Source organism: Copadichromis virginalis, linkage group LG6 (genome assembly GCF_057382275.1).
Source record: "Copadichromis virginalis isolate Kocher_CV1m ecotype Utaka linkage group LG6, C_Virginalis_male_GT1.1, whole genome shotgun sequence".
In the NCBI taxonomy this organism is placed as follows: Eukaryota; Metazoa; Chordata; class Actinopteri; order Cichliformes; family Cichlidae; genus Copadichromis; species Copadichromis virginalis.
In genome coordinates, this window is record NC_140623.1 from 3,316,476 (window position 1) to 3,387,043 (window position 70,568).

Genomic DNA, 70,568 nt, shown 5'->3' on the forward strand with positions numbered 1-70,568 from the left:
CCGCAGCACTTGGTAAGTTTATTGTATAGCATTTTGGACGGGTTGATAGCAGTGTTAGCAAAATTAGCAAAGCTAAATTACTTAGCTAGTCCTCAATTATTTCATTTGGTAGGCAGCAGACAGAGATCGAACATCATACAACTCTATTTATTTATTTGGTAGGTAGGTAACAGTCGTTCTTGATGTAAATGTTTCCTTAGGAATCCAGCAATGCACCTGGACCAAGTAGACCTGCTGTCTCCACTGGGATACCATACCGCTCGGTAGGCCTTCTTACACATATCATTTAATTTATTTATCATGAAATTTCCCCTTGTGGGACTAATAAAGGTATGTTATCTTATCTTTGCTGACCGATTTTGATATACAATCAGGTTCATAAATATTTGGATACAGACACATTTTCTAATGTTGCTTCTGTACATTACCAGAATGAATTAAAAATGAAACTACTCCAATGCAGTTGAAGTGCAGACTTTAAGTTTTAATTCAGTGGGTTGGACTAAATGAATGCATAAAAATGTGAGGGGGAAAAATTAATTTGTAAACACAATCCTATCATTTCAGAGGCTCTAAGGTAATTAGACAAATTAAATAACTGAAAATAAAATGATCATTTCTATTACTTTATTCAAAACCCTTTGTTGGCAATGACAGCCTGAAGTCTTGAAGTCATGGACACCACCAGATGCTGGCATTCCTCCTTCAGTTTTCTGTGTAATGGGTAGACAATAGTAAGATGGTCTGAGTCTACAGTTTTTTGTTTTGTTTTGTTTTTTAATGAACAGATAACAGAAACCTTATGGATGTATTGTAATGCATAGGTGTCTATCTGTATCTGTGTTTGAATTCATTTCAGGTTCCTCTTCCATCAGTTCCTCAAGCTCATGCTACGCGCTCACATTTTGTGAGAAAAAACAAGACCTGCAAACACTATACAAAAGATGTTGTGTGCTTGCCCTTGTCTTCAGCATCAACGTTTCTCATACCGAGAGGAGATTCACAAGCAAAACTAGCACAAGATGGCCTTATTGGGAAGATCTCCTTTACATCTGACTGGTCTGAAGCATAACTTAGAGAAGAAATCGCAGCAATCTTCAGAAGAACGTTTGCACTGTCAACTAGCCAGACATTCCCTTTTGAGTATTTGAGTACAATTAGAGGATGTAAACGACTAATGAAACCAAATGTTTTTAGCAGTTTTCTTTGGGGTGGCCAAGAAGTTGGCTCGATTTGTTCCACCACCTGCCTCTATATAATGGCAGGGATACAAACACCTGCACAGGTAAACATTTTATATTGCAGTGCAGAAATATTTATTGTCTAAAAAGTGAGTCTGTTCCCTTAACGTAATTTTCTTAATTAATTAATATTGCACTTTTAGCAGGTGTAAACAGTTTTTAGTGCAGCCATGTGTCTCTGTGTTACCAGTGATTTGGTGCAACTGTATTTGATTTTATGTAGAACATGCTTTCTTTTCCCTCAGGAGGAACCAGAAGAGCTGTCTGACAGTGACTTTGAAAGTCCAGTCTGCCGGAGAAGACGAGGTATGTGACGTGAATGAAAACCTAGTGAGGTTCTAAGCTCAATGACCAGTTAGATTTTGTTACTGCAGTGCGTAATAATTCCTGGGGGGTTTGTTTGATGAGAGCATCATTAATTTGTCCGATTGGGGCGATCGTGGCTCAAGAGTTGGGAGTTTGCCTTGTAATCGGAAGGTTGCCGGTTCGAGCCCCGGCTCGGACAGTCTCGGTCGTTGTGTCCTTGGGCAAGACACTTCACCTACTGCCTACTGGTGTTGGCCAGAAGGGCCGATGGCGCGATATGGCAGTTTCGCTTCTGTCAGTCCTCCCCAGGGCAGCTGTGGCTACAACTGTAGCTTGCCTCCACCAGTGTGTGAATGTGTGTGTGAATGGGTGGATGACTGGGTGTGTAAAGCGCTTTGGGGTCCTTAGGGGGGACTAGTAAAAGCGCTAGAGAATTGCGAGAAAGCAAATTGTTGGTTAAGGTTTTTAAGGAAGCAGCACTTCGTGATTTATACAGGCACTTGCATCCACATACCGTCCATTACACTAGATTCGATTCGTTAACTAAAACAAGGATTGATAGATTCTACATATCACATAATGTTCAAGGTCTGAAATATGACACTCTTTTAACAGACTTTTCTGATCATATGGTGGTTATGGCAACAGTATCTTGTTGTCCCCATGAATTTTTGAACTATTGGAAATTGAATACATCCTTGTTAGCAGACGAGTTGCTTGTGTCCGAAGTTAAATCTGAAATTAAGAAAATATGACATCTTAAGATTTTTACTACTTCTTTCTCGTAACTTTGGGAGCTTCTTAAACGACGTATGTGTCAATTTTTTTAATTTAAAGCGAGAGAATTAAACCATGCAAAGAATGTAAAATATAATGAAGATGTGAGTAGATATATATATTTAAGAAATAAGGAGGAGAAGGAAGAGGAGGAGGAAAATCAACTGATGTCTCTTAAAGAGGACATTGATCGGGTCAATAGAGAAGTTTTATTTAATATGTTGCGACGTACTGACTTTCACGGGAACAGTGATTATATGATTTTTAATAATCAAAAGAAAAGTCGAAATGATTTTATTGCCTCAATTAAAGATAAACATGGAAAGTCAGTTTTTAAAGAAGAGGGGAAAAGACAAGTAATTAGAGATTATTGTTCGGAGATGTTTTCATCCATTGCTACAAACAGCAATGTTATTAACAATTTTTTGAGTGAGGTTGAACCATTAGATTCTGTCATTTATGAAACTTTGATTGGAAAAATTAAAAGAGAGGAAGTAGAGTCAGTAATTAACCAACTTAGTACCGATAAAACACCTGGTCTGGATGGACTCCCCTCTGAATTTTACAAAACTGTGAGTAAAGAACTGTCTGAATTATTAACTCAGTATTTTAATGAAGGAATAGAAAGAGAAACAATGGGTAAATCGTTTTATGAGGGAGTTATGTGTTTATTATATAAGAAAGGTGATAGAGAAGATATTAACAATTATAGGCAACTGACAATAATGAATGTAGATTATAAGATTTTTGCTAAAATAATTATGTCTAGACTAGAAGATGTATTAGATATTATCATTGAAAAAGAACAAACATGCGCAATTAAGGGATGATTGATGTGGGATAACTTAAGTTTCCCACTCCTATTTATGGAAAGTAATGAAAGCTTATAATTTCCCGGACCAATTTATTTCTATTATTCAATTGATGTATAAAAAGTCCTTAGTGCGAGTTAAGGTAAATGGAAAGCTCTCATCCCCTTTTAGCGCTGAGTGCGGGGTTAAACAAGGATGTCCTTTGAGTGCTGCGTTATATAAGATAAGATAAGATAAGATAAGATAAGATAACCTTTATTAGTCCCACACGTGGGAAATTTGTTTTGTCACAGCAGGAGTGGACAGTGCAAAAGTTATGAGGCAAAAATTAGAATATATGTCCTTGCCATTAACCCCTTACTGAAAAGGATCAATGATGACAAACTGATTAAGGGATACGTCCTTGACAAATCCCATAAAATCGCAGCTTTGGCGTATGCAGATGACGTGACTGTGATAATCAGAAACCAAAATGAACTGTCTTCAGTTATGGAGATATTACACCACTACGAACAGGCATCAGGTGCCAAGCTGAACCAAGACAAAACTGAAGGGGTGTGGCTTGGACATCCGACCAGACAACCTAAAATGACGATCTCTCTTTGTAGGGAGATTAAAATTTTGGGTATATGGATTGATAATACTGACTCTAGTTTACTAAAGTGGAATAAGAAAGAAAATGAAATTAAAATGGAAATTATAAAATGGGAAAATAAAGATACAAATTATAAAACAGGTATTAATATTGTAAAAACACACATAATTTCAAAACTTCTTTTCCTTGACACAATTTTTCCTCCTCCGAGAACAACTGTAATGAAAATAAGTAAGATGTGCATTAAATTTATCTGGGGATCCAATCGAGAAGTGACTAAGAGAAAATTTATGTACAAGAGTAGGAAGCACGGGGGTTTGGGAGTCCCAGACTTAGAGATTGTTTTGCGAATTCCTTTTATTAAAATTATTCAAAGCGCAATTTCTCGGGGTGCCCCGTGGGTTCGAGGGAAGGAGCAATTGTGGCAAAAGAAAAGAGGCAGGGCCAGAGCGGGCGTTCCATACCACAGACTTATGTTTGGTGACTTATCAAGTCAATGGGAACAATATAGTTTAAATATTCTCCAAGATAATACGAAAAATATCTATAAAAAAATTAATGGAATCAAAAATGAAGGTTTAATTCAATACAAGTATGCAAATGAAGATGAAAACCTTTCAATAGTTAAAAATATACAAGACAAATTATTATCTGAAAGCATGAGAGACGTGGTATGGCTCATCTCGCTCGGGCGGCTCCCTGTGAGAGCGGTGGTACAATGGAGTTGTTTTGTTACCACCATGAAATGTCCTATGACAGACTGTGATGAAGATGAGACCCTAGAACATCTTCTATTGGATTGTTATAGGACAACTGAGATAAGACAGAAGATGACAGAGATTGGCTATGACGTTGATGTTAATATCAAAGCAGTTAAATATGGTTTGTTTAAAGAAAAAATGGGTGAAGACAAAAGGAGACTCTTTTGGTTAGTAATGTGTGTAATAAACACACATATTTGGAAAACCCGTGCCAAAGGAGTACTTGAACAAAAGATGATAAGTAGTGATGTGCTGAGTAAACATATCATTACAGATCTGCGGAGAAGACGAACAATGGACCTGAAACTTGGGAAAGTTTTCCCCTGGAACGAATTGAAACTGTAAATTTTGTGAGCGTTGTGTGGACTCAGATGCTAGATTTTCCTCCTTGTTTCTCCTTTTTTGTATGTGTTCATGGTTTTGTATATGTAATTGTATGTGTATGTACATTTTATATGTAAATTTGTTTACTTTAAATAAAGATTTTAAAAAAAATAAATAAAAGCGCTATACAAAAACAGGCCATTCACCATTTTAACGTTTACGGATTATCACAGGTGATTAAAGCCAAGGAGGAATTTGTGCCCAACTTTCACTTGAACTAATATAAGGATATATAAAGGCTCTGTTAACATTATGAAGCAAGTCATGCTGACCTTCTTTCCTTTGTTCAGTGCATCATGCGTTGCCTACAACACCAGGTGAAAGTGAGGCCAAGCATCAGGAAACAGAGAGCTGCATTCAAGAGAGTGAAAATGAGGGACAGCAGATGTTTCCATATAATGTGGCAGAATTTGTGTAAGCTGTTGTCTAGGGGTTAAAGAAATCCTTCATTTTAGATGTTGTTTAGGACAGCGGTCCCCAACCTTTTTTGCGCCACGGACTGGTTTATGCCCGACAAAATTTTCATGCACCAGCCTTTAAGGTGTCGCGGATAAATAAAACAAAATAAAACTAGTACCTGTACCGATAAAAAGAAGATTTATTCATAACACACATGAAAAGACCAAGGAAAACAGAGTTAACGATAACAAAATAACACTGAAAACCGATAAAAACCCTGAAAACTATACATTTCACACCTGAGCCTCAACTCTCGCGGCCTGGTACCAAACGACTCACGGACCGGTACCGGTCCGAGGCCCAGGGGTTGGGGACCGCTGGTTTAGGATATTGTTTTGATGCAGGTTTCCAATTTGCATGTTTGGGGGTTTTTTTGCTGAATGACTGCAACTTAAGGATTTACATTTAATTTTTTTTTTTTAATGATGTAGTGTTAGAAATTCTTCAAGGCTGACAGGTTTTATGATTTCTAATATCTCTTATCTACTTAGCCCTATTTTTCTGGAGGAAGATGAAGCTCTTGAAGAGGCAATTCAGCGTAGCCTCCTAGAAGAGTCTGATAAACAAAGTGAAGTTCATATTTCAAGGTAAGATTTGAAAGTAACCTTTGATAATTGAATATCTTATTTGCATCTTTACTTGCATCATTTTTTTTGCAGTTACACAATTACAAAGGTAATTGCTCATTTCTGACTAATTTAATATGGACTATCACAACATAATTATCTGTTGTAACTCTGTGCACTTGAGTGAAATGTACAGCAAATTTCCATTTTTCCCCGAGATCTGTTTGTCATTGTCCCATTTTTATATAGGTCTTTTAAGAAACTCAGCAAAGAAGAAATTGAAGGTCTTCTTAGAGCTCATAGTGAGAAAGTCATTACACCAGGAACAAGACAACTCCATATCAGTCGAGCCAATGTGTGGTCAACTGCTTTGCGTCAGTTCAAGAGACCCAAGTTTGCAGAAAGCTGTGAGATGCTTTATGTCACATTTGCAAGCGATGAACATGATACAGAGGAAGATGCTGCTGACCTTGGGGGGCCAAGGCGGGAGTTTTTCCGTTTACTGGTGAAGGCCATCTTTCAGGAGAGTGGTGCTTTTGAAGGTAATATGATTTCATAGATAAACTAACTTACTTACTCAAGGCATAAAGGCTTGTTGACGACACTCGTTTTTATAATGTTACAAACGCAACAACCACCTGATCTGAACATTGTTTGACAGAACATTAACAAGTTAATAAATGACTACAGATAATAAATCTGTTATGTTCTGTGTGTCTGAAACAGTAAAAAAAAAAAAGTAATACATTTTTATCTGTCAATCTCAAGATATCAGTTGGGGTCTGTACAGAATATACTTTTTTTGTGTGTTATTTTTCAGCTACACCAAATGGATGCACACTGAAATTTAACATCCTACACTTGCCACCGGGAGCAGCAAGATTCCAGCCATAGGTTTTCAACCAGCTCCTAAAATAACATTCATTCACGATGAAAGCAAACATCTCCCGATTGCACACACGTGCAAATGAGCTTCAGCTTTTTGTGAATGAAACAACAATGGCTGATGATGATGCTTTTCATTACTGCTTCTTAGTAGCACTCATGAATGGAGCTTTATTCAGCACCATCTAAACATGTTCCAAAAAAGTGAAATTAAAATGGTGGGTTTGTTAACTCTAATCCTGTTCATTAATTGTAGTTTCAAGTAACTTTGCTTCATACAAGAAAGTTGAAATCAATTCTGACTGCATTTAATGTTGAAATGTAATAATTTTCAAAGCTTCAATAGATTTATAAAAATGCTAACTCTGTATTTTCAACGACAAATCAATAAAGTCACTGGTGTAATACAATTAATAATTTTATTAAGCTTTTTCTTTTTTAAACAAGGACATTTCAAAACAGTTTATGCACAGAGTATACTAAACATGCTTTGTAGAACAGGCTAGGATTACTTAGACATCTAACAGCAACATTTATTAAGACTATTGCAACTTTACAATGATTAAAACAATACTGTAGATAATCTTGTGAATTGGTTTAAAGACTGACTGTTCCGTGTTGATAAATTTCACTGTTATACTGTATTACACTGTTACAGTGTGAATTTGATCTTTACTGCAATCTGAATAACTGGTTTTACCCATAAACTAAAAGTGGTTGTAGCCTTCTGAATAGCCTATGAGTCACTGTCAGTCATTAACTCTGAGTCCTTATGTGGCGGGAGGCATCACTGCTAGAGGGGAGGGGCTTCTGCAGTAGTACAAAAACTGCATTTGCTGTACAGCATTTAAGAATACTAAGTGTCATCACTCTTTAGAACATCGCTGGTATCCTGTGGTTGAGGTCACACATTTACAAGTTTGTTAAAAATATACTGCTGTGTTCGCTGAAACAATGTTTTACCATTATTGTTGTCTTCTTCAAAAGGGTGAATGCTTGTATATAGCTCTTGTAAATCACTGTCATTTAATGGGACAAACCTACTTTCAGAGTTTGACAAGGAGGGTATGGAGACCTCTGCTGTAGAAAGTTCTGGGTTGTGACGATGAGACACATGAGTTCCGCAGGCAAAAAGCTGGATGGGAGTTCTATTACCTTCAGTGGAAATAGAGTGATTGTTATATCCAGCTTTGAATTCCTTCAAAGTGCGGTTGATTCGTGGTAGAAACACATAATGAAGGGAAAATAGGTCTGTTGCATTTTCTAAGTCTAGGATACCAAGTGATTCCAATTCATAAAATATAGGTGCCTAAATGTGGCTACAGTTGTTGTTTAAGTCTCAGTTGAAACGCTCAACCCTCTGGTTGTGCACAGAACTTCCCATTAAGACAGAGCTTTCACCCCTGCTTGCTCGCATGTCCTCCCAAATCTGAGCATTCTCTCCTCCATGATCAGTCCTGATATGCAGGGGTCTGCCAAATTGTCCAACAGCTGCAGTAAAGAGGGCTTTCACAGTCTCAGCTCGATTATTGCTGGAGCACTGAAGAAACATCAACATCCTGCTGTATCCATCTATTGCACCATGAACAACAAACTTCCAACGAATCAGTTTGTGATTTCCATCTATGTGCCATATGAAATTTGGATGAGGCACAGAATATACTCGCCGAGCAACTGCAGTTCTCGGCAAGTATGGATAGAACACCAGCCGAGTCCACCCTCCGCAGTGACTCTCTTACGCGCCATCTTTGAACCACTATGTTTTTGGAACGCAGATGACCCATCAGCATCACTCCTCCAACATTTGGATGTTCAGTTTTTATCTGGGACACTATCTGATCTAACTCATGGTCACTGAATTTTGACTCTGAGATATTGTAGTCTTGCAGTAACTTATACAGAGTGGGCCTGGAGATGGAAAGGATAGATGCAGCTTCAGTAAAAGATGTTTTCAGGGAAAGAACATTTTCCAATTCCTCTTTGGAAATCTGAAGCCTTCCTTGGTAACCATCCTAGAACACGGCACAGAAAATCTCAATGAGCGCAATTGTACTGTGACAGATTAGCTAGAGAGTAATATTTTATCAATAGTTTTAAAATATGAAAGTGAGCAATCAAAAGACACTTCACAGCAAAAACAGTAATAAAATATGACGTAAAACTTGTGAATGTTGTTGGTGGTGATGTGACACTGCTAGTGATGGACCCCTAAGAAGATGAAATGTATGTAGAATCAGAATCATTACTTTGACAGGATTTAATTTAAGGTCACATATTACACCAAAGAAAAAACAAAAATCAGTCAGCTAAATGATATGTGTAAGAAGGCCTACCGAGCAGTATGGTATCCCAGTGGAGACGGCAGGTCTACTTGGTCCAGGTGCATTGCTGGATTCCTAAGGAAACATTTACATCAAGAACGACTGTTACCTACCTACCAAATAAATAAATAGAGTTGTATGATGTTCGATCTCTGTCTGCTGCCTACCAAATGAAATAATTGAGGACTAGCTAAGTAATTTAGCTTTGCTAATTTTGCTAACACTGCTATCAACCCGTCCAAAATGCTATACAATAAACTTACCAAGTGCTGCGGCGTTTGTGAGGTCGAGGGTGCACTACTGCTGAATCGTTGGATGGCCGACAAAACAGCTCTTCCAATGTTTTCAGCTAAATCGCTGGACATGCTCGTAGGGAATAGTCGAAGCAGCTCATGGCAGTCAAAAGTGACCGTGAGAGGAGCGCAAACACAGAACCTGACCACGACCGGCACACTTTAGCGCGGGAGGTTTTCTTGAAGCTTTTATTTTGGTATTTCCGTTGACCCGTACAATAAATTTGCATATTAGCTAAATATTTAGTTTCCCGTAACATTTAGATTTAACATTTAACATTTAGATTTATATATAACATTTAGATTTAACATTTAACATTTAGATTTAACATTTAACATTTAGATTTAACATTTAACATTTAGATTTATATATAATATTTAGATTTAACATTTAACATTTAGATTTATATATAACATTTAGATTTAACATTTAACATTTAGATTTATATATAACATTTAGATTTATCATTTAACATTTAGATTTATATATAACATTTAGATTTAACATTTAAAATCCTGTTTTAAATATGAAAAGTTACAAATATTTTACCAAATGTTGTAAAAAATGACTCGAAAAAACATGTTTTTGTAAGATTTAGAGCTAAATATAGAAAAATGTTGCTGTTAATTTCGGCATGTTTCAGTTTACAAACGGCGCACCATACAAATGAGTATTTTGTCCACATCATCCTCTTCATGCATGTTGTCTTACTCCAAGCTGTATAGGCTCGAAAGCCTACTACCAGTTAAGCATATTAGGTGATGTGCATCTCTGTAATGAGAAGGGGTGTGGTCTAATGACATCAACACCCTATATCAGGTGTGCATAATTATTAGGCAACGTCCTTTCCTTTGGCAAAATGGGTCAAAAGAAGGACTTGACAGGCGCAGAAAAGTCAAAAATCATGCATTTCATGCAAAATAGTCAACAGGGTCGCAAGAAGCGTGTGGAAAAACCAAGGTGCAAAATAACTGCCCATGAACTGAGAAAAGTCAAGCGTGCAGCTGCCAAGATGCCACTTGCCACCAGTTTGGCCATATTTCAGAGCTGCAACATCACTGGAGTGCCCAAGAGCACAAGGTGTGCAATACTCAGAGACATGGCCAAGGTAAGAAAGGCTGAAAGACGACCACCACTGAACAAGACACACAAGCTGAAACGTCAAGACTGGGCCAAGAAATATCTCAAGACTGGTTTTTCTAAGGTTTTATGGACTGATGAAATGAGAGTGAGTCTTGATGGGCCAGATCGATGGGCCCGTGGCTGGATTGGTAAAGGGCAGAGAGCTCCAGTCCGACTCAGACGCCAGCAAGGTGGAGGTGGAGTACTGGTTTGGGCTGGTATCATCAAAGATGAGCTTGTGGGGCCTTTTCGGGTTGAGGATGGAGTCAAGCTCAACTCCCAGTCCTACTGCCAGTTTCTGGAAGACACCTTCTTCAAGCAGTGGTACAGGAAGAAGTCTGCATCCTTCAAGAAAAACATGATTTCCATGCATGACAATGCTCCATCACACGCGTCCAAGTACTCCACAGTGTGGCTGGCAAGAAAGGGTATAAAAGAAGAAAAACTAATGACATGGCCACCTTGTTCACCTGATCTGAACCCCATTGAGAACCTGTGGTCCATCATCAAATGTGAGATTTACAAGGAGGGAAAAGAGTACACCTCTCTGAACAGTGTCTGGGAGGCTGTGGTTGCTGCTGCACGCAATGTTGATGGTGAAAAGATCAAAATAGAGCTGGGCCATATTATACCGTTCACGGTAATACCGGTATAATGTTAGGCAACGATAGGAAAATGAAATATCGCGATAGAATGGGAGTAAAACGCGCATGCGCAGTGCCTTTGTTTTCATACGCACATGGCCGATTGTTGAGTGAAACAGATGAACCAGAATTGGTTTGTAAAAACGGTGCAACTTCAGTGATGTGGAACTGGTTTGGTGTTTGTCCGTCAGATACACGACAAAGCACATTTTTTTGCAGAACATGCAAGCGGCCGTCGTTATTGTCGTATTTGTCGTGCTAAGATGCTCTTAAATCTGGGAGTAATCTGGGTCCTAAACCCCCTCTTCAGGTCAAACGAACACTGCAGCATCACTGAGAGTTAAAAACTGTCTAAATTCTTTCATCTTTAATAAAACAATCAGCATTGCTGCTTTACCAGGTGTAACTATGAAGTTTAACTTCCAGGCATTCATGAAAACAAAATGTATTACATTTAACGGAGTTAGAAGTTAGCAGGAAGCTAGCGGAAGTTAGCTCGCTAGTTTCGCTAGTTACCTAAACATGATATTGCATGTTCTGACTGAGAGATTTCTGAAAAAAATCAAACGTACAGCTCTGCTATCACTTCCAACATAAATGAAGACAGGAAACTAAACAGCAGTGACGTTTGTAGGGTTACTGAAGTTGGGCTAGCTGGTATATAATGATGTGCTACGTGATCGCTAGCGACACAGCTATGTTAGCATAACATAAAGAGTGAAGCTGGAGGACGAACACTAACACTTTTCCATTTATAAAAGTTAACGTGAAGGTTCCTCATGGTTAGAGACAAATGCAATCGCATGGCAGGATGCTGTAAACGGACCAAACTTCAGTCAGGAGAACAACTGAGATAATCCATCCACAATACGAGGTTAGTCATTAATATACTGCAACAACATGGGAATAGAGCAGCTGCCAGAGAATTCAACATTAATGAATCAATGGTACAGAAGTGGAGGAAGCAAGAAGAATGAGTTTAATAAAGTTTGATTTATCTGACTGCTTTGTTTCGCTTAATGTGCCTTATAATCCCGTGCACCTTATGGTCTGAAAAATACGTACTGCACACTGCAGTTTAATGTTGCAAAGCACCTCTTTTTAACTTCAGTGGATATTATACATGGTTATGCTCAGGATATGTCAGCCCATTTCTACTGGAAATGCCTTTTGGTTAAACTTTCAGCAAGGAATTTGCATTTGCACTGTTACATTTTTATAAAGCTTTAATGTACATAAAAACCAGCTTCTTGTTTAAGTGAAAATAAATGGAAGGTTGTCTTTTTGCGCTAGTAATGTTGTGGAGTTGTATTTTGTCTCGCATCAATTATATCGTCAGTTATATCGTTATCGCAAATTTTCAAATATATATTGTGATAAATATTTTTGGCCATATCGCCCTGCTCTAGATCAAAACACTGACAGAATCCATGGATGGCAGGCTTTTGAGTGTCCTTGCAAAGAAAGGTGGCTATATTGGTTGCTGATTTGTTTTTGTTTTGTTTTTGAATGTCAGAAATGTATATTTGTGAATGTGGAGATGTTATATTGGTGTCACTGGTAAAAATAAATAATTGAAATTGAAATTGTTTGTTTTTTGTTAAGTTGCCAAATAATTATGCACAGTAATAGTCACCTGCACACACAGATATCCCCCTAAAAGAGCTAAAACTAAAAGCAAACTAAAAACTACTTCCAAAAACATTCAGCTTTGATTTTAATGAGTTTTTTGGGTTTATTGAGAACATGGTTGTTGTTCAATAATAAAATTATCCCTCAAAAATACAACTTGCCTAATAATTCTGCACTCCCTGTAGTATACGTGGGGTAACGAGACACGATTAACACCTCACGACTACTGCTCACGCGCAACCACGTAAACGTCGGTGAAAAAGACGGAGCAGCGTGTGATCTGGACACAAGCGATGGAGGCACAACTTGTAGAACTTTGGAAAGCTCATCTGAGCCTTTTCGATGTGGCATCACAAAATTATCACGACCACAACAACTGTGAAAATAGTTGGATTTACATTGCTGCTTAATCACAGCTGCCTGATCAATGTTTTTCATTAGCAATTTAGCAAAGTTGATGGTGGTGGTGTGTCTGTATGAGTGAAAGACAGAGAGAGAGAGCGAGCGAGCGACATAATTTCTGTTATAACCTTCATTTTATGGACGCACAGTGTGAGCACTCAGGTCGCATCAGAGCATCGGGCGGTATAGTATGAGACCCTGCATCGTGACCTATGAACTTCTAACCCCTGTGAGTCAATCGTGCAGTTTGAGCAGGAGCTGAATAACGTGACTGAAAAAAAAATCGCACAGTGTCTGCCCAGCTTTAGGTGTACTGTCATCCGAGACTTGCACCGCAGCGTTTGTTTCCCTGTTGGCCATGCTTCTTGTTGTGGTCATCTGTTGTCTTCCGGTATTTTCTCTGCAAGCGACCTTTCCTCAACCAATGAGATGAGCGGTAATCTGAATTGTCATACTCGAATTGTCATAAGTGTGCTGTCAGCTCATTGGTCACAAAGCAGGAGAGGGGCTGGGAATTATGTTTTCAAACAAAGCGTTAATTCCATTAACATTTATAGATTACTTTTGATTCTCACTGTATTACGGGACAAAGTGCGTCCCTTATTAGCTCAATACGGGACGTGTACTTTTGTTTCTAAATACGGGATGATTCGGTTTTTTAAGGGATGGTTGGCAACCCTAGCGGTATGGTATCCCAGTGGAGCCGGCAGGTCTACTTGGTCCGGGTGCATTACTGGATTCCTAAGGAAACATTTACATCAAGAACGACTGTTACCTACCTACCAAATAAATAAATAGAGGCAATCAAAAGACACTTCACAGCATAAACAGTAATAAAATATGACGTAAAACTAGTGATGGACCCCTAAGAAGATGAAATGTATGTAGAATCAGAATCATTACTTTGACAGGATTTAATTTAAGGTGACATATTACACCAAAGAAAAAACAAAAACCAGTCAGCTAAATGATATGTGTAAGAAGGCCTACTGAGCGGTATGGTATCCCAGTGGAGACGGCAGGTCTACTTGGTGCATTGCTGGATTCCTAAGGAAACATTTACATCAAGAACGACTGTTACCTACCAAATAAATAAATAAAGTTGTATGATGTTCGATCTCTGTCTGCTGCCTACCACATGAAATAATTGAGGACTAGCTAAGTAATTTAGCTTTGCTAATTTTGCTAACACTGCTATCAACCCGTCCAAAATGCTATACAATAAACTTACCAAGTGCTGCGGCGTTTGTGAGGTGGAGACTGCAGCTACTGAGGGTGCACTACCGCTGAATCGTTGGAAGGCCGACAAAACGGCTCTTCCAATGTTTTCAGCTAAATCGCTGGACATGCTGGTAGGGAATAGGTGAAGCAGCTCATGGCAGTCAAAAGTGACCGTGAGAGGAGCGCAGACACACAACCTGACCACGGCCGGCACGCTTTAGCGTGGGAGGTTTTCTTGAAGCTTTTATTTTGGTATTTCTGTTGACCCGTACAATAAATTTGCATATTAGCTAAATATTTAGTTTCCCATAACATTTAGACTTAACATTTAGATTTAACATTTAAAATTGTGTTTTAAATATAAAAAGTTACAAATATTTTACTAAATGTTGCAAAAAAAATGACTCGAAAAAACATGTTTTTGTAAGATTTAACGGCGCCCCATAAATTAAAGGATCTCTCCTTGACAAAACCCATAAGATTAAAGCCTTGGCGTATGCAGATGATGTGACGGTGTTAATTAGAAATCAAAATGAACTCTCTATAGTGATGGAGACATTACACCAATACAAACTGGCATCAGGGGCCAAGCTGAATCAAGATAAAACTGAAGGGGTGTGGCTTGGACATCAGACCACCAAAAGACCTGAAATGGCGATCTCCCTATGCAGGGAGATTAAAATCTTGGGTATATGGATTGATAGTACTGACTCTTGCCTATTAAACTGGACTCAAAAATCAAAACAGATAAAATCAGAACAGTAGATAGAATCAGTAGTTAATGTAAGTTTTGAAATCTAAGCTTAAAAGTGTGGATTTGGTGCTTTATTCAAATGCAGCTGAGAATAGGTGAGTCTTCAACCTGGATTTAAATAAACTGAGTGTTTCAGCTGATCTGAGGCTTTCTGGGAGTTTGTTCCAGATATAAGGAGCATAAAAGCTGAATGCAGCTTCTCCGTGTCTGGTTCTGACTCTGGGAACTGATAAAAGACCAGATCCAGATGACCTGAGGGATCTGGAAGGTTCATACTGGGTCAGGAGGTCACTGATGTATTTTGGTCCTAAACCATTCAGAGCTTTATAGACCAGCATCAGAATTTTAAAGTCTATCCTCTGACGGACAGGCAGCCAGTGTAAAGACCTCAGAGCTGGACTGATGTGGTCCACTTTTTTGGTCTTAGTGAGGACTCGAGCAGCAGAGTTCTGAGTGAGCTGTAGTTGTCTGACTGGTTTTTTAGGTAGACCTGTAAAGATGCTGTTACAGTAGTCAAGCCTACTAAAGATGAATGCATGGACTAGTTTTTCCAGGTCCTGTTGAGACATCAGATCTTTTATCCTTGAAATATTCTTGAGGTGATAGTAAGCTGACTTTGTTATTGTCTTAATGTGTTTTTCTAAGTTTAGGTCTGCATCCATCACTACACCCAAATTTCTCGTTTGGTTGGTGGTTTTTAGATGTATAGATTGAAGTTCTCTGGTGACCTGTAATCGTTTTTCTTTGGCGCCAAAGACTATTACCTCAGTTTTGTTTTTGTTTAGCTGGAGAAAATTGTGGCACAACCAGTCATTAATTTCCTCAATGCATTTACCAAGAGCCTGTACAGGGCCTTGGTCTCCTGGTGACATTGTGATATATATTTGTGTGTCATCTGCATAGCTATGATAGTTTATTTTGTTGTTCTTTATAATCTGTGCCAGTGGGAGCATGTAAATGTTAAACAGAAGGGGTCCCAAGATGGAACCTTGGGGAACTCCACATGTGATACTTGTCTGCTCAGATGTGAAGTTACCTATTGATACAAAGTATTTCCTGTTTTCTAAGTATGTTTTGAATCAGTTTAGTACAGTTCCTGAAAGACCTGCCCAGTTCTCCAGTCGTTTGAGTAATATGTTGTCGTCAACTGTATCAAATGCTGCACTGAGATCCAGTAAAACTAAGACTGACATTTTTCCACTGTCTGTATTCAGACATATGTCATTAAACACTTTGGTCAGAGTGGTTTCAGTGCTGTGGTTCTGTCTAAAACCTGACTGGAAGGCATCGTAGCAGTTATTCTGTTTTAAGAAGTAACTGAGCTTCCAAAGAGTTTTCATCTTTGGAGAGGTAAGGTGGAGTGAGGAGGTAAGTGACGGAAGTGACGGACAAGGTAAGCGACTCATGTTGTAACTGACGTCAGACGCCGGAGATTTTGGCGGAAAATTAAAGCAAATGGTAGTTTAGATTTGAACAAATTCATTTAAGCTTCAGCATTACCAAATACACTTATCAATTGTCTTATAACTAACACTATTTGTCTAAATAATCTCCAACACCCTGGAGAACAACGAGGAGAGTTTAGAGACTCTCCAAGATTATATTGATTAGTGCTTTCAGGATCTCGTGATGAAGAAGACCCAGTGTGCAGCTCCCCCGGCCAAACCTGAGACGCCGTCGTCGAAAAGACAACGCCCGGCAGATTCCCCCGGCTCAACATCGCCAGCCGGCAAAGATATTGCCGACATATTGGAGTCAATCGACAAGCGATTGTCCAGTTTCGACGCAAGGCTGTCCTTGGTGGAGATTCTTCACCGAGAATTTAAATGCTTGCGAGAATCCCTGGAGTACAGCCAGCAGCAGGTGGAAACGCTTGCTGCTGAAAATGCCACGCTAAGGGAGTCGGTGAAATGTCTCACAGATAATGTTACCCAGCTCAATAGAGAAAATAAAAAAATAAAAGAAACAGTTATCGATCTACAAGCTCGTAGCATGCGTGATAATCTGGTATTTTCTGGTATTCCAGAAGCCGCTGGAGAGGACGCGGAGACCACGGTAAAAAGCTTCATCAAAACCCACCTGAAGCTGCCGGAGGACACTGTGAAGAACATCGTCTTCAATCGGGTACATCGCCTCGGCCCCATTCGGGCTACGGCCGGGAGACCACGTCCTATCGTGGCCAAATTCGGCCACTTCAAACAAAAGCAACATGTGAAAAGCCGCGGCAGGGAATTAAAAGGAACGGACTTCAGCGTGAACGACCAGTTCCCCGAAGAGATCTTGGAACGACGCAGGGTCCTCTTCCCAATCCGACGCGGCTTCATCCAGAAGGGCTCCCGCGCTGTCATCGCTGTGGACCGGCTGTACGTGGACGGACAGCTCCACCGCGACCCCAACATCACTCCGTGGCTGTATTAACCTCACACCAGATAAGAATCAGCTGCACCATTTCCCTATCCACTCACACTAACTTGCATTAACATCTGTTTAACTTACCAGCATCAAATCGCATCTTAAAGTGTGATTTCATAGCAGAATTAACACCGTCACTCTCCGTCAGTGATTTAATTGGAATGTTTATGTTTTGTTTTGTGTTTTTTTTTTTCTTCTCGTTTTTTTTTTCCCTCTCTTTCCCTCCCTCTTGGTTTTATGCTGCTCACCCCTGTCCTTGGTTTCTTTCTTTATTCCTTTCACTGCCTCGATCACCTGCTTCGACACTCATCCACAAACATCCTTTATTTCGACACATACGCACCATGCGCTCAACGGCAGCACATTTACATCAGTCAGACAGCGCACACAGTCGTTTAGGATACACACACTTAAGCCAAGCCTACTCATATTAGTAACTATGCATACACAAAGTCAGACTCAGGGAGCATCTCGCCACACATTTTTTCTCTCTCTCCTTCTCTTTATTTATGAACAAGTGACGTATTCTCTCCACCTGGCTAAGCGACGCACACAGCATACATCCCTAGTTATACACAAACATCTATGGGTACACTGAGGTTCATTACATGGAATATAAATGGAGCTGGCTCCAGAGTAAAGAGGTTAAAAATATTTAACCGACTCAAAAAACTACAGGCAGATGTTGTCCTATTACAAGAGACCCACAGACCTCTTAGAGGTTCGAATGAACTTAAAACACCTGAGTTTCCTAATGTGTTCTCAGCTTGTTATAATTCTAGACAAAGGGGAGTAGCAATTTTAATACATAAAAATATTAATTTCACAGTACTCGATACAGTTATAGATCCAGAGGGCAGATTCTTAATCATTAAACTATCTATACTTGATAAAAAGCTATGTATTGTAAGTGTATATGGTCCAAATGTTGATGATCCCTCATTCTTTCACGGTTTTTTCAGTGCACTCTCTGAACACTTAGATGGCACACTTGTTCTTGGAGGCGACCTCAACCTTGGACTAAATGAAGACATGGATAGGCTCAATACAGCGGGAACTCAGCGTAATTGGCAGTCCACAAATATAATCAAACAGTATATGAGCGACTTTGGTCTTTGCGATGCACGGCGCTCCCTTCACCCCACCAGTAAGGAATATACTTTTTTCTCACATGTCCATCACTCCTACTCTCGTCTGGATTATTTTTTGGTCAGCAGCTCACTGCTGAACGACATTTCAGACACTGAGATTCATCCTATAGCTGTCAGCGATCATGGTCCTGTATCTTTAACACTAATGCACAAGAATAATACTACGCCAAGAAAAAACTGGAGATTTAATATATCACTACTTAAAGATGAAGACTTTATTAAATATTTTAAAAAAGAGTGGACTTCATATTTAGACTATAATGACACTCCCGAAACATCAGCTTCTGTTCTATGGGAAGCAGGGAAAGCTGTGATGAGAGGTAAAATAATTTCTTTCTCATCACATAAAAAGAAAAAAGAAAACAAAAATATTCAGGAATTAGAAAAAAACATCAAATCACTAGAAGAAGCCTACGCGTCCCACCAAGATCAGGAAACATTGAACAAAATACGCAAAACAAAACTAGAATTAAATGAGATAATTGATTAAAAAAAACAAAATTCTTAGTACAAAGACTACGCCTACAAAATTATGAACATGGTAATAAATCCGGTCAATTTCTAGCAAACCAGCTAAAACTAAATAAAGAAAAAACAACTATATGTGCTGTTCAAGATTTATCTGGGAACACAATATATGATCCGATACAAATAAACAACATTTTCAGGGATTTCTATAAAACGTTGTATTCACCACAAATAAACCCATCTAAAAAAGAAATTGATCAGTTTTTGGACAACATAACTCTTCCAAAATTATTGGACACTCAAGCAATGGCACTGGATTCACCATTGACACCAGGTGAACTCCAGGAAGCTCTGATAAGTATGCCCAATAATAAGGCTCCAGGTCCAGACGGCTTTCCTGCAGAATTCTACAAAGAATTCTGGTCGATTCTAGCACCAGTTTTCTACAGAACGTTGTTGGAAATTAAAGAAAAGGGCAGACTTCCATCAAATATGAATTCTGCAAACATTAATCTCCTGCTAAAACCAGGCAAAGACCCTGTATATCCCTCAAGCTATCGTCCAATATCCCCTATAAACGTAGACCTTAAAATAATCTGCAAAGCTCTCTCAAAGAGACTGGAGAAAATAACCCCCCTCTTAATTCATCCTGACCAAACTGGTTTCATAAAAGGTAGGCACTCATCAACAAATACACGCAGATTACTTAATTTGATAGACTACTCATACAGTAAAAACCTAGAAACTACAATATTCTCTTTAGACGCAGAAAAAGCATTCGACAGAGTTAACTGGAAATTTCTATTTGCAACTTTACACAAATTTGGTTTTGGATCCTCTTTCATAAACTGGTTAAAAATATTATATAATTCCCCAACAGCTTGTGTTAGAACAAATGACCAGACATCCTCCAGCTTCTGTCTCTTGAGGGGCACCAGGCAGGGATGCCCACTCTCCCCTTCACTGTTTGCAATTTTTATTGAACCACTAGCAGCAGCAATTAGACAGAATTCAGTAATTAAGGGCATAAAATGCATGAACGTGGAACATAAAATCAGCCTTTATGCGGATGATGTGTTACTCTTTCTCCAAAATTCACAAACCAATATCTCTGGGGTGATTGAATTGATAAACTCTTTTGCAAGAATATCAGATTACTCAATTAACTGGTCAAAATCTACAGTTCTACCGATTAATTGCTCCCTCCATAATTCCTCTTCTACACCACTGCAATCGGGAAATATAAAATATTTAGGTATTAATGTTTCTCCCAAGCTTGCAGATCTAACTAAATTAAACCATATCCCACTTTTAAAGAAGGTAGAAGATGATCTGGCTAGATGGAAATGTCTACCCATATCACTCATGGGAAGGGTTGCCGCTATAAAAATGATGGTCTTACCAAAAATAAATTATTTATTCTCAATGATCCCAACTAAACCGCCACAAGATTGGTTCAGATCTCTAGATTCATGTATGTCCAAATTCCTTTGGAAAAATAAACCCCCACGTATAAGCTTAAAAACGCTACAAAAGACCAAGGATAAATGAGGACTAGAACTGCCTAACTTTCAGCACTACTTCTTAGCCAACAGGCTTCAGTTTATCTCAGGATGGCTAAAACACACCCTCTTAGATGAACCTTGGCTAGATGTAGAACAAGCACTTTGCAATAATCTAGAGATCTCAGACCTACCATTTATCAGCTCAAACATCCAACGACATGAATGCTTTAAAAGCATCAACATCAGCGCTTCTCTGACAGCATGGTGGGAGTTTCTAAAATTGACAGCGTCTTCATTAATCCCATGCAAACGTACATCTATCTGGAACAACCCTGACATATTACAAAACAATAATATGATAAACTTTTCAGATTGGAGTGGTAAAGGAATCAAATATTTAGAACATATACTAGAAGGAACAGAATTTATTTCATTTGACAGACTGGTTACACAATATGGGATCAACAAGAAAAGATTTTTAGAATATCAACAAATTAAATCCATAGTAAAAAAGAAATTTAAACCGGGTCAAGTTGAACTACAAACACCACCAAGTGTGGTTCAATTTCTTACTCTTAAAACCCCCAAATTACTATCCAAAATATACAGAATGCTTTCTAAAACAGATGAATCAATATCACTTCCTATTGCAAAATGGGAAGCGGATTTATCAGTTAACTTAGACCAAAACTTCTGGTCTCAGATTTGCTTAAAAACCTTTCATCTAATTAGAAATCCCAGTCTTCAATTAATTCAATACAAAATATTACATAGAGTGCACTATACAGGTCATCGGATGTTCAAGATGGGCTTTACGTCTACCAACAACTGCTCACACTGCCAAACCAATTCACTGGACAATTATATCCACGCTCTTTGGTTCTGTCCACCAGTTCAGAAGTTTTGGCGCGAGATATGTGAAGACTTATCGAAGTGTCTGAAATGTAACATTCCAACTTCCCCCTTAGTGTGTTTGTTGGGCAGCTTAGATAATGTCACTTCAGAAAAGAATATCGCCCATATGGTTTTCACTGCCCTATGCATAGCCAAGAAAACAGTCCTCATGAACTGGAAAAATAAAAATAATCTTAATTCTAACCAATATAGAAATTATCTATTAGATTACATTAGTCTTGATACAGCCTCTGCCACCACATCAGATCAATTGCTCTGGGCTCCTTTGATCAGCTCCATCACCTAGTGGGGGTGGGGGGTCATAGTTTGGTCCCACCTTCGCTGTTGTGATTGGTGTGGGGGTAGGGACAGGCTTAGGGCGTCGGGGGGTTCCCCGGAGGCATTTTCCTTGAGGGGCTCAACCCGGGGTAGCGGTCATGTCCGGTTAGGGGCTCTGTTGGCTCTCAGGTGACTGTTTCCTCGCGGCTGCGTGCAGCGGGACTAGGGGAGGGTCTGTGCTGACGGACGTGGGTTACTGACCTGGTAGCCTGGCTGCCCCTGGGTGGGTCCGGGATGGGCGTGAGGTTCTGGGGGCGCTCCGTCTCTGGGCTGGGGCCCGGGCCGGGCCTCGGGGGCTTGGGTCCTGGTTGGTGTGTTGCCGGGGTTGTGGGCGGGTGGGTGCATGGGGGCCCAGCCCTGGAGCAGGGTGCCGCCGGTGCATCGAGCCACCTGGGGGGCTCTTCAACTGGTGGGGAAGATTGTCACATCTTGCAGGAGCTTTCCTCTCCTCAGGGGCTCTCTCTACAGGAGGGGGAGATACAGGAGAGGTGGAGGAAGATCTCAGCCTGGGTGTTTATTGTCTTATGTAGTCTGGAAGACGAGTGGATGGTGGGGTGGGTGCAGTTTTCTCTGTGGTGGGGTTGGGTGGACTGTCCTGGGCTCTGTGGGGCCGGGAGGCGCTGCTGCGCTGGGCCCCGGTCTGGATGGGCCTGGGCCCCCTTTCCCTGGAGGGTCGCGGAGTATGGGGGTGCCTACTGGGGTCAGCGGGGGAGCTGGCCCCAGGGAGGGGTCACTTGCCCCTCCCTTCCTTCCCTCCCCATCTCCAGCTGCCTCCCTCTTCCCGCTCCATCACAACCACCCACACATGCAGGACCTTGGAGTAGAGGTATGTCACCAGGGTGCAGAGGAGGCCACCCCCCCCCTGTCCCCTTCTGGCTGCCCCTGCCTCAATTTTATCCCACAACTTAGACATTCACATTACTCACACTCTCATTACACATACATATAGGATCTTGGGGGTGGGCACGATACACGGAATCCAAAGTACCATCAGGGTGTACACCTCACCCCTGGCGTCGTTGCCCACCTCTCAATGTTAAATAGACGTAGACATTGAGGGCCAGCAGGAGGGACCATGCGCTTACCTGCTGCTCTCTGGCAGGTAGCTCCATGCCCTCCTGGGTTTTAAATGCACCTTAGAACACACATGCATCAACACTACAATGAGCGGGTGGAGGGAGGTTTGGAGTCTTCTCTCACCCCCATTCACTGCGACCTGCTGGAGCAGGGGGGCTAGGAGGAGGAGTTGGCCATCCGACTGCGGTCTGGAGTGTGGGGGCCTCCCTGCTGCTGCCTCCCCCCACCGCAGGGAAAAGGGTAACACCACCTGGGTCTGGGTGCAGTTCCCCCCCCTCCAGGGGCAAGGGTACCTAGACCCGGGGCTTAGAGTACGCTTGGGGAGTGTGATCGTGTGTACAGCGTCTCTTTATGTCTGTCTCCACGTTGGTTGAGTGTGGAGTAAGTGTATATGAGAGCATGAGGGTGGGAATGGATGTTTGTATATGTGTGTGCCTGTATTTCTGTGTCTATATGTCAGGTTGGGTGTCAGGCGCCACCTCTCTGGGGACATCTTAGGCCCTCCAAGGTATGGAGGCCTATCTCCCCCTACCACCACTTCCCCTGCCAGTGGCGGACTCCCTCAGACGTCGGTGCGTTGGTGGTTCTTTGTGTCCGGGGATGGGCGTCCAGGTACACACCGGCTCACTCCTTGGCGGCCGCTTATCGGGGCCTGGAGCCTGGGGCTTGCTCGGGCCACTTCGGAGGTGGGGTGCCCCCGGCCTCTCGGCCTGGGGCTCGGTCACTCAGGCACGGCTGGCTGCTGGCGGAGCTCACGGGCGCGTCACTGCAACTCCCCCTGGCTTCTGCTCCGCGGCTGCTGAGTGAGCCCTCATCTGGGACTCTCCTCAGCTCTGTTGGTCTTCCTTGGTCTCTTGTGTTCTGGGGGCCTTGTGTTCTGGGGGCCTCTGGATGTCTGGAGTTTTGATCTCCTCCATACCTGCTTCATGCCCTGGAGGACGGGGCTGTGGCCCCCCCACACCCTCTAGCAGATCATTACATGAAGGAACCTTTTAAAAAACAAAAAACAAGCGCGTCCATGCTCACAGGTGTACACACGGGTGATCACACCCACAAACTACACCCTTTTTGGCTCCTACCTCAAAGCACACTGTGTTCTGTTGATCTTATGTGCTGCACAATAATGTTTAATATTTAGTATTTACTGTCATATTCCCATATATCATTGTGATGTTGTTTATTCTATTACTCTTGTTCTCTTCTGCTTGTTTTCTTTTTTCTTTCTCAGCAGGTGACCCAGGTGATTGATATATGCATTTTCTTTTTCTTTTTCTGCTCATTCTGTTGGTTTTTGGTTTTTGCCCTTCTCCCCCGTCCCTCTTCTCAGCTGTTTCTCTTTCCCTCTTTCTTTCTCCCCTTCTTTCCCCCAGTCAAGTCTGTCCCATGTTCAGTAAGTGAAAATAAAATAAACAATAAAAGGTGAATCAAATGGACCATTACGGCAAGGCTGGGATGGTCAATTTGGTAAAGTAAATCCGTTGGGCATCTTTCTTTGCCTTTAGACAACAATTCTGATGGCAAAAGAGCCAAACGGGACAGGCAAAAAAAAAAAAAAAAAAAGTAACTGAGCTGTTGAGAAACTGCTTTTTCAATGATCTTACTTAAAAATGGGAGATTTGAGATCGGCCTTTAGTTGTTCATTTGTGTCTTGTCAAGATTGTCCTTTTTCAGTATAGGTTTTATTACAGCAGTTTTTAGTGATTCTGGAAACACACCTGATAATAAAGAAAAGTTGACGATCTGTAACAGGTCTGACTCTAAAGTATTTGAGACCTTTTTGAAAAAACTTGTTGGCAGGACATCTAAACAGCAGGAGGAGGAGTTCAGTTGACCTAAGATGTCCTCCAGGTCTTTGCTGTTAATCGGGTGAAACTGTTTCATGGTGTTTAAACAGTTTTTTGGTGGATACAGTACATATCCTGGATCTGCTGTTGATGTACCAATTGCTTGTCTAATTTTTTGGATTTTTTCTGTGAAGAATTTGGCAAAGTCATTGCAGGCCATGGTCGAATGAAGTTCAGCTGCCACTGACACAGGAGGGTTTGTTAGCCTGTCAACTGTAGAAAATAAGACCCGAGCATTATGGCTGTTTTTAGTGATGATGTCAGAGAAGTAGGACCTTCTTGCACTCCTCAGTTGTAAATTATAATTGTGAAGTTTCTCTTTATAGATGTCATAATGAGGAGGTTTGTTTTTCTCCATCTGCGCTCAGCTTTCCTACACTCTCTTTTTTCATTTTTCACTAGTGTGGAGTTTCTCCATGGAGACTTTTTCCTTCCAGAGATAACCTTCACCTTAATGGGAGCAATAGTGTCCATTACATTTAACATGTTAGCATTAAAGCTATTGACGAGCTCATTGACTGACCCTCTGGACAGGTCAGGTGTTAATGGGAAGACCTGGTTAAAAATTGCACTACTGTGTTCAGTTATACACCGTTTTGTGATCACTGTTGTTGATATATTTATGTGGGCTGAGATTTTACTTTCAAAGAAAACACAGTAATGATCAGACACGCCCACATCAGACACAGTAACCTTTGAAATGCTCGGGCCCTTGGAGATCAGTAGGTCAAGAGTGTGTCCTCTATTATGTGTGGCCTCTGTTACATGCTGAGTCAGCCCAAAGTTGCCCAGAGTGTTACTCAGGTCTTTAGTCCCTTTGTCCTGAGGGTTGTCCACATGAATGTTAAAATCCCCAACAATAATTACACAGTCAAAATCAACACAGATCATAGACAGCAGTTCACTGAGGTCATTAAAAAAGTCTGTGCATTAAGAAACACAACTTTGGATGGGGCCTTCAGCTGTAAAGCCACATATTCAAAAGACTGAAAACTTCCAGGAGATAGCTGCTTACATTGGAATGATTCATTAAATAGGACAGCAACCCCTCCTCCTCTCCTGCTCACCCTGGCCTCACTGATAAAACTGTAGTTAGGAGGGGTCGTCTCGATGAGAACAGCTCCACTGTTACCTTGGTCCAACCAAGTTTCAGTTAAAAACATAAAATCAAGGCTGTGCTCAGTGATTAAATCATTAATTAAAAATGTTTTCCCAGCTAAAGATCTAACGTTTAATAAAGCCAACTTAAGTGTTTTAGAGGTATTACTTGTCCCCTCGTGTTTGGGAGCAGTCTCAAGGTTCAAGGTTCAAGGTTCTTTATTTGTCACATGCATAGTTATACAAGTATAACACACAGTGAAATGTAGCCTGACACGCACCTCGACATGTGCAAAAATTGGGGGGGGGGGGGGGGGGGGGGGGGGTGTAGAGGAAGAACATTATATATATATATGTACATACATATAGTATATACACTGGGTGAATGTGCAGTAGTAGCAGCAAGCAGGTGAATTCTGTACATTAATATGAATAGACATCTGACTATTTTACAGGATAGACAATATAAACATATTTAAAATTAAAGGAATTGAAATGTACATTGTGCCTTGGTTTAGTGTCTGGAAGAGTCCTGTCTCAGTCAATTATAGATGATGTGAGAGGGCGGGTGTGTGTGTTTAGGGCACGGATGGCTTGGGGATAGAAGCTCCTCTTGAGTCTCTCTGTCCTTGCCCGGAAGATGCGGAACCTTCTACCAGATTGCAGAAGTTGGAACAGTTTGTTGCCAGGATGGGACGGGTCCTTCAGTATCTGCGCTGCTCTAGTCCGGCATCTCCTGGTGTAGGTGTCCTGAAGCAGGGGGAGAGCAATCCTGCAGCAGCGTTCTGCTGTACGGATCACTCTCTGGAGAGCTTTTTGGTCCTTCACACAGCTGTTCCCAAACCACGATGTCATGTTCTGTGTGAGGATGCTCTCCACAGCGCCTGTATAGAAAATCCTGAGGATCTTTGGAGAGACCCTGAACTTCCTCAGTTGTCGTAGGTGATACAGGTGCTGCCTAGCCTTTTTGGTCTGGACCTGAATGTGGGCAGCCCATGTCAGGTCTGAGGAGATGTGGACACCAAGATACTTGAAGGACTGCACCCTCTCCACTGGAGCTCCATTGATGATGATGGGCTTGTAGTCTGTGGCACACAAGGTATGTTTACTATGTGGGAACATTACAACTTAGATGTTTTACAGACTAACACGTGAAATATTTATAATACAATTAACGAAAAGAAAAATGAAGGTAGAATCCAATACAAGTATGCAGATATAGGAGAAAATTTATTGATCGTGAAAAATACTCAAGATAAAATGATATCTGCAGGCATGAGGGATGTAGTGTGGTTCATTTCACTCAGGCACCTTCCTTAAAGCGCGTAGTCCAATGGAGTTGTTTTGTTACTACCAAAAAATACCCTACGAAAAACTGTGATGAAGATAAGACGCTTGAACACCTCTTGTTGGACTGTTATAGGACAGTTGAGATAAGACTGAGGACGATGGAAATTGGATATGATGTTAATATTAATGTTAAAGCAATTAAATATGGTCTATTTAAAGAAAAAAATGGGTGAAGACAAAAAGGAGATTATTTTGGTTAATAATGTGTGTAATAAATACTCACATTTGGAAAACAAGAGCCAAAGCTGTAACTGAACAGAAAATCATAAGTAGTGATGTTGTGAGTAAACATTATTACAGATTTGAGAATAAGAAGAACTTTAGACCTTAACCTTGGCAGAGTTTTACGTTGGGATGTGTAAAAATCGTAAGTTTAATAAGTGGCTTGTGAGTTTCTGTTTCTGTATCTTTCTCTAACTTTTAACTGTGTCCCTTCCTTTGACGAGCAAAATGTCTTGTATGTAATTGTATTTTGTATTCTTTATTAAGTTGTTTAAAAAAAAACAACAACAACAAAAAAAAACAGAAGAAGAAGAAGAAAAAAAGCAAAACCGGCTAAGACCAAGACTCGCTCATTCCGTGCCAAGTGAGCTTGGCGGATGGTGACTCCGCCAAGGAGCTCAACAAGTTCCTTGGCGGAGTCACCATCGCCCAGGGTGGTGTGCTGCCCAACATCCAGGTCAGAGGGTTAGGGTGCTGTTGCCCAAGAAGCCTGTGAAGGCAAAGTAAGAGCTGGTGACTCTGCTTCAAGCTGAAAACAAACAAAGGCTCTTTTAAGAGCCGCACACTTCTCTCTGATTAAACATCCTCGTGATTCCTAATAATCTTCAGACATTATAAATTCTACACTGAACAAAAATATAAACACAACACTTTTGTTTTTGATCCCATTTTTCATGAGCTGAACTCAAACATCTGAAAAATTTTCTACATACACAAAGGACCCATGACTCTGAAATATTGTTCTCAAATCTGTCTTAATCTGTGTTAGTGAGCACTTTTCCTTTATCAAGATAATCCATCCAACCTCACAGGTGTGGCATATCAAGGGGCTGATTAGAGAGCATGAATATTGTACATGTGTGCCTTAGAATTTTGGCCTTAACATTAAAAGATTAGGAGCTGATTGTAATCATAATGCACAAACATTCGACTAAAAGAGCTTATGTTAAGAAACCAATTATATACTCTCCACTTTCACTCTATACATACTGCTGATGAGATTGTGCTTCAGAAATCAGCTTTTCTTGCTGGTGATGTTTGTGCTGATTGCATCAGCTGTTTGCACCGCTTGATATCATGACCAGATGAGGATAATCGGTTTCTGGCTCCATCCGGCCAGGTAAACAACCTGTCATCTGGCATGGTTTTCTGTCTGTTAGTAGTGTGAAAGTGAGACGACCTGTCCAGGTGCACTAAGCCTCTCTCCTTATGACAGCTGGGGCAGAATCCAGCCTAATGACCCAAAACTGAATAAGCAGTTAACAAAAACAGCAAAGAAGAGTGGAAGAAGCAAGGGAGGCAACTCTTGAGTTAATCCTTGCCCCTCTGCTTATATTGCTCCAGTGTCAGAGATCATCATTGAACAGCTGCACCTTATGCCTCTAAGTTTGGCAATTTATGGGTAAGACTGAAATATCTTGAAGAAGGAGAACCTCCTACAAGGGAGTATGTTGCGGAGGAGTTGCTATTTCATTCCTCGTGTGAAAACTCGCGACATTTACTCTTTCATCTCCCTGTCAAACAGAAGAGACTTCGAACTGTGCTTCTTCCAGGAAGCCCCGCTTCGACGTTTCATGGAGATTTTCCTTTCACACTCTGGCCACCAAAAATGGAAAGAGTGGACTGTAGAACTATCTCTTCAAATTGAAGTGACAACACTCATGGTAAATTTTTTGAACAGGAAGAATACCTGATCAACACATTGAATTATATCTGAAAAGATATTGTGATGTGTTACATCCACCTATTAAACTGGTGGATAAATTCAGCCTGTGGTATGGGGTACTGAAGTTTAAAGTTTGTCTGCAGAGGGATGAGGATGGACAGCTCATCCAAATCCCAAACTCCATCTCCCTGGGCCCGTACAATGGTTGAGTTATCGACCATTGTACGGGCAAGCGGCTAGATGCTTCATTTGGCAGGGTTTGGATCACCAAGTAAAAGAATGTCCCATGATTAAGTGGTGGAAATGCGTAAACATGGGACACAAAGCCAAAGCATGCAAAAATGAAAGTGAATGCTCTCTGTGTGGCCAAAAAGGACAATTTTTTTTTTTTTAAATGTCCAAGATCGACCAATATAGCTAAGAATCCAGAGCAACCTTCTTCTGCTCTTGGGACGACTGATTTACAGCAGACAATAGGAACTCTAGAACACTCGGATATGGGCTGGCTGATTGCAACTCAAGCCCTAGCAGAAGAACAATTGTCTCCAGAACAGTCAGGAAACCTTTCACACCCTGAGTCTCAAGTGCCTCCTACTTTGATTGTACTGCTGAACAGGTTATATCTGAGGAGGAGCATCTGGATCCAACAAGAAGGTAGTGGAGGTTGTGAAGAAGAAAAATCAGATACGCGTGATAAATATGACTCAAACTCAACAACATCAGAGGTTGACAGTGAGAATAATGGCAACAAAGAAGAAAAGGACGACGAAAGTGATGAGGACGTCGCGTCAGAAAGCTATGAAAGCGCGAGTGAAAGCGAAGAATTTTCGGAGTTAAAACCAACTGGGAAAACTATACTAGGCCATGAAGGGTCACCCTGCTAAGGAAGAACTGATTAATGCCCCCCCAATCGAGGAACTGGGAAAAGGAGAATTATGTGACTCTATTGTGGCATTACGTGTTCACTAAAAAAAAAAAAAAAAAAAAAAAAAAAAAAAAAAGAAAGAAAAAAAGTGATACAAGTAATATAAATAATTATAGCCAAAAAACAATAATGAATGTTGATTATAAAATTAGCTAAAATTATAATAAATAGGTTGGAAGATGTATTCGATAAAATTATTGTGAAGGAACAGACATGTGTCGTAAAGGGACGCCAGATATGGGATAATTTGTGCACCCTGAGTGAGGCAACAACAACAATAAAGTATCATTAAATTAGATGGGAAATAATGATTCAGGGTAAACAACTGCACCAAGGAAATTCCATTTTTCTTCTCAAAATGTAAAATGTCTGTTGAAAAATCACATTAAACAGAGATGTGATTAACTTTTTATTTTACCAAACATAACATCAATGATGACACAATCAGTCTTCATCAGAAGTGCTCAAATCACTCTCAGTGGCATCGTCTGGAATGTCCTCCTCCTCCGAGTCCATTTCCAGGAGTGGTTGGTGGCTGAGGATTCTCTTGTACACGTCCTTTACTTTGAGCATTTCAGCTTTCAGTTCACTTTGTTTTTTTAAAACCAGGCTACAGAGTCCCTTCTGTGCATCCTCCGACATGCCAACAAAGGAGGCTGTAAAAAGAACAAAACAAATAAATATGAGAAAAGTAAAAAAGAAAAACAACAAAAAACCTCACCTCATAAACACAAGGAATTAGGATGCTGTAATTAAACATTTTTTTAAAAGGGAGAAGGCAGTGTTAGCTAGCAATCTAGATATAGGTAAAAGATCCAGTAAGACTTTAGCATCTGCTCTTATTTTCAATCGATTCATCAAAAAATTAATAAATAAATAAAGTGCTTACAGTCTGAGGAGATTGTCCCCAACACCACAGATCGCATTCGCAACACTGTCCAGCGATGCCGCATCTCCCTGCAAAGGATCATCTCCTCCTCTCTCAGGCGCCTCACAGCCATCACCTTCTCAAAGACCTTTCTCTTTGTCCGGAGGTCAGCAGCAGCTACAGTTTAACAACATCAGATGGGAAAACATAGTAGCATATTATGATTCAAGAACAAAACATTCAACTACTGCTCAGATACTGGGAGTTTGTTTAAAAAGGATATTTAGAAATCAAGAGCTTACTTGTGCTCTGCCAGGGCCAAACGTCGGTCTGCATGAGGGCATCACTGGATACGATTTGCTTTGTTGGTTCAGCGAGCTTGTTGTAGTCGTCAACAGCAGCCGCCAAGCATTTCTTCTCAACTAAGATGACCTTGCGAATTCTGTGTCGCCTCTTGTTGCTATCTGTAAATAATCATAAAAAATTCACACCTTCACATAATGTATATAGTTACATTTTAATCTACACTCATCAATTTGTTTGCTAGAACAAATCACATCCAGCTCAAACAAACCTGGATCTGATTTTATTCTGTTTACACAGTAGCTGTACAAGCTGTACAAACTCAGCATCAAACGGTCCATTTCAAAGAAACTGGGACGTACCATTTTGTCTGTAAAGACTTTGTGTTCGCACTCTGATGATGACGACAAGCTCATCTATTCGTGCCTGCAACGCTCCAAGGCTGCCATCAGTTTGATCACTTTCTAAGTGAGAGGAATATTAATCAGAACACAGGATGAGTAACAGTCACCAAACTACAGTGGACTCTGTAATCACTGACTTGATGACATTCATTATAAGACATCTGGAGCCTTCATGTGCTGCATTATCATGATAATCATGAGATAACAAGTATGTTGGTGTTCAGGTTTATAAAACCAACTAGTACGACATCATTTCAACCCAGGTTCTATCCAATTTGATGAAACACAACAACTCTGCCATAAATTCTGCTTTTACAAGGCTTATTTTTCATTGTTTGTTGACACTGTCAGAAAGATCTTAATTCTACCTTAAGTTCTTTAATGAGGCCATGGTGGGTCCTATTGTTATACATGAGTGCATTATATTGAGACTCACCTTCAGCCCATTTCTGCACATCAGCCACCCATTGCTGCAGTGTATCGTCATCCACACCCAGCTCATTTCTGCTCGCATTCAGGCTCTCCACTTGTTCTCTAAGGATCCTTATGATCTAAGAATGCATTCATAAATGTCATTCATATTGACATTAAAAGAGTACTGGTGTTTTCCCCCCCATTACCACACACATTAAAATGGGTGTTGAAAAAAATGACCTTTAGATATCTCTGGCTCAAAGTGCGGCCCAGTTGTTCCACTTTCCTTTTGTTCCAGCCCAAAGCCAGGAGGGTCAGCATGTTTGTTCGCCCTGCATTTCAGTTAGTATACAAATTAGAATTAATGAGCAGGAGACTGAGTGGAATCTCAGACACGGACACATACCTGCTTTAGACATGTACTTCGTTGTGATGGCCGCCCGAGACAGGAAACCGTTTACTTGTTCCACCTCTTCTCCAACTGTTGAACCGGCCCCATCCTGAAACGCACCTCCCCATTTGATCTATAGAAAGGAGGTCACAATACATGACTGCTGAATTCATTCAACCTTATAACAAAATGTCTCAAACTAATCCAAAACTACAAGCTGCAGTATACCTCGCATTTCCAAGTGTGAGCCTTTGCATGCATGACGGAGAGAAAAGGACGCATTGACAAGAGGTTCCTCAGCTCAGGGCACTGCTGAGCCACCTTGGTTAAATAGGGGAAATATTTACAGGCCACATCAGAGAAAAGGAACGTAATATGTCCTGGGATGCTAGCTGCCAACTTCCTCTGGAGAAAAAGGGGGTAAGCAAAGATCTCCCCTCGAAACATGTTCAATGCAGCTAAGAGAACTCCGTGGCGACAAACAGCTATTTCCATGCCCTCCTCATCCAACTTCCCAGTGGACTTTTTGGACGACTCCTTTGCTGCAGTCCAAGATGAAGACTGGATCCACTGACACACACGGTGTGACTGTGGATCCAGAGTAGCTAACATATTGTCTATAAGACAAGGCCTGGCCTCTTTCCACTTTTGCGAGGACACCATATTTCTGATCGCCCAGTGAGTAGCAGCTGACTCAGACGACGTCTCACAAGTCATGGCTGCGTCCTCTTCTCCAGCCTCCAACAACTGAAGGAGCTCCTGACGAAGCACCTCAGTTCCACACACTAACAGAAAAAAAATAAAGAAAGGAAGAAACTCTTCCACAAAGTGAAAAACACTCTAGGCAGTATGTTTCTTAGGACTGCACAAAAGCCCTGCATAACTCAACTATAACAACAAATATAAAAGTAAACAGAAATCACAATATATACAAGAAGGTAAAGTACCTTTTGTTGGGTTGACACTGGCAGCATAACTAGGTTCTTCACGTGGACATTGATGCTGCTCTCTGGACACTGCCCCCCCCCGTGTCCAAGGCAAGGCAAGGCAAGGCAAATTTATTTGTATAGCACAATTCAACAACAAGGTGATTCAAAGTGCTTTACAGAGACATTAGAAACAAAAAGAAATAAAAAGCATGATTTAAGATTGATTAAAACAAGCAAACAAACAAACTAACTAAACACACACATTCACATTCACACCTGTTCGCGCGATCTGAACCCTTATCGTAAGGGGAGCTACCAGTCCTTCTGTGGATGAGCTACTTTCTATTTTAAATTCCCTGAATTTAAAATACTCTCTAGACCCAGTCTAGACCCAGCTGGGGAGCTACCCAGAGCTCTAAACCCACTTAACAAACAAACAAACAAACAAAACAGTATATAAAATCAGTAAGTTTTGAAATTTAAGATAAAATCAGAACAGTAGATAAAATCAGTAGTTAATGTAAGTTTTGAAATTTAAGCTTAAAAGTGTGGATTTGGTGCTTTATTCAAATGTAGCTGAGAATAGGTGAGTCTTCAACCTGGATTTAAATAAACTGAGTGCTTCAGCTGATCTGAGGCTTTCTGGGAGTTTGTTCCAGATATGAGGAGCATAAAAGCTGAATGCAGCTTCTCCGTGTCTGGTTCTGACTCTGGGAACTGATAAAAGACCGGATCCAGATGACCTGAGGGATCTGGAAGGTTCATACTGGGTCAGGAGGTCACTGATGTATTTTGGTCCTAAACTATTCAGAGCTTTATAGACCAGCATCAGAACTTTAAAGTCTATCCTCTGACGGACAGGCAGCCAGTGTAAAGACCTCAGAGCTGGACCGATGTGGTCCACTTTTTTGGTCTTAGTGAGGACTCGAGCAGCAGAGTTCTGAATGAGCTGTAGTTGTCTGACTGATTTTTTTAGGTAGACCTGTAAAGATGCTGTTACAGTAATCAAGCCTACTAAAGATGAATGCATGGACTAGTTTTTCCAGGTCCTGTTGAGACATCAGATCTTTTATCCTTGAAATATTCTTGAGGTGATAGTAAGCTGACTTTGTTATTGTCTTAATGTGTTTTTCTAAGTTTAGGTCTGCATCCATCACTACACCCAAATTTCTCGCCTGGTTTGTGGTTTTTAGATGTATAGATTGAAGTTCTCTGGTGACCTGTAATCGTTTTTCTTTGGCGCCAAAGACTATTACCTCAGTTTTGTTTTTGTTTAGCTGGAGAAAATTGTGGCACAACCAGTCATTAATTTCCTCAATGCATTTACCAAGAGCCTGTACAGGGCCTTGGTCTCCTGGTGACATTGCGATATATATTTGTGTGTCATCTGCATAGCTATGATAGTTTATTTTGTTGTTCTTTATAATCTGTGCCAGTGGGAGCATGTAAATGTTAAACAGAAGGGGTCCCAAGATGGAACCTTGGGGAACTCCACATGTGATACTTGTCTGCTCAGATGTGAAGTTACCTATTGATACAAAGTATTTCCTGTTTTCTAAGTATGTCTTGAACCAGTTTAGTACAGTTCCTGAAAGACCTGTCCAGTTCTCCAGTCGTTTGAGTAATATGTTGTGGTCAACTGTGTCAAATGCTGCACTGAGATCCAGTAAAACTAAGACTGACATTTTTCCACTGTCTGTATTCAGACATATGTCATTAAACACTTTGGTCAGAGCGGTTTCAGTGCTGTGGTTCTGTCTAAAAACTGACTGGAAGGCATTGTAGCAGTTATTCTGTTTTAAGAAGTAACTGAGCTGTTGAGAAACTGCTTTTTCAATGATCTTACTTAAAAATGGGAGATTTGAGATCGGCCTGTAGTTGTTCATTTGTGTCTTGTCAAGATTGTCCTTTTTTAGTATAGGTTTTATTACAGCAGTTTTTAATGATTCTGGAAACACACCTGATAATAAAGAAAAGTTGACGATCTGTAACAGGTCTGACTCTAAAGTCTTTGAGACCTTTTTGAAAAAACTTGTTGGCAGGACATCTAAACAGCAGGAGGAGGAGTTCAGTTGACCTAAGATGTCCTCCAGGTCTTTGCTGTTAATCGGGTGAAACTGTTTCATGGTGTTTAAACAGTTTTTTGGTGGATACAGTACATATCCTGGATCTGCTGTTGATGTACCAATTGCTTGTCTAATTTTTTGGATTTTTTCTGTGAAGAATTTGGCAAAGTCATTGCAGGCCATGGTCGAATGAAGTTCAGCTGCCACTGACACAGGAGGGTTTGTTAGCCTGTCAACTGTAGAAAATAAGACCCGAGCATTATGGCTGTTTTTAGTGATGATGTCAGAGAAGTAGGACCTCCTTGCACTCCTCAGTTGTAAATTATAATTGTGAAGTTTCTCTTTATAGATGTCATAATGAACCTGGAGGTTTGTTTTTCTCCATCTGCGCTCAGCTTTCCTACACTCTCTTTTTTCATTTTTCACCAGTGTGGAGTTTCTCCATGGAGACTTTTTCCTTCCAGAGATAACCTTCACCTTAATGGGAGCAATAGTGTCCATTACATTTAACATCCTTTACGGCAGAGTCACCCACAATCAGAGTTTCAGGCCTAGCCTTTAGCTTTCCCTGTGGCCTTTCACTTTCATTTTCAGACCTTACTTCGCTGCTTTTAGATGGATGGTTGTCCGATATAGATCCAGGGTCCTTTGATAGTGGAGCAAATCTGTTCTGCAGTTTCACATTCAGTTGTTTTGGAGGTTTGTTGTTAACCTTCCTATTCGCGGTTGTCCAGTCCTGTTTCCTCTCGTATACAGGGGTAGAAGAGCTTCTCTGTCTCGTAGGAAGTGAAGGCCAGTCGGTTTCAGAGATTTCAGCTCGCTGTGCTCTGCCCGTGATACGTCCTCCCCCTTCCAGGAGACATGATTTATGTCTTGGTTTTACACCAAGACAGTCCAAGGGGGGATTATCACTTGAGGATTTATAATAATGCACAGAGTCTACTTTCTTGGTCATGTTATCTGTGCTCCTTAGCAGTGTACTAGCTTGCTCATCGCCATTGTTTTGAATCAAAGGCAAGGTTGTTTCATTTCCACATAGTCCATTTACCTCCACGTTTACTTCTAAGCGATGAATTTTTGTCTCCAGTACTGCAATCTTCTGCAGGAGGCTGTGGTAGTCATCTGTGGAGAGGGAAGGCATCTTGTTGCTAGTTAGCCTAGCGGTTAGCACCTTTCCAGGCTATTGCGGTGCCCAGATGCTGTAATCAGGCTTCAGCTGTGTCTAGGCCACAGACACACGGAGCGCTGAGGATAAGGTAACTATAAAAATGTTGCTGTTTCTGTTAAGAACACTTTAGTCCTAATGATCCATAAGTGTCCAGAAGCTATCGCAGGTAAGCTCATACGGAAAAAAGGGAAAAAATCAGCATAAAAATCAATAAAAGAAGCAAAGCATTTAAGGAGCAAAGAGATGAAGCGTCCACACTCGCAAAAGGGGAGGAGAAGTCCAGAGAGCGGGGGGGGGGGGGGGGGGGGGGGGGGGGGGGATTGAAGAATATTTACTTACTGAAATTCTTTGGTGAAAACAAGTTGTGAGATAAAATCAATGGTTGTGTGAACACTGACCACATGGCATGCAACTAGTACATCGACTGGTTGATGGTCTTTGAGGAATAAAATCTCCCTGTCTGTCACGTTTTTTCCAGCGCACTGGTCTTGGCTAAAGTTCACTCTGTGCATCATTCTATGCAATTAACAAGGAAAAAAGGGAACACCTAAAATACAGTCTATGATTAAAGCAAAGATTATCAAACATCTTAAGTTAACCAACTTAATTTGACATAAACTTTAAAAAAAATTCAAATAACATAACGTTTACTCCGTACAAAATATTAGACAAGCGTGTTCCCTCTTTAACAACTGTTTCCACTAAAAATGTTACCTGCATATCTTGAAGGAGTTCGTCAGCAGCCTGAAGCTCTTCCTCCAGCTCAGGATCCTCTGAATCACTCATTTTCAAGCTAAAGAGGAAAGAGATTTTTGCAGAACTCAGTGACATAAACACATAACTAACGCAATTCAAATTATTTTCAGTCTTGGCGCTCCGGTTAACGTTAGCAATTAACGTTAGCATCATCAGTTTGTAAAGAGCTAGCAGAACTCTTAGCGCAAAAACTGCTTTACGCACCATGTGAGGGTATTTTGCAGCACACAGGTCCTTTAACGTTTGTAATAGATTTAATCCATCATCGTTGGATTAAATGGCTAATGCTGCAGTAGCCACGTGTAGTCGTTACCTAGCAAGCATGCTGACGGTAGCTGTAGCCATTTTTAAATACATTAAACCGTTTCGAGATCAGTCACCTCTGTTTGTTTGAAGCCGGCTCTTGAGAAGTCCGTGGATTAGGCTGCGGTGAGGAACGCTGGCGGCGCGAACGTCGTTTCCGATCATTGGTTAAATGTGATCATGTGACTGATGCAAGCCAGATCCTTTTATTTAGCAAAACTGTGATTAATAGTTAAATATTATTGTTGAGGGGCACAGACAAGACTCCGCACGCACACACACATTAAAAAAAAAATAATAATAATTTTTTTCCTCGTTTCCGCCAAAGGCCAGTAGATGGCCATAGTTTCAAGCACTCCTGTTTTCTTTTACGTCCTCAAATCAGATGTAAATTCAGGAGTCCGTCAAGCACCGTCTCACATTTGTTTCTGAACAGCCAAAATGAGTGGAAGAGGAAAGGGAGGTTTTGTTGCCTGAGTTTATCCCTTCCCTTCTGCTTGTAGCCCTTGTGTTCTTGAACATGCCCCCTTATGTGCCTTTGCCCTATGCCTCTAAATTTGGCAACCTATGGGTAAGGTTGAAATATGGCGGAAGTAACGACCCACCCTCCCGCGATTATGTGGCGGAGGAACTCCTTTTCCAATCTTCTTGGGTAAATCCCCAGGACATCTATTCTTTCATTTCGTTACCCAATAGAAGAGAGTTTGAGCTGTGCTTCCTTCAAGAAGCCCCCTTACGACGGTTCTTGGAAATTCATCATACCAACTTAAATCACCCGAAGTGGAAGGAATGGTCTGTAGAATCTCCAGTCCAGCTAGAAGTCACAACAATTGTGGTGAAATTTTGGACAGGGAGAGTTCCAGACCAAGACATTGAGCTCTATCTACAAAGGTACTGTGAAGTCTTGCAACCTCCTGTGAAGCCGGTTGACAAATTCGGCTTATGGTACGGAGTAAGAAAATTCAAAGTACGAATGCGGAGAGATGGAGCAGGTCATATTGTTTCCATCCCTAACTCCATCTCTTTTGGCCCCTTTAATGGGCGTGTCATATATCCTGGACAGGCAAACAGATGTTTCGTCTGCCAAGCTTTAGACCACCAAGTAAGAGACTGTCCTACCTTTAAGTGCTGGAAATGCGGGGAGTTGGGTCATAAAGCTAAAGAATGCCAAAATGACAGCGAGTGTTCTCTATGCGGACTGAAGGGACACACCTTCTTTAAATGTCCCAAATCCTTTGCTAATATAACTAAAGCTTCCCAGCAGCCCTCCACGGGTGCTTCTCGCACGAACCTTCCAACCATCTCAGCGCTGTCAGTGGCTTCAAATCCAGCCCCGCTACAGGAAAGGCCCGCACATGGAAATGTGTCCTCGATAAATCCATTGGCTGTCTCAGATGCTGCCTCAGGACAAGAACCAGGCAGTCGTAACACAACAAATCTTCCGGGAGTAACGGAGCCGCAGACACACAATAACAACATAAAAGAGGATTTGACGCTTCCAAGACAACCCGAAGAAATGGCAGTTGGAGGTGGAGAGGAACCGGGAGACCAATCCTTCTCACAAACCTCTGATGTGGAATGTGAGAGCGATGACGAGCGAAGAGAAAGCGAGGAAGAAAATTCATCTGAAAGCTATCTAAGTGCAAGTGATAGTGAAGAATCACCCATTTCGACTCCTGTGGAGATTTCTCCTACAGAGGATCCTGCAGGACAAGATGATGTGGATCCACAAACAGGGATTTTTCTTAACAAACAGCATCCTGCGATGGAGGAATTGGTCAATGAAACAACGACAGGAGGAAGGAAAAGAAGTGTCTCGATGGCGTCTTATGGCAGAGATAAAAGAAAAGACGATCGATCCAGCCCTCCGCAAGGTACTGTTGAATTTACAATGTTCCCTCCCTCTACTGAATAACCCTCCTACTACATAAATATGAGCATTCTTAAAATAATAACATGGAATGTTAGAGGGTTACAATCAGAAAGACTAAGGAAGAAGAAAGTGCTTTTTCTGCAAAAACTGGACTATGACATATTATGCCTACAAGAATTAAGATTGAAAACCAAGGAAGATATTGAAGAACTGATTAAATTATGGGGTCCAAGCCACTCAGTAGTCTCAATAGGGGAAGATAGTGCAGACGGGGTGGGCTTTTTCTTCAAAAACACTCATGTGAACATCATAAAGAAAAGAGATATAATACCAGGACGGCTGTTACTTGTTGATTGCCATTATGGTGGTCAAAAATTTCGGTTAATTAATGTGTATACCGCACCAGAAAGAACAAAGAAAATGCAATTGCTAAAGAAAATGAGACATTTGTTGGAATGTGGGTTTAATACTGTTCTATGTGGGGATTTTAATATGGTTACGGAAGAGAATGATAGGATTGCTAGTACGATTTTCAAAGAGTCCAGGGAAGGCAAATTACTTACACAAATATGTAATGACGCATCTCTTAGGGATTTATATAGGATCTTAAACCCTCAGACAATTCATTTTACAAGGTTTGACTCATCCTCTAAAACTAGAATAGATAGGATTTATATATCTTCCGAGATTGTAGCTTTAAGATATAATGATTTCGTAACAGATTTCTCTGATCATAAGGTAGTCAGAGCTACGATTTTGTGTGGCACTGACCCCCCTTCCACTTATTGGAAATTAAATACGAGCTGTCTAAGTGACGGGGCACTAGTTTTGGAATTAAAGGCAGAAATTGTGAAAGTTTTGCAACTTAAAAAACTCACAACATCTGATATACAATTGTGGGAGATACTGAAAGAACGGATGCGAAATTTTTTTAAATTTAAATGTAGAGAAATAAATTATGCAAAAAATATAAAGTATAACGAACAAGTAAATCAATACATATTGTTGAAGAATAAAAAATTTAGAAAAGAGGATGAAGAGAACCAGATTGAAGAACTTAGAGATAGTATTGAAAAAGTAAATAATGAAATATTATTTAACATACAAAAATCAATGGGAGGTGATATAAATGGTAATAAAGATTATATGATTGGTGCTAACCAAAAGAAACGTAATAATGAGTTCATTTCTTCTATAAGAGATGAGGGAGGAAACTCCTTCGTAAAAGAAGTAGATAAAAGGCGAGTTATCAGAAGGCTATGTGCCCATATGTTCTCTCCGTTATCTACAAAAACAAGTGCAGTAAAATATTTGTTAAGTAAAATAGAACCTCTGGACTCCATCCAATATACCTCACTTTTAGGAAATATTACTAAAGAGGAGGTAGAATGTGCGATCAGTCAGTTAAACATAAACAAAACCCCTGGTTTAGATGGGCTTCCGTCCGAATTTTATAAAATAGTTGTGAATGAAATATCCAAATTTTTAGCCACTGTTTTTAATGAAGGCATGCATGAGGGAACTTTGGGTGACTCCTTTTATAATGGATTAATGTGTTTGCTATATAAGAAAGGGGAAAGAGATAATATAAATAATTATAGACAATTGACAATAATGAATGTTGATTACAAAATATTTGCTAAAATAATTATGAATAGGTTTGAAGAGGTATTAGATAAAATTATAGAAAAAGAGCAAACATGTGCAATAAGAGGTCGGCTGATGTGGGATAATTTATGTACTCTGCGTGAAATAATTTACAGTAGAAAAGACACAGAATTTTTTATTCTAAGCCTCGACCAAAGGAAAGCTTTTGATTACATCTCCCACTCTTATTTGTGGGAAGTAATGAAAGCATATAATATGCCTGAAACCTTCATCTCCATGATTAAAGTATTATATAAAAAATCCCTTGTCCAGATTAAAGTAAACGGAAGACTGACCGAACCCTTCCATGTCGAATGTGGAGTGAAACAAGGATGTCCTTTAAGCGCAGCCTTATATGTTCTGGCAATAAATCCGTTACTTAAAACAATCAATAGCGATAGCCGTTTTACTGGATACATCCTAAATGACACCTACAAGGTGACAGCCCTTGCTTATGCGGATGATGTCTCTGTAATTATTAAAGATCAAAAGGAGATATCAACACTTAAGGATTTGCTAACAAAATACGAACAAGCTTCTGGTGCTAAGCTAAACCAGGAAAAGACCGAAGGAGTTTGGTTTGGACAAAACTTAAAAGAACCTGTAATTGATTTAAAAACTAACAAGGAGATGAAGATTTTAGGTATTTGGATTACTAAAAATGATCCATGTCTTTTGAATTGGAAAAAGAAAGAGAGTGAAATAGAAAACGAAGTAGCTAAATGGGACAATAAAAATACAAACTATAGAGCGCGTGTGAATATCGTGAAAACACACGTAGTCTCAAAGATGTTGTTTCTGGCTACTGTCTTTCCCCCTCCTCACAAAACTGTTATTAAATTAAGTAAATTGTGTACCAAATTGATTTGGGGGACAAACCGCGAAGTAACACAGAGGAAATTAATGTATAAAGGAAAAGAAAATGGAGGATTAGGAGCGCCAGATCTTAGCGTTAATTTGATGATTCCTTTTCTAAAAAATGTATATAGCGCATTTGAGCGAAGCACCCACTGGATCCAAGGGAAGGAATCTTTGTGGAAAAAAATGAAAGGGAGAGCCCGATCGGGAGTGCCATACTTTAAACTTGTGTTTGGGGATCTTGTGGATCAGTGGAAATTGGATGATTTAAATCTTTTACAATTAAATTCAAAACAGATATATAATAAAATCAATCTAAAAAAAAATGAAGGTATGATACAATATAAGGCTGTGGAAAAAGAAGAAAATCAGAAAATAGTTAAAAACATATATGACAAAGTAATATCCGAGAACATGAGAGATACAGTGTGGCTTATCTCTGTCGGACGTCTCCCAGTAAGAGCTGTGGTTCTGTGGAGTTGCTTCGTTACCACTAAGAAATGCCCTATGGAGAATTGTGATGAAGACGAAACTCTTGATCATCTTTTGATATCGTGTTACAGGACGGTTGAAATAAGAAGGAGGATGGAAAAACTAGGTTTTAATATTGAAAATAATATAAAATCAGTAAGATATGGTTTGTTTAAAGAAAAGATGAGTGAAAATAAAAGAAGATTGTTTTGGTTGGTGATGTGTATTATAAATGTCCACATATGGAAAACAAGGGCTAAAGGTGTTATAGAACAAAAAATGATAAGTAGTTTCACCGTATGTAAAAACATTGTCACTGAGCTGAGAAGAAGAAAAACGAGAGATATGAAAGTAGGAAATGATTTGCCGTGGGAGCTTTTATTATTGTAATATGTAAAATAAGATGTGAATAATTTTGTGTATGGCGCTTGTATTATGTGTATTTGTAATTGTGAATATTGATATTTAAATAAAGTGATTTTTAAAAAAAAAAAAAAAAAGAAAGGGAGGTTTTGTTGCCTGAGTTTATCCCTTCCCTTCTGCTTGTAGCCCTTGTGTTCTTGAACATGCCCCCTTATGTGCCTTTGCCCTATGCCTCTAAATTTGGCAATCTATGGGTAAGGTTGAAATATGGTGGAAGTAACGATCCACCCTCCCGCGATTATGTGGCGGAGGAACTCCTTTTCCAATCTTCTTGGGTAAATCCCCAGGACATCTATTCTTTCATTTCGTTACCCAATAGAAGAGAGTTTGAGCTGTGCTTCCTTCAAGAAGCCCCCTTACGACGGTTCTTGGAAATTCATCATACCAACTTAAATCACCCGAAGTGGAAGGAATGGTCTGTAGAATCTCCAGTCCAGCTAGAAGTCACAACAATTGTGGTGAAATTTTGGACAGGGAGAGTTCCAGACCAAGACATTGAGCTCTATCTACAAAGGTACTGTGAAGTCTTGCAACCTCCTGTGAAGCCGGTTGACAAATTCGGCTTATGGTACGGAGTAAGAAAATTCAAAGTACGAATGCGGAGAGATGGAGCAGGTCATATTGTTTCCATCCCTAACTCCATCTCTTTGGGCCCTTTTAATGGGCGTGTCATATATCCTGGACAGGCAAACAGATGTTTCGTCTGCCAAGCTTTAGACCACCAAGTAAGAGACTGTCCTACCTTTAAGTGCTGGAAATGCGGGGAGTTGGGTCATAAAGCTAAAGAATGCCAAAATGACAGCGAGTGTTCTCTATGCGGACTGAAGGGACACACCTTCTTTAAATGTCCCAAATCCTTTGCTAATATAACTAAAGCTTCCCAGCAGCCCTCCACGGGTGCTTTTCGCACGAACCTTCCAACCATCTCAGCGCTGTCAGTGGCTTCAAATCCAGCCCCGCTACAGGAAAGGCCCGCACATGGAAATGTGTCCTTGATAAATCCATTGGCTGTCTCAGATGCTGCCTCAGGACAAGAACCAGGCAGTCGTAACACAACAAATCTTCCGGGAGTAACGGAGCCGCAGACGCACAATAACAACATAAAAGAGGATTTGACGCTTTCAAGACAACCCGAAGAAATGGCAGTTGGAGGTGGAGAGGAACCGGGAGACCAATCCTTCTCACAAACCTCTGATGTGGAATGTGAGAGCGATGACGAGCGAAGAGAAAGCGAGGAAGAAAATTCATCTGAAAGCTATCTAAGTGCAAGTGATAGTGAAGAATCACCCATTTCGACTCCTGTGGAGATTTCTCCTACAGATGATCCTGCAGGACAAGATGATGTGGATCCACAAACAGGGATTTTTCTTAACAAACAGCATCCTGCGATGGAGGAATTGGTCAATGAAACAACGACAGGAGGAAGGAAAAGAAGTGTCTCGATGGCGTCTTATGGCAGAGATAAAAGAAAAGACGATCGATCCAGCCCTCCGCAAGGTACTGTTGAATTTACAATGTTCCCTCCCTCTACTGAATAACCCTCCTACTACATAAATATGAGCATTCTTAAAATAATAACATGGAATGTTAGAGGGTTACAATCAGAAAGACTAAGGAAGAAGAAAGTGCTTTTTCTGCAAAAACTGGACTATGACATATTATGCCTACAAGAATTAAGATTGAAAACCAAGGAAGATGTTGAAGAACTGATTAAATTATGGGGTCCAAGCCACTCAGTAGTCTCAATAGGGGAAGATAGTGCAGACGGGGTGGGCTTTTTCTTCAAAAACACTCATGTGAACATCATAAAGAAAAGAGATATAATACCAGGACGGCTGTTACTTGTTGATTGCCATTATGGTGGTCAAAAATTTCGGTTAATTAATGTGTATACCGCACCAGAAAGAACAAAGAAAATGCAATTGCTAAAGAAAATGAGACATTTGTTGGAATGTGGGTTTAATACTGTTCTATGTGGGGATTTTAATATGGTTACGGAAGAGAATGATAGGATTGCTAGTACGATCTTCAAAGAGTCCAGGGAAGGCAAATTACTTACACAAGTATGTAATGACGCATCTCTTAGGGATTTATATAGGATCTTAAACCCTCAGACAATTCATTTTACAAGGTTTGACTCATCCTCTAAAACTAGAATAGATAGGATTTATATATCTTCCGAGATTGTAGCTTTAAGATATAATGATTTCGTAACTGATTTCTCTGATCATGAGGTAGTCAGAGCTACGATTTTGTGTGGCACTGACCCCCCTTCCACTTATTGGAAATTAAATACGAGCTGTCTAAGTGACGGGGCACTAGTTTTGGAATTAAAGGCAGAAATTGTGAAAGTTTTGCAACTTAAAAAACTCACAACATCTGATATACAACTGTGGGAGATACTGAAAGAACGGATGCGAAATTTTTTTTAATTTAAATGTAGAGAAATAAATTATGCAAAAAATATAAAGTATAACGAACAAGTAAATCAATACATATTGTTGAAGAATAAAAAATTTAGAAAAGAGGATGAAGAGAACCAGACTGAAGAACTTAGAGTTAGTATTGAAAAAGTAAATAATGAAATATTATTTAACATACAAAAATCAATGGGAGGTGATATAAATGGTAATAAAGATTATATGATTGGTGCTAACCAAAAGAAACGTAATAATGAGTTCATTTCTTCTATAAGAGATGAGGGAGGAAACTCCTTCGTAAAAGAAGTAGATAAAAGGCGAGTTATCAGAAGGCTATGTGCCCATATGTTCTCTCCGTTATCTACAAAAACAAGTGCAGTAAAATGTTTGTTAAGTAAAATAGAACCTCTGGACTCCATCCAATATACCTCACTTTTAGGAAATATTACTAAAGAGGAGGTAGAATGTGCGATCAGTCAGTTAAACATAAACAAAACCCCTGGTTTAGATGGGCTTCCGTCCGAATTTTATAAAATAGTTGTGAATGAAATATCCAAATTTTTAGCCACTGTTTTTAATGAAGGCATGCATGAGGGAACTTTGGGTGACTCCTTTTATAATGGATTAATGTGTTTGCTATATAAGAAAGGGGAAAGAGATAATATAAATAATTATAGACAATTGACAATAATGAATGTTGATTACAAAATATTTGCTAAAATAATTATGAATAGGTTTGAAGAGGTATTAGATAAAATTATAGAAAAAGAGCAAACATGTGCAATAAAAGGTCGTCTGATGTGGGATAATTTATGTACTCTGCGTGAAATAATTTACAGTAGAAAAGACACAGAATTTTTTATTTTAAGTCTTGACCAAAGGAAAGCTTTTGATTACATCTCCCACTCTTATTTGTGGGAAGTAATGAAAGCATATAATATGCCTGAAACCTTCATCTCCATGATTAAAGTATTATATAAAAAATCCCTTGTCCAGATTAAAGTAAACGGAAGACTGACCGAACCCTTCCATGTCGAATGTGGAGTGAAACAAGGATGTCCTTTAAGCGCAGCCTTATATGTTCTAGCAATAAATCCGTTACTTAAAACAATCAATAGTGATAGCCGTTTTACTGGATACATCCTAAATGACACCTACAAGGTGACAGCCCTTGCTTATGCGGATGATGTCTCTGTAATTATTAAAGATCAAAAGGAGCTATCAATACTTAAGGATTTGCTAACAAAATACGAACAAGCTTCTGGTGCTAAGCTAAACCAGGAAAAGACCGAAGGAGTTTGGTTTGGACAAAACTTAAAAGAACCTGTAATTGATTTAAAAACTAACAAGGAGATGAAGATTTTAGGTATTTGGATTACTAAAAATGATCCATGTCTTTTGAATTGGAAAAAGAAAGAGAGTGAAATAGAAAACGAAGTAGCTAAATGGGACAATAAAAATACAAACTATAAAGCGCGTGTGAATATCGTGAAAACACATGTAGTCTCAAAAATGTTGTTTCTGGCTACTGTCTTTCCCCCTCCTCACAAAACTGTTATTAAATTAAGTAAATTGTGTACCAAATTGATTTGGGGGACAAACCGCGAAGTAACACAGAGGAAATTAATGTATAAAGGAAAAGAAAATGGAGGATTAGGAGCGCCAGATCTTAGTATTATTTTGATGATTCCTTTTCTAAAAAATGTATATAGCGCATTTGAGCGAAGCACCCACTGGATCCAAGGGAAGGAATCTTTGTGGAAAAAAATGAAAGGGAGAGCCCGAACGGGTGTGCCATACTTTAAACTTGTGTTTGGGGATCTTGTGGATCAGTGGAAATTGGATGATTTAAATCTTTTACAATTAAATTCAAAACAGATATATAATAAAATCAATCTAAAAAAAAATGAAGGTATGATACAATATAAAGCTGTGGAAAAAGAAGAAAATCAGAAAATAGTTAAAAACATATATGACAAAGTAATATCCGAGAACATGAGAGATACAGTGTGGCTTATCTCTGTCGGACGGCTCCCAGTAAGAGCTGTGGTTCTGTGGAGTTGCTTCGTTACCACTAAGAAATGCCCTATGGAGAATTGTGATGAAGACGAAACTCTTGATCATCTATTGATATCGTGTTACAGGACGGTTGAAATAAGGAGGATGGAAAAACTAGGTTTTAATATTGAAAATAATATAAAATCAGTAAGATATGGTTTGTTTAAAGAAAAGATGAGTGAAAATAAAAGAAGATTGCTTTGGTTGGTGATGTGTATTATAAATGTTCACATATGGAAAACAAGAGCTAAATGTGTTATAGAACAAAAAATGATAAGTAGTTTCACCGTATGTAAAAACATTGTCACTGAGCTGAGAAGAAGAAAAACGAGAGATATGAAAGTAGGAAATGATTTGCCGTGGGAGCTTTTATTATTGTAATATGTAAAATAAGATGTGAATAATTTTGTGCATGGCGCTTGTATTATGTGTATTTGTAATTGTGAATATTGATATTTAAATAAAGTGATTTAAAAAAAAAAAAAAAAAAAAAAAAAAAGAAAGGGAGGTTTTGTTGCCTGAGTTTATCCCTTCCCTTCTGCTTGTAGCCCTTGTGTTCTTGAACATGCCCCCCTATGTGCCTTTGCCCTATGCCTCTAAATTTGGCAATCTATGGGTAAGGTTGAAATATGGTGGAAGTAACGATCCACCCTCCCGCGATTATGTGGCGGAGGAACTCCTTTTCCAATCTTCTTGGGTAAATCCCCAGGACATCTATTCTTTCATTTTGTTACCCAATAGAAGAGAGTTTGAGCTGTGCTTCCTTCAAGAAGCCCCCTTACGACGGTTCTTGGAAATTCATCATACCAACTTAAATCACCCGAAGTGGAAGGAATGGTCTGTAGAATCTCCAGTCCAGCTAGAAGTCACAACAATTGTGGTGAAATTTTGGACAGGGAGAGTTCCAGACCAAGACATTGAGCTCTATCTACAAAGGTACTGTGAAGTCTTGCAACCTCCTGTGAAGCCGGTTGACAAATTCGGCTTATGGTACGGAGTAAGAAAATTCAAAGTACGAATGCGGAGAGATGGAGCAGGTCATATTGTTTCCATCCCTAACTCCATCTCTTTGGGCCCTTTTAATGGGCGTGTCATATATCCTGGACAGGCAAACAGATGTTTCGTCTGCCAAGCTTTAGACCACCAAGTAAGAGACTGTCCTACCTTTAAGTGCTGGAAATGCGGGGAGTTGGGTCATAAAGCTAAAGAATGCCAAAATGACAGCGAGTGTTCTCTATGCGGACTGAAGGGACACACCTTCTTTAAATGTCCCAAATCCTTTGCTAATATAACTAAAGCTTCCCAGCAGCCCTCCACGGGTGCTTTTCGCACGAACCTTCCAACCATCTCAGCGCTGTCAGTGGCTTCAAATCCAGCCCCGCTACAGGAAAGGCCCGCACATGGAAATGTGTCCTTGATAAATCCATTGGCTGTCTCAGATGCTGCCTCAGGACAAGAACCAGGCAGTCGTAACACAACAAATCTTCCGGGAGTAACGGAGCCGCAGACACACAATAACAACATAAAAGAGGATTTGACGCTTTCAAGACAACCCGAAGAAATGGCAGTTGGAGGTGGAGAGGAACCGGGAGACCAATCCTTCTCACAAACCTCTGATGTGGAATGTGAGAGCGATGACGAGCGAAGAGAAAGCGAGGAAGAAAATTCATCTGAAAGCTATCTAAGTGCAAGTGATAGTGAAGAATCACCCATTTCGACTCCTGTGGAGATTTCTCCTACAGATGATCCTGCAGGACAAGATGATGTGGATCCACAAACAGGGATTTTTCTTAACAAACAGCATCCTGCGATGGAGGAATTGGTCAATGAAACAACGACAGGAGGAAGGAAAAGAAGTGTCTCGATGGCGTCTTATGGCAGAGATAAAAGAAAAGACGATCGATCCAGCCCTCCGCAAGGTACTGTTGAATTTACAATGTTCCCTCCCTCTACTGAATAACCCTCCTACTACATAAATATGAGCATTCTTAAAATAATAACATGGAATGTTAGAGGGTTACAATCAGAAAGACTAAGGAAGAAGAAAGTGCTTTTTCTGCAAAAACTGGACTATGACATATTATGCCTACAAGAATTAAGATTGAAAACCAAGGAAGATGTTGAAGAACTGATTAAATTATGGGGTCCAAGCCACTCAGTAGTCTCAATAGGGGAAGATAGTGCAGACGGGGTGGGCTTTTTCTTCAAAAACACTCATGTGAACATCGTAAAGAAAAGAGATATAATACCAGGACGGCTTTTACTTGTTGATTGCCATTATGGTGGTCAAAAATTTCGGTTAATTAATGTGTATACTGCACCAGAAAGAACAAAGAAAATGCAATTACTAAAGAAAATGAGACATTTGTTGGAATGTGGGTTTAATACTGTTCTATGTGGGGATTTTAATATGGTTACGGAAGAGAATGATAGGATTGCTAGTACGATTTTCAAAGAGTCCAGGGAAGGCAAATTACTTACACAAATATGTAATGACGCATCTCTTAGGGATTTATATAGGATCTTAAACCCTCAGACAATTCATTTTACAAGGTTTGACTCATCCTCTAAAACTAGAATAGATAGGATTTATATATCTTCCGAGATTGTAGCTTTAAGATATAATGATTTCGTAACAGATTTCTCTGATCATAAGGTAGTCAGAGCTACGATTTTGTGTGGCACTGACCCCCCTTCCACTTATTGGAAATTAAATACGAGCTGTCTAAGTGACGGGGCACTAGTTTTGGAATTAAAGGTAGAAATTGTGAAAGTTTTGCAACTTAAAAAACTCACAACATCTGATATACAATTGTGGGAGATACTGAAAGAACGGATGCGAAATTTTTTTAAATTTAAATGTAGAGAAATAAATTATGCAAAAAATATAAAGTATAACGAACAAGTAAATCAATACATATTGTTGAAGAATAAAAAATTTAGAAAAGAGGATGAAGAGAACCAGATTGAAGAACTTAGAGTTAGTATTGAAAAAGTAAATAATGAAATATTATTTAACATACAAAAATCAATGGGAGGTGATATAAATGGTAATAAAGATTATATGATTGGTGCTAACCAAAAGAAACGTAATAATGAGTTCATTTCTTCTATAAGAGATGAGGGAGGAAACTCCTTCGTAAAAGAAGTAGATAAAAGGCGAGTTATCAGAAGGCTATGTGCCCATATGTTCTCTCCGTTATCTACAAAAACAAGTGCAGTAAAATATTTGTTAAGTAAAATAGAACCTCTGGACTCCATCCAATATACCTCACTTTTAGGAAATATTACTAAAGAGGAGGTAGAATGTGCGATCAGTCAGTTAAACATAAACAAAACCCCTGGTTTAGATGGGCTTCCGTCCGAATTTTATAAAATAGTTGTGAATGAAATATCCAAATTTTTAGCCACTGTTTTTAATGAAGGCATGCATGAGGGAACTTTGGGTGACTCCTTTTATAATGGATTAATGTGTTTGCTATATAAGAAAGGGGAAAGAGATAATATAAATAATTATAGACAATTGACAATAATGAATGTTGATTACAAAATATTTGCTAAAATAATTATGAATAGGTTTGAAGAGGTATTAGATAAAATTATAGAAAAAGAGCAAACATGTGCAATAAAAGGTCGTCTGATGTGGGATAATTTATGTACTCTGCGTGAAATAATTTACAGTAGAAAAGACACAGAATTTTTTATTTTAAGTCTCGACCAAAGGAAAGCTTTTGATTACATTTCCCACTCTTATTTGTGGGAAGTAATGAAAGCATATAATATGCCTGAAACCTTCATCTCCATGATTAAAGTATTATATAAAAAATCCCTTGTCCAGATTAAAGTAAACGGAAGACTGACCGAACCCTTCCATGTCGAATGTGGAGTGAAACAAGGATGTCCTTTAAGCGCAGCCTTATATGTTCTAGCAATAAATCCGTTACTTAAAACAATCAATAGTGATAGCCGTTTTACTGGATACATCCTAAATGACACCTACAAGGTGACAGCCCTTGCTTATGCGGATGATGTCTCTGTAATTATTAAAGATCAAAAGGAGATATCAACACTTAAGGATTTGCTAACAAAATACGAACAAGCTTCTGGTGCTAAGCTAAACCAGGAAAAGACCGAAGGAGTTTGGTTTGGACAAAACTTAAAAGAACCTGTAATTGATTTAAAAACTAACAAGGAGATGAAGATTTTAGGTATTTGGATTACTAAAAATGATCCATGTCTTTTGAATTGGAAAAAGAAAGAGAGTGAAATAGAAAACGAAGTAGCTAAATGGGACAATAAAAATACAAACTATAGAGCGCGTGTGAATATCGTGAAAACACATGTAGTCTCAAAGATGTTGTTTCTGGCTACTGTCTTTCCCCCTCCTCACAAAACTGTTATTAAATTAAGTAAATTGTGTACCAAATTGATTTGGGGGACAAACCGCGAAGTAACACAGAGGAAATTAATGTATAAAGGAAAAGAAAATGGAGGATTAGGAGCGCCAGATCTTAGCGTTAATTTGATGATTCCTTTTCTAAAAAATGTATATAGCGCATTGGAGCGAAGCACCCACTGGATCCAAGGGAAGGAATCTTTGTGGAAAAAAATGAAAGGGAGAGCCCGATCGGGAGTGCCATACTTTAAACTTGTGTTTGGGGATCTTGTGGATCAGTGGAAATTGGATGATTTAAATCTTTTACAATTAAATTCAAAACAGATATATAATAAAATCAATCTAAAAAAAAATGAAGGTATGATACAATATAAAGCTGTGGAAAAAGAAGAAAATCAGAAAATAGTTAAAAACATATATGACAAAGTAATATCCGAGAACATGAGAGATACAGTGTGGCTTATCTCTGTCGGACGGCTCCCAGTAAGAGCTGTGGTTCTGTGGAGTTGCTTCGTTACCACTAAGAAATGCCCTATGGAGAATTGTGATGAAGACGAAACTCTTGATCATCTATTGATATCGTGTTACAGGACGGTTGAAATAAGGAGGATGGAAAAACTAGGTTTTAATATTGAAAATAATATAAAATCAGTAAGATATGGTTTGTTTAAAGAAAAGATGAGTGAAAATAAAAGAAGATTGTTTTGGTTGGTGATGTGTATTATAAATGTCCACATATGGAAAACAAGAGCTAAATGTGTTATAGAACAAAAAATGATAAGTAGTTTCACCGTATGTAAAAACATTGTCACTGAGCTGAGAAGAAGAAAAACGAGAGATATGAAATTAGGAAATGATTTGCCGTGGGAGCTTTTATTATTGTAATATGTAAAATAAGATGTGAATAATTTGTACATGGCGCTTGTATTATGTGTATTTGTAATTGTGAATATTGATATTTAAATAAAGTGATTTTTTTTAAAAAAAAAAAAGAAAGGGAGGTTTTATGCGACACTACACAGAAATGGCAAGCGGTAAAAAGAGTACGCTGCTGTCGTCTTTAGCGGTCTATGGAGATGATTCGGAGCCCGACTCTGACCCTGAACAAGAAGAATCAGGGGGGCGTGTAGGAAGCCTTGTATATCGCTATGATGAGGATGACTTGAACCAAACTGTGGACCCAGAAGAAAAAGAGTCTGCAGATGAAGACAGCAGAGAAAACAACTCGGAAGTGGACGAATCTGACGAGGGGAGAGACGCAGATGACTTTGAGATCTCAGAAGCAGAAAAAAAGGACCCCAAGGAGCTAGTTGCTCTGTTTTCAGAAAAGGTGAGAAACATGTCACCTGACGAGATCAAGATCCCCCCCGAACACCCCGGACGCTGCTCCAGCCATCTACAGGAGAAGATTCATAAGCTGTATGAGAGGAAGCTCCATGGAGATTTTGACGTAAACGCCCATATCCAGCAAAAGAAGGAATTTAGAAACCCAAGTATTTACGAGAACCTCATTCAGTTCTGTGCCATAGATGAACTGGGAACCAACTACCCAAAAGATATGTTCGAGCCTCATGCCTGGTCGGAAGACTCTTACTATGAAGCTCTCGCCAAAGCTCAGAAGGTGGAGATGGACAAACTGGAGAAAGCCAAGAAGGAACGGACCAAGATTGAGTTTGTCACGGGGACTAAGAAGGGCACCAACCCCTCAACAGCACAGCAGCCTCCACCACCAGCAACACCACAACTACATCCACAGATGCCCAGAAGAGGAAAAGTAAGTTGGACTCTGCACTCCCTGTGACCCTGGCCCAGCCCACCCTCATCACAACCACAGCCACGCTGCCCGCTGTCGTCTCTGTGACTGTGTGAGGCTACTAAAGGCAGTGCTATAACATTTTTCTGTCATCATTTTATTTTCGATTAAGTGCAAGAGTTGTTAGGTGTGGATAATTAGATTATAGTTTATTGCAATAGTTTATTCCATCCCATCCATGATGGGAGGGAAGGAAGAAGAGAAGCAAAGAGTGATTCACAGGCAGAGCCTAAATTATTTCTCACAGTTTTTTGTTGCCTTATGGTTCCAAGCGCTGCCACCAATCTTTGCATTTTGTTATTATCTCATGACACTTGTTTAATCAGCTACCATCTCTCCTATGGACTTTTTAATGTCTACAGTCTCAGATCAACACAGCCCTGCCCTCCAGCACTATCCACAGCAACGCCTCAACGGCAACATTGTACCCATCAGGTAAAGCATCGGCTACGTTTGCTTTGCCTTGTTGCCCATATTAGATTCTTGATGAATGTGTGTTGTTGTTATTCAGCCTGGTTCAATGTGCCCCTTTTTAACTTTGAGCACCCGCCCCTTTAAACCTCTCTGCACAGCCCTGCCCAGGAGAAGTGTGGAGCGCTAGACAGCAGCCAGCACGAGGGGTGCTGAGACACGGACTATTCACGGAGAGACACGACACGGGAGTCAGGGAAAGCACGGGGATTTATTGTTGTTTGTACCATACACTGTAAATAAACGCACTGTTTGTACATAAAGCACCGCGCCTGGGTCCTCCTTCCCCACACCTCCCACGGTTTGCCATGCCGAACCGTGAGGAGAGGCTCAGGAGGGAGGTTATGGACAAAGTTTACACACACACACACACCTACAAGCATGGAGAAGAGCAGCAGCAACACCAAAATACATATGATGATAATAATAATAATAATATAATTCATAACTGCTCAGGGATCCTGGGTCGCTCAGACCCAGGACCCTGACAAAAAGTGATTTGTGAGGAGGAGGAAAAACCGTGGCAAGGAAGAGAAGTTTAGATACTATATGGGTTTTGACTATATTAACTCGCGCTTTATAGTTAGTATTTTTATTTTCCCATTTAGCTACTTCTTTAATTTTGCATTCCTTTTTAGACCAGTTTAACAAACAGGGGTCCCCTTTGTTGATCCAAATTCCCAAGACTTTCATTTCGTTATTTACTTGTATGTTTATTTTGGGCTTTTGTAGTGAGGAACCAAACCACACGCCTTCTGTTTTTTCTGGGTTTAATTTTGCCCCTGATGCCAATTCATATTGTTTGAGGTGAAAAAATAACCTGTCCAACTCATCCTGGTTCCTAATAATAACTGTAACATCGTCGGCATAAGCCATAGCTGTCACTCTATAGCCATCATTAAAACAGTAACCTTTAATATTAGTGTCTTTATTAATTAGTTTCAATAAGGGATTGATGGCTAAAACATACAAAGCAGCGCTTAGCGGGCATCCCTGTTTCACTCCACAGGAAGCATGGAATTGTTCGGTCAAACTTCCATTTACCTTGACTTGTATGATGGATTTTTTTATATAACAATTTTACCATGGCGATGAAACCGTCCGGCATCCCATAGGCTTTCATAACCGCCCATATATACGAATGAGAAAGATAATCAAATGCTTTCTTTTGATCTAAGCCAAGAATAAAAAAGTCAGAGTCTCTTCTGGAGTATATTACCTCTCTTAGGGTGCACAGATTATCCCACATCTGGCGACCTTTTATAGCACATGTCTGTTCCTTCACAATAATTTTATCTAATATATCTTCTAATCTATTCATTATTATTTTAGCTAATATTTTATAATCAACATTCATTATTGTTAATTGTCTATAATTATTTATATCACTTTTATCACCTTTTTTATATAATAAACACATCAGGCCAAAATAGAAAGACTCGCATAATACTCCTTTTTCAAGCCCTGAATTCAAAGCTGAGGTTAAAAGTTCATTTACTTCCGCTATACCCAACTTGTAAAACTCAGCTGGGAGACCATCTAAACCTGGAGTTTTATTGTTATTCAGTTGCTCAATAGCAGCTAAAACCTCTTCTTTTCTTATCACCCCAAGGAGTGAATCAAAAACAGAAGGTTCAAGAGGTTCAATAACACTTAACAATGATCGTAAAGCATTGCTGTCTGAGGGTAATGCAGAAAACATGGAAAAGCATTGTTCTCTGACAACGTATCTTTTCTCACTCTCATTGGCGGTTAATTTTCCACTTCCATCCCCAATAGAGGGGATAAAGTTGCTACCACGTCTCCTCTGACCAGAGACAATCGCAAAGTCAGTGTTTCCGTTTTCATCACACCCTGCTGTTATCTGCATATTAAATAATAATTCATTATTTATCAATTCTATTTCTTTTTTCAACTCATCTATCTGATGTTCATCTTCTTCGTTTCTTTTTTTATACTTTTTTTTTTATACTTTTTACAGTGTCATGTCTGCCTCAACACTACGGTCAGTATATGGCCCACTTTAATATATAAAAACAAAACAAAACAAAACAAAAAACCCCACCGACCGCAACTACTGCAGAACTGTATCACACATCAAAAGCTTTTCCAATACGGGTTCCAAGTCAGATTGACCATTTATATGAAAAGAAGTTTGATAGAACTTGACTAGACACAAACAAAAGAGATAGGATCAGCTCTACAGAGGAGATGGGTGGCCCTGAAAAGGACCTTTGTTGTTGTTGTTGTTGTTGTTGATCGATCAGTGCAGTAAGCTTAACCACCAAAGCCGTACAGAGTGCGGCCCTGTCTCTTGAGAGTGTACACCACATCCATGGCGGTGACGGTCTTTCTCTTGGCGTGCTCGGTGTAGGTGACGGCGTCGCGGATGATGTTCTCCAGAAACACCTTCAACATGCCACGGGTCTCCTCGTAGATCAGACCAGAAATACGCTTCACACCGCCACGGCGAGCCAGGCGGCGGATAGCTGGCTTAGTGATGCCCTGGATGTTATCACGAAGCACCTTACGGTGACGCTTTGCGCCTCCTTTGCCGAGTCCTTTACCTCCCTTTCTTTTTTTGTTTTTTTTAAAAAAATCACTTCATTTAAATATCAAAATTTTTTACTGCAATGCATCTTGGGAGTCGTAGTAAATGTATCTTTCAACTCACGGTTCTGCAGCGAAGTTTTCGACTGGACACGAGGCAGATCCTAGCTAGGTAAGTTGTGATAAACTGTGGGTAATTTGCATGTTCACTGAAATATTAATTTCAGTGATATTAAACTGATATTAAACTTGAAATGTTTTCACAGAGCAGTCTGTGTACCAAGAGAACTACTTTTGCAAAAGTTTATTTAATTTTTTTTGTGATGTATTCTCATGTGTAAGACACTTGCTTGGCCACCCAGCTAATGTTAGTACTGCTCTATTTTAGCAATGTATCTTTTCTGTAATCAATTCAGTTTTCTTTTTAACCCTATTCACGTAATTAACTCAATATTAACGACTTAAATCTCGTAATTGATTTTTTTTCTAAATATGGTGTAATACTGCCTGTGTAACAGCAGTCTGGTGAGGAAGGAGCGGCTAGCCGGTCCAGCGGGCATGTGGTGTGGAGGTTAGCCGATAACACGGAGCCAGTCAGTTAAATTAAACAACAGACCTTTATTCCTTGTCAGCAACATAAGACCATACAAGCCAGGTCTCCACGGCTCTACACTGTCCGTACATACATGTGCGGGGATCGGTAGTCGCTGGTGCCAGGCCGTTACAACGGTGAGGTCTATCCTGAGAACAGAACACGAGCAGCATGTAATGGCTGCCGCTAACAACTCACACACCCCCTAGGAGACTCCCATAGCTACTACAATAGTAGGGCAACCCCCCCTAGTGGTGCTATAACCCAAAAGGGTTGTTACATCACCCCCCCGGCAATTAGGAGGCTGTCCTCAGCCGGACCCAGGTAACGCTCCTCCCGCTACCCCCTTTCACTATACATAGCTACTTTAGGTAGTAAGCAGGCTGTGGAGGAATTGTTATACAGCATCGGTACAGTCAATACAATCAATAAACAAAAGTAGTGTTTGCCGGCAATTGGGAGGCTGTCCTCAGCCGGACCCCAGGTGACCCTCCTCCCACTACCCCTTTCACTATACAAAGCTACTTTAGGTAGTAAGCAGGTTGTGGAGGTACACCCTTACGGCATTGGTACAGTCAATAAACACAATTAGTGATTGAAGCAAACAATACAGAACATGCAGTGTTACTGGCTAGTCATCCTCTGGAGATGGTCCTAGACAAGGGAAAAACAGTCAAAAGTACAACACATCCCGCTGCTTACATCAGTACAACAGAAAACCAAACCAAAAGCCTCTCACGGGCTGTGGTGACGAGGGTTCAGTGGAACAGAACAAGTAATCATCCCTTGCGAACAGAATAATTACATCACATACATCTTGCATGAAACCAACCCTTAGTCAACCTCAAGATTGTCCGTATGATAACAGTTAGTCCACCTGGTACCCGTCCAACCAGCGGTCATTACGGGGCACCGGCGGGGTTCGTTGGGGAGATGGCCGCTCTCCCGGCTCTCCCGTAGCTCCCTGATCCAAACACTTCAGCAGGCTCTTCTGCCGCTCCAGCGAAGCCTGTAAGCAAACTCGTGGCTTCTTGACCTCCCCTTTCAAGTTTACCACTTCAAGATTGAGGTAAAGAGGTGTAGAGTGAGGGATGATGTACTTTGTCAGGCCAGGCGCCTCAGCATCCGGGTCGCAGCCATCTTCCTCACTCCTCGTGTCTGCGTGGGACGCCATTTTAAAAGTGTGGAAACAACTCGCTCCCACAAAAGTTATGGCGAAGTGAAAAGAGCGTTCACACACAGTACCTAAGCGCATATATCAGTCAGACCGAGAGCGTCCATGCACACTCTGATGCTTCAATGCTTGACACAAAACAACACGTCCTTCTGAATAAACACTGAGTCAAAGTCACTGCAGCATTAGCCTTAGCTTTAGCGCCGCCGATGTCGTAACGGTCCAACAGCACTGAGTTGGCGGTCCGACTAGGGTTGCCAACCGTCCCTTAAAAAACGGAATCGTCCCGTATTTCGAAACAAAAGTACACGTCCCGTATTGAGCTAATAAGGGACGCACTGTGTCCCGTAATACAGTGAGAATCAAAAGTAGTCTATAAATGTTTATGGAATTAACGCTTTGTTTGAAAGCATAACTCCCAGCCCCTCTCCTGCTTTGTGACCAATGAGCTGACAGCACACTTATGACAATTCAGATTACCGCTCATCTCATTGGTCGAGGAAAGGTCGCTTGCGGAGAAAATACCGGAAGACAACAGATGACCACAACAAGAAGCATGGCCAACAGGGGAACAAACGCCGACACTGCGGTGCAAGTCTCGGACGACAGTACACCTAAAGCTGGGCAGACACTGTGCGATTTTTTTCAGTCACGTTATTCAGCTCCTGCTCAAACTGCACGATTGACTCGCAGGGGTTAGAAGTTGGTAGGTCACGATGCAGGTCTCACACTATACCACCCGATGCTCTGATGCGACCCGAGTGCTCACACTGTGCCTCCATAACATGAAGGTTATAACAGAAAATCTGTCGCTCTGTCTTTCACTCACACAGACACACACACCACCACCATCAACTTTGCTAAATTGCTAATGAAAAACATTGATCAGGCAGCTGTGAATGAGCAGCAGTGTAAATCCAACTATTTTAACGGTTGTTGTGGTCGTGATAATTTTGTGATGCCACATCGAAAAGGCTCGGATGAGCTTTCCAAAGTTCTACAAGTTGTGCCTCCATCGCTTGTGTCCAGATCACACGCTGCACAGCCGTGCTGCTCCGTCTTTTTCACCGACGTTTACGTGTTTGCGCGTGAGCAGTGTGAGCGGCTCACGAGCGATTGATGATCGGGAGCTGCTCGAGGTGTTAATCGCTTCTCGTTACCCCACGTATACTACACGATGCACGATGAAGGCCAAAATCGGGCCGATCACCAAATCAGTCGCACGACTCAAAAATCGTCTCAAAATGGACCAAAGATCGCATAATTAATTAATATTGCACTTTTAGCAGGTGTAAACAATTTTTAGTGCAGCCATGTGTCTCTGTGTTACCAGTGATTTGGTGCAACTGTATTTGATTTTATGTAGAACATGCTTTCTTTTCCCTCAGGAGGAACCAGAAGAGCTGTCTGACAGTGACTTTGAAAGTCCAGTCTGCCGGAGAAGACGAGGTATGTGACGTGAATGAAAACCTAGTGAGGTTCTAAGCTCAATGACCAGTTAGATTTTGTTACTGCAGTGCGTAATAATTCCTGGGGGGTTTGTTTGATGAGAGCATCATTAATTTGTCTGATTTTAATGTTTACGGATTATCACAGGTGATTACAGCCAAGGAGGAATATGTGCCCAACTTTTATTTGAACTAATATAAGGATATATAAAGGCTCTGTTAACATTATGAAGCAAGTCATGCTGACCTTCTTTCCTTTTTTCAGTGCATCATGCGTTGCCTACAACACCAGGTGAAAGTGAGGCCAAGCATCAGGAAACAGAGAGCTGCATTCAAGAGAGTGAAAATGAGGGACAGCAGATGTTTCCATATAAATTGGCAGAATTTGAGTAAGCTGTTGTCTAAGGGTTAAAGAAATCCTTCATTCTAGATGTTGTTTAGGATATTGTTTCGATGCAGGTTTCCAATTTGCATGTTTGTTTGTTTGGTTTTTTTGGGGGGGGGGTTGTATGTTTGTTTTTTTTGTTGAATGACTGCAACTTTAGGATTTACATTTAATCTTTCTTTTTTTTAATGATGTATGGTGAGAAATTCTTCAAGGCTGACATGTTTTATGATTTCTAATATCTCTTGTCTACTTAGCCCTCTTTTTCTGGAGGAAGATGAAGCTCTTGAAGAAGCAATTCAGCATAGCCTCCTAGAAGAGTCTGATAGACTGAGTCAAGTGATGATTTAGAATCATATAGTCGCTATTCCCATGAAATTCAGTACGTCTCAACATGTTAAATAAAACTTCTCTATTGACTCGATCAATGCTCTCCTTAAGAGACATCATTTGATTTTCCTCCTCTTCTTGTTTCTCCTTCTTATTTCTTAAATATATATATATATATATCTACTTACATTTTCATTGTATTTCATATTCTTAGCATGATTTAATTCTCTCGCTTTAAATTTAAAAAATTTACACATGCGTTGTTTAAGAAGTTCCCAAAGTTCCGTGAAAGAGGCAGTAAAAATCTTAAGATGTAATATTTTCTTAATTTCAGATTTAACTTCAGGCACAAGCAACCCGTCTGCTAACAAAGATGTATTGAGTTTTCAATAGTTCAAAAATTCGTGGGAGCAACACAATATTATTGCCATAACCACCGTGTGATCAGAAAAATCTGTTAAGAATGTGTCATATTTAAGACTTTTAATATTAGATGATATGTAAAATCTATTAGTCGAGTTTTGGTTAATGAGTCGAACCTAGTGTAATGTACAGGGAGTGCAGAATTATTAGGCAAATGAGTATTTTGTCCACATCATCCTCTTCATGCATGTTGTCCTACTCCAAGCTGTATAGGCTCGAAAGCCTACTACCAATTAAGCATATTAGGGGATGTGCATCTCTGTAATGAGAAGGGGTGTGGTCTAATGACATCAACACCCTATATCAGGTGTGCATAATTATTAGGCAACATCCTTTCCTTTGGCAAAATGGGTCAAAAGAAGGACTTGACAGGCTCAGAAAAGTCAAAAATAGTGAGATATCTTGCAGAGGGATGCAGCAGTCTCAAAATTGCAAAGCTTCTGAAGCGTGATCATCGAACAATCAAGCGTTTCATTCTAAATAGTCAACAGGGTCGCAAGAAGCGTGTGGAAAAACCAAGGCGCAAAATAACTGCCCATGAACTGAGAAAAGTCAAGCGTGCAGCTGCCAAGATGCCACTTGCCACCAGTTTGGCCATATTTCAGAGCTGCAACATCACTGGAGTGCCCAAAAGCACAAGGTGTGCAATACTCAGAGACATGGCCAAGGTAAGAAAGGCTGAAAGACGACCACCACTGAACAAGACACACAAGCTGAAACGTCAAGACTGGGCCAAGAAATATCTCAAGACTGGTTTTTCTAAGGTTTTATGGACTGATGAAATGAGAGTGAGTCTTGATGGGCCAGATGGATGGGCCCGTGGCTGGATTGGTAAAGGGCAGAGAGCTCCAGTCCCACTCAGACGCCAGCAAGGTGGAGGTGGAGTACTGGTTTGGGCTGGTATCATCAAAGATGAGCTTGTGGGGCCTTTTCGGGTTGAGGATGGAGTCAAGCTCAACTCCCAGTCCTACTGCCAGTTTCTGGAAGACACCTTCTTCAAGCAGTGGTACAGGAAGAAGTCTGCATCCTTCAAGAAAAACATGATTTTCATGCAGGACAATGCTCCATCACACGCGTCCAAGTACTCCACAGCGTGGCTGCAAGAAAGGGTATAAAAGAAGAAAAACTAATGACATGGCCTCCTTGTTCACCTGATCTGAACCCCATTGAGAACCTGTGGTCCATCATCAAATGTGAGATTTACAAGGAGGGAAAACAGTACACCTCTCTGAACAGTGTCTGGGAGGCTGTGGTTGCTGCTGCACGCAATGTTGATGGTGAACAGATCAAAACACTGACAGAATCCATGGATGGCAGGCTTTTGAGTGTCCTTGCAAAGAAAGGTGGCTATATTGGTCGCTGATTTGTTTTTGTTTGGTTTTTGAATGTCAGAAATGTATATTTGTGAATGTGGAGATGTTATATTGGTTTCACTGGTAAAAATAAATAATTGAAATGGGTATATATTTGTTTTTTGTTAAGTTGCCTAATAATTATGCACAGTAATAGTCACCTGCACACACAGATATCCCCCTAAAATAGCTAAAACTAAAAACTACTTCCAAAAACATTCATCCTCCTTTTCCCATATATGTGTTTTGTTTGTCTCCTTATTTATGAAGAAGGGGTCCTTTTATGATCTACAACGTACTTTTATTATTCAATCTTAGCCAGCCGGAAGAACAAGAGTATCTCACCGCTTCTTAGCTCGCATGCCCATGTTAACAGATAGGGCCACCTTGTGGTATGGCATGAAACTACATTAATTTACAGCAACAGCTGCTGATCATTACAATATGTATCTGTAAATGTACGTAATGATTTGAAATGTATGGGATTCTGTTTGTTTTTCACTTTGTGCTGTTAATGAATAAAAACTGTTGAATCATAAAGAGGTTTGGATAATTAGCACATTCCCTAGAACTGTTTCAGCTGCTCGACAGGCTTAATTCAGTGCAATGTACAACAAAATGAAAAGAAGTGTTTTTAATGTTGATAATCACAGGTTCCCATCTGTTTTGCACCAGTTTTTAATCTTTCTCAGAGTTCGTGTCATCAGAATTGTCAAGGCTAGAAACTGTTTTCAGTAAGTTCAAACGTAAGTATTTAAATAAGAGACTGTCTGAAAAGGTAGCATTCATTAAATTAGCGCAGGCTTCTTCTGACCTATCGCAACAGTCCACTTCACTGTACACTGAAACGGACAGAGCGGCTGCTCTCGCACTGCTGGTTGAGTCATTGGAGCCTCAGGCAGAAGTCATCTTTATGGCAGTAATCTTTTGAAGAAGCCTGTATATAATTACACTTTATTTAAAGTAAACAAGTTTACATATAAAATGCACATACACATACAATTACATATACAAAACCATGAGCACATACAAAAAGGAGAAACAAGGAGGAAAATCTAGCATCTGAGTCCACACAACGTTCACAAGACTTACAGTTTTAATTCGTTCCAGGGGAAAACTTTCCCAAGTTTCAGGTCCATTGTTCGTCTTCTCCGCAGGTCTGTAATGATATGTTTACTCACCACATCACTACTTATCTTTTGTTCAAGTACTCCTTTGGCACGAGTTTTCCAAATATGTGTGTTTATTACACACATTACTAACCAAAAGAGTCTCCTTTTGTCGTCACACATTTTTTCTTTAAACAAACCATATTTAACTGCTTTGATATTAACATCCACATCATAGCCAATCTCTGTCATCTTCTGTCTTATCTCAGTTGTCCTATAACAATCCAATAGAAGATGTTCTAGGGTCTCATCTTCATCACAGCCTGTCATAGGACATTTCATGGTGGTAACAAAGCAACTCCATTGTACCACTGCTCTCACAGGGAGGCGCCCGAGCGAGATGAGCCATACCACGTCTCTCATGCTTTCAGATAATAATTTGTCTTGTATATTTTTAACTATTGAAAGGTTCATCTTCATACTTATATTGAATTACACCTTCATTTTTGGTTTCATTAATTTTTTTATAGATATTTTTTGTATTATCTTGGAGAATATTTAATTTATAATTACCATCTCCTTCCTTTAATACTAAATATTTGTTACCCACGTGGTACATTGAGCTTTCTGCAGTGAAGTTCTTGACAAAAATAAGTTGCAAACACATTCAGAATTTGTGTGTGCTGCATGTCATGAATAGTTGCTGCTTTGGATGCAGGTCACGTGGAAGCCAGACGAGGGAGACGTTACGCAGAGAATAAAGCGGCGACAGTAACCTGAGAATACGGTGTCATGTCTGCCTCAACACTACGGTCAGTATATGGCCAAACAAAAAAAACAAAACAAAAAAAAAAACAAGAAAAACAAACCAAGAAAAAACCCCACTTACCGCAACTACTGCAGAGCTGTATCACACATCAAAAGCTTTTCCAATACGGGTTCCAAGTCAGATTGACCATTTATATGAAAAGAAGTTTGATAGAACTTGACTAGATAAACAAAAGAGATAAGATCAGCTCTACAGAGGAGATGGGTGGCCCTGAAAAGGACCTTTGTTGCCGTTGTTGTTGTCAGTGCAGTAAGCTTAACCACCAAAGCCGTACAGAGTGCGGCCCTGTCTCTTGAGAGCGTACACCACATCCATGGCGGTGACGGTCTTTCTCTTGGCGTGCTCGGTGTAGGTGACGGCGTCGCGGATGACGTTCTCCAGAAACACCTTCAACACGCCACGGGTCTCCTCGTAGATCAAACCAGAAATACGCTTCACACCACCACGGCGAGCCAGGCGGCGGATAGCTGGCTTAGTGATGCCCTGGATGTTATCACGAAGCACCTTACGGTGACGCTTTGCGCCTCCTTTGCCGAGTCCTTTACCTCCCTTTCCTCTTCCACTCATTTTGGCTGTTCAGAAACAAATGTGAGTCGTTGCTTGACGGACTCCTGAATTTACATCTGATTTGAGGACGTAAAAGAAAACAGGAGTGCTTGAAACTACGGCCATCTACTGGCCTTTGGCGGAAACGAGGAACAGCATGACTGTGCCTGGGGTGCAGTAGCTATGGGGCGCCGTTTGTAAAGTGAAACATGCTGAAATTAACGGCAACATTTTTCCACATTTAGCTCAAAAACAAGTAATTTTTTACAACATTTAGTAAAATATTTGTAACTTTTCATATTTAAAACAGAATTTTAAATGTTAAATCTAATTGTTAAATATTCAATCTAAATGTTAAATCTAAATATTATATTTAAATCTAAATGTTAAATCTAAATGTTTAGGCTAACATGCAAATTTATTGCACGGATCCGCGGAAATACCAAAATAAAAGCTTTCCGAAAACCTCCAGTGCAAAAGTGTGCCGGTAGTGGTCAGACACGTTCTCACTCCCAAAGCGTAATAATTTTCTCTAGGTGACAAATTGTCAACATGTTATGCTTTTGGGTACCCAACACGTTCCTAAATGATAGCATCGGAAAAAGGAGAGCTCAATCTACACATGTTCGTTCATTTTCTAAAGATCGATTTGGAAAACACTATTTTACGTCATTTAACTGCTAGTAAAGGTTATGAATAAGGTTATAGTTAGGGATAAGGTTAGGTTTAGGGCTGGAACACATGGCTGGAACGTCTATTATGGCGGGACCGTCATTCCACTGGAATTCAGCCATAACCCGACCATGAGAAAGCACGTCCGACGATTTAGCTGAAAACATCGGAAGATCCGTTTTGTCGGCCATCCAAAGGTTCAGCAGTAGTGCACTCTTAGCAGCTGCAGTCTCCACTTCACAATCGCTGCAGCACATGTCCAGCAAAATCGCTGGACATGCTCGTAGGCAAGAAGTGAAGCAGCACATGGCGGGGAGAAGTGAGGAGGAGAACAGACACAATGTTGCACCGGAGGTTTTCGGGAAGCTTTTATTTTGGTATTTCCGTTGATCCGTACAATAAATTTGCATATTAGCCTAAACATTTAGGTTTAACATTTAACATTTAGATTAAGATTTAACATTTAGATTTAAATATAATATTTAGATTTAACATTTAACATTTAGATTTAAATATATTTAGATTTAATAGTTAACATTTAGATTTAATATTTAACATTTGATGAAAAGTTACAAATATTTTACTAAATGTTGTAAAAATTACTCGAAAAAATATGTTTTTGTAAGGTTTTGAGCGAAATGTGGAAAAATGTTGCTGTTAATTTCAGCATGTTTCACTTTACAAACGGCGCCCCATAAGTAGCTATGTACTGTACATGATATGAGATTGAGTACTACATGTGTCACAGAGACAATCCAACAGTTTATATCCAGTTAATATCTTTATTAAAGGCCAATAACCAGTGGTGCCTCCAACAGAGCCAGAAAAGGGGGGGAAGGTCATGCCATGAAATATTATTAGTTGTCCCCAGATCAAATAGGTTGTTAATGAGGTTTTACCTTGAAACTCTGAATACCAGAACTTCCATACTTCCAGAATCAATGTAGTTTTAGAAGTGGCTTTAGTACATGCAATAGCATTCACAGATGATCGCAACAGATTATTCAGAATGTCAATACTATATTTTCTGACTTGAAAGTGGCAGCGAGTCATTCTCTGGGGGCGCTATATCTATGATCTCTACTTGACTGGACTGATCTGGACAGCTTCACAGTATAATTGTTCTGTATGTTATCAATGTTAGTGTCAAAGTCTGAACACAGTTTGTGCAGTGAGATTAGTTTAACAGAGTTCCCAAAAGTCCGCTTCAATGCAACATCAGCGATGTGGCCTAGGTATTGGATCAACGCCAGCGGAACATGACGATGCTGTGTTTCCATGCTCAAAGTTAGTTCAAAGAATTGTGTTAAATTGTTAGTTTTTTATACATCTTTGGGGAGTGAAAAAAAAAAAAAAAAAACAACCGCACCTGTGAACTGAACATGAACTGTGAAAAATATCTGATCCATGTTAGGCTTATTGTTATGTACATTCATAGTTTATAGCCAATTTAAACAACTCTAAAGGTACTTTAGAGCAGGGGTGTCACAGTCTTCTTCTACTGTAAGTAATGTAAACTTATGTGTAGCAGGAAAGAATTGGAAGTACTGGTGCTTAGATCAAGTTACTGGATGCCACCTTCATGCCAAGCATATGGCTTCTATTATATAAAAAAAAAAACCTGTCTTGTACTGTCTTGTATGAGGTTAATGTTATTGTAAGAAAGGAGCGCGCTCTCGGTGTGAGTGTGTTGGCTCTGAAAAGAGCCGTTGTTTGTAGGAGGGCGTGCAGACAGCTTAAGCCCTCTCTCCGCGGATGCGGCGAGCCAGCTGAATGTCTTTGGGCATGATGGTGACCCTCTTGGCGTGGATGGCGCACAGGTTGGTGTCCTCGAAGAGTCCGACCAGGTAAGCCTCGCTGGCCTCCTGCAGAGCCATGACAGCGGAGCTCTGGAAGCGCAAGTCGGTCTTGAAATCCTGAGCGATCTCACGGACCAGGCGCTGGAAGGGCAGCTTGCGAATGAGCAGCTCGGTGGACTTCTGGTAACGGCGGATCTCGCGCAGAGCCACGGTGCCGGGCCTGTAACGGTGAGGTTTCTTGACGCCTCCGGTGGCCGGGGCGCTCTTACGAGCGGCCTTAGTGGCCAGCTGCTTCCTGGGGGCTTTGCCGCCAGTGGATTTGCGAGCGGTCTGTTTGGTTCTTGCCATTCTTTCTCTCTTTAACTTTCCTGCGTTTAAAACAGAAAATGTAACAAGCGGAGGAGACTCGCCGCTCTTAAAGTGTGTGACTGGCTGTGACGCGGTGCCGCTGCGGCTCGTGATTGGTGAGGGGCTCCGCGTGATGCTCAGCACCGCTCAGAGGAGCCCCGCCCCGCCTAAGTGTGCGCTGCTCATTGGAGGAAGGTGCTTTGAAAAGGCGCGCTGCCGCGAGCCTGTCTGCGATTGGTGTGTGACGAAGCCGCCCGCGCTCTGCGGAAATATAAGCCAGGCTCGGCGCCGATCGGGCCACATTTCCTTTGAGTGTTGACACTGCGAAGAGAAGGTTCAAAATGAGTGGGCGTGGCAAAACCGGAGGCAAAGCCAGAGCTAAGGCTAAGACCCGTTCATCCCGTGCCGGGCTCCAGTTCCCCGTGGGTCGTGTCCACAGACTGCTGCGCAAAGGCAACTATGCGCAGCGCGTGGGTGCCGGCGCCCCCGTCTACCTGGCAGCTGTGCTCGAGTACCTGACCGCTGAGATCCTCGAGCTGGCTGGCAACGCAGCCCGCGACAACAAGAAGACTCGTATCATCCCACGTCACCTGCAGCTGGCTGTGCGCAACGACGAGGAGCTCAACAAGCTCCTTGGCGGAGTCACCATCGCCCAGGGTGGTGTGCTGCCCAACATCCAGGCCGTGCTGCTGCCCAAGAAGACCGAGAAGCCTGTCAAGGCCAAGTAAATGCCAAAGCCTCTGCTTCACGCACGAAACCAATAAACAAAGGCTCTTTTCAGAGCCACACACTTCTTTCTGAGCAAACATCCTCGTGTATATGGAAATGTAGTATTACCTTATTCTCGTGTGTGTGTGTGTGTGTGTGTGTGTGTGTGTGTGTGTGTGTGTGTGTGGGGGGGTCTTTCGCCTCCCAACCAGATCTTCAGGTTGTTTTAATTTATTATTAACAATAATATAAAATTATGCACAATGAATTACTAATGTAAAAATAGTTCAAAAGTTCAACACTGCCCCTAGCATCCTGGAGCACTTGTGTTGTCTTTTGTAGGTGTTTTGGAGTTTTTACGTGTTTTGTCTGTAGGGGCCACCGTAAATATACTTTTATTTATTCACTCCACATGAAATGTAATAAATCAACTATAATAAAATCCAACTATTCACATTTCAACTTTTAACTATTTAAATTTTCAGCTTTTTCCTTTTACAAATTTAAAGTGAAACAACACAAAACACTGCAAACCACAACACAATTAAATAGAAATTATAATATGAAAATAAAAAGAAGATGCATATTCTCTGTCATATGGACCTGCATGAATAAACTTTGTCCCTGGCTCTCTTTCTCTCTGTCCCTCCTGCTCTGTTCACTTTCTGATTGTGAAATGTGAGCCATGATAGTAATACAAGCTGCAAGTGTTATGAGAAAAAAACAAACCCAAAAAGTATCTTATCTTGCTTTGACAATAATGCTATTATTGTGAATAAGAGAATGTTGCGTGATTGTGAGGAAGGAGCTCTGGCGTGTTGCTGTGGTGGCTCTGAGAAGAGCCGTTGTTGAGTGCGAGAGTGTTGGCAGCTCACTTCTTCTTGGCTGCTGTGGCCGCCTTCTTGGCTTTGGGCTTGGCGGCCTTCTTGGCGGGGGCTTTCTTGGCTGCGGGAGGCTTCTTGGTGACCTTCTTGGGGCTCTTGGCTGCCGCCTTCTTGGGGCTCTTGCTGGGCTTTTTGGCCGCCACAGCGGGCTTCTTGGCCTTCTTGGGGGACTTCTTAGCTGCTGCGGGCTTCTTGGCTGCCGCTGGCTTCTTGGGGGACTTTTTAGCGGCTGCTGCCGGCTTCTTGGCTTTGGCAGGGGCGGGCTTCTTGGCTTTGGGAGCGGCTTTTTTTGCGGGCTTCTTGGCTTTGCTCTCGGTAGCCTTCTTGTTCATCTTGAAGGATCCGGAGGCCCCGGTGCCCTTGGTCTGCACCAGAGTGCCCTTGGCCACCAGGCTCTTGATGGCGGTCTTGACGCGGGCCTTGTTCTTGTCCACATCGTAGCCTCCGGCAGCCAGAGCCTTCTTGAGAGCGGCTGTGGACACGCCGCTGCGCTCCTTGGAAGCGGCCACGGCTTTCACGATCAACTCGCCCACGCTGGGGCCCACCTTCTTCGGCTTGGAAGCCGTCGTCTTCTTCTTGGCCGCCGGGGCGGCGGCAGCAGCAGGTGCTTCCTCTGACATTTTCCTCTTTCCCTCTGATCGAGTCACGGTGCAGTGATGGCAACTCGGAAGCGTCACACTGCACTTAAACGCACCATGAGAACCGTGGAGAGTGAATGTAGCGCGCGCCGCTCTCGCGTGCGCCACGCAATGCTTCCGTTTGTGTTTCGTGTCTCGGGATCAAAGAGCTCAAAGTGAGTGTGTGAGCAGCACTGCAGGCCGACAGTGGAGCAGTCCACAGCGGACTCGTGTCTCCTCGGGCAGGCCTCGTGTCGGGCTCTGGTGCTCTCTGCTCTTGCTTTGTGGAGCCTCCAAAGCTCAGCGACTCAGTGCGGAGCTCAGCGCTGCTCGGCGGCTTTTTGCGCTCTTTTCTTTCCTAAAACAAAGGAGCCGCAGCACAGCTCCGTGAAAAGCCCTTTTCCAGCTCAGACACATGTTCGTTCGCGCACTCCGACTTAAAAGCAGCATCTGGTGAGCGCAGCTATGGGACAAAGTGACGCCGCGAACTCCCAGCAAACACACCGATGCAGCTGGACGCCCACGGAGCAGCGAGACGTCTGTGAGAGCTGCTCACTTCTAACCAAAGCACAGCGGCCTCGAGTTTCACTCACGTTGTTGTATATCAGAAATCACCATTAGTTAGTCACCTTACGGCAGCTCG

At 40.7% G+C, this 70,568-nt stretch overlaps 7 protein-coding genes, 1 long non-coding RNA gene and 2 pseudogenes across 8 annotated transcripts; 3 read left to right on the forward strand and 7 right to left on the reverse strand.

Moving 5' to 3' along the window:
- Window positions 1–1,177: 1,177 nt before the first annotated feature.
- On the forward strand, window positions 1,178–6,419 carry LOC146706951 (uncharacterized). Its single transcript, XM_085458249.1, has 5 exons — window positions 1,178–1,285; window positions 1,487–1,547; window positions 5,167–5,290; window positions 5,827–5,903; window positions 6,151–6,419. Exons 1-5 carry the CDS (start codon window positions 1,178–1,180, stop codon window positions 6,408–6,410), a joined length of 630 nt encoding a protein of 209 aa, XP_085314375.1. The 3' UTR covers window positions 6,411–6,419.
- A 767-nt stretch (window positions 6,420–7,186) lies between these two features.
- LOC146706952 (uncharacterized) lies at window positions 7,187–9,665 on the reverse strand. The gene is made up of 3 exons (XR_014920727.1): window positions 9,371–9,665; window positions 9,120–9,182; window positions 7,187–8,798 (listed from the first exon to the last, which is right to left on the reverse strand). It is a non-coding gene; the product is annotated as an uncharacterized LOC146706952 (long non-coding RNA).
- Window positions 9,666–30,523: 20,858 nt separating this feature from the next.
- On the reverse strand, window positions 30,524–31,275 carry LOC146706953 (uncharacterized). Its single transcript, XM_085458255.1, has 2 exons — window positions 31,017–31,275; window positions 30,524–30,783 (listed from the first exon to the last, which is right to left on the reverse strand). Exons 1-2 carry the CDS (start codon window positions 31,126–31,128, stop codon window positions 30,572–30,574), a joined length of 324 nt encoding a protein of 107 aa, XP_085314381.1. The 5' UTR covers window positions 31,129–31,275; the 3' UTR covers window positions 30,524–30,571.
- Window positions 31,276–31,805: 530 nt separating this feature from the next.
- LOC146706954 (uncharacterized) lies at window positions 31,806–33,621 on the reverse strand. The gene is made up of 5 exons (XM_085460721.1): window positions 32,736–33,621; window positions 32,523–32,640; window positions 32,357–32,448; window positions 32,139–32,253; window positions 31,806–31,879 (listed from the first exon to the last, which is right to left on the reverse strand). Exons 1-5 carry the CDS (start codon window positions 33,222–33,224, stop codon window positions 31,806–31,808), a joined length of 888 nt encoding a protein of 295 aa, XP_085316847.1. The 5' UTR covers window positions 33,225–33,621.
- A 19,263-nt stretch (window positions 33,622–52,884) lies between these two features.
- LOC146706955 (SAP30-binding protein pseudogene) lies at window positions 52,885–53,744 on the forward strand (annotated as a pseudogene).
- A 2,692-nt stretch (window positions 53,745–56,436) lies between these two features.
- Window positions 56,437–58,475, reverse strand: LOC146706956 (uncharacterized). Its single transcript, XM_085460722.1, has 2 exons — window positions 58,186–58,475; window positions 56,437–56,761 (listed from the first exon to the last, which is right to left on the reverse strand). Exons 1-2 carry the CDS (start codon window positions 58,473–58,475, stop codon window positions 56,437–56,439), a joined length of 615 nt encoding a protein of 204 aa, XP_085316848.1.
- A 5,927-nt stretch (window positions 58,476–64,402) lies between these two features.
- On the reverse strand, window positions 64,403–64,923 carry LOC146706957 (histone H4). Its single transcript, XM_085458256.1, has one exon. It carries the CDS (start codon window positions 64,916–64,918, stop codon window positions 64,607–64,609), a length of 312 nt encoding a protein of 103 aa, XP_085314382.1. The 5' UTR covers window positions 64,919–64,923; the 3' UTR covers window positions 64,403–64,606.
- A 1,991-nt stretch (window positions 64,924–66,914) lies between these two features.
- On the reverse strand, window positions 66,915–68,301 carry LOC146706958 (histone H3). The gene has a single exon (XM_085458252.1). The coding sequence runs from the start codon at window positions 67,714–67,716 to the stop codon at window positions 67,306–67,308; it is 411 nt and encodes a 136-aa protein (XP_085314378.1). The 5' UTR covers window positions 67,717–68,301; the 3' UTR covers window positions 66,915–67,305.
- On the forward strand, window positions 68,010–68,567 carry LOC146706959 (histone H2A). Its single transcript, XM_085458260.1, has one exon. The coding sequence runs from the start codon at window positions 68,058–68,060 to the stop codon at window positions 68,442–68,444; it is 387 nt and encodes a 128-aa protein (XP_085314386.1). The 5' UTR covers window positions 68,010–68,057; the 3' UTR covers window positions 68,445–68,567.
- Window positions 68,568–69,024: 457 nt separating this feature from the next.
- LOC146706960 (histone H1 pseudogene) lies at window positions 69,025–69,974 on the reverse strand (annotated as a pseudogene).
- Window positions 69,975–70,568: the final 594 nt, after the last annotated feature.

Coding starts and splice junctions, on each gene's coding strand:
- LOC146706951 (XM_085458249.1), top strand. CDS start 1,178: ATGAAACCAAATGTTTTTAGCAGTTTTCTTTGGGGTGGCCAAGAAGTT. Junction 1,548..5,166: donor AGTCTGCCGGAGAAGACGAG/GTATGTGACGTG, acceptor TCCTTTGTTCAG/TGCATCATGCGTTGCCTACA. Junction 5,904..6,150: donor AGAAGAGTCTGATAAACAAA/GTGAAGTTCATA, acceptor ATTTTTATATAG/GTCTTTTAAGAAACTCAGCA.
- LOC146706953 (XM_085458255.1), bottom strand. CDS start 31,128: ATGGCTGTGAGGCGCCTGAGAGAGGAGGAGATGATCCTTTGCAGGGAG. Junction 30,784..31,016: donor GGGGACAATCTCCTCAGACT/GTAAGCACTTTA, acceptor TTCTTTTTACAG/CCTCCTTTGTTGGCATGTCG.
- LOC146706954 (XM_085460721.1), bottom strand. CDS start 33,224: ATGACTTGTGAGACGTCGTCTGAGTCAGCTGCTACTCACTGGGCGATC. Junction 32,254..32,356: donor TGAGCCAGAGATATCTAAAG/GTCATTTTTTTC, acceptor ATGCATTCTTAG/ATCATAAGGATCCTTAGAGA. Junction 31,880..32,138: donor TGTGCAGAAATGGGCTGAAG/GTGAGTCTCAAT, acceptor ATGATAATGCAG/CACATGAAGGCTCCAGATGT.
- LOC146706956 (XM_085460722.1), bottom strand. CDS start 58,475: ATGGCGTCCCACGCAGACACGAGGAGTGAGGAAGATGGCTGCGACCCG. Junction 56,762..58,185: donor AATGACCGCTGGTTGGACGG/GTACCAGGTGGA, acceptor ATTTAAATGAAG/TGATTTTTTTAAAAAAAACA.
- LOC146706957 (XM_085458256.1), bottom strand. CDS start 64,918: ATGAGTGGAAGAGGAAAGGGAGGTAAAGGACTCGGCAAAGGAGGCGCA.
- LOC146706958 (XM_085458252.1), bottom strand. CDS start 67,716: ATGGCAAGAACCAAACAGACCGCTCGCAAATCCACTGGCGGCAAAGCC.
- LOC146706959 (XM_085458260.1), top strand. CDS start 68,058: ATGAGTGGGCGTGGCAAAACCGGAGGCAAAGCCAGAGCTAAGGCTAAG.